At 50.5% G+C, this 70,510-nt stretch overlaps 2 protein-coding genes across 9 annotated transcripts in view; one reads left to right on the forward strand and one right to left on the reverse strand.

Moving 5' to 3' along the window:
* Positions 1-9,232: 9,232 nt before the first annotated feature.
* On the reverse strand, positions 9,233-35,006 carry KBTBD12 (kelch repeat and BTB domain containing 12). Of its 6 annotated transcripts, none has more exons than XM_081276092.1 (7): positions 34,849-34,978; positions 33,352-33,452; positions 25,053-26,234; positions 24,261-24,531; positions 23,476-23,626; positions 15,940-16,137; positions 14,370-14,819 (listed from the first exon to the last, which is right to left on the reverse strand). In XM_081276092.1, exons 3-7 carry the CDS (start codon positions 26,120-26,122, stop codon positions 14,623-14,625), a joined length of 1,887 nt encoding a protein of 628 aa, XP_081132218.1. In that variant the 5' UTR covers positions 26,123-26,234; positions 33,352-33,452; positions 34,849-34,978; the 3' UTR covers positions 14,370-14,622. The 6 variants fall into 6 exon arrangements, with proteins under 6 accessions (XP_081132219.1, XP_081132221.1, XP_081132220.1 ...); XM_081276091.1 differs by lacking the exons at positions 33,352-33,452; positions 34,849-34,978 and adding exons at positions 29,451-29,611; positions 30,450-30,581; XM_081276093.1 differs by lacking the exons at positions 14,370-14,819; positions 33,352-33,452 and adding an exon at positions 9,233-10,541 and having other exon boundaries at positions 34,849-35,005.
* Positions 35,007-62,609: 27,603 nt separating this feature from the next.
* MGLL (monoglyceride lipase) overlaps positions 62,610-70,510 on the forward strand; it is a 68,457-nt gene continuing 60,556 nt past the window's right edge. The window contains exons 1-2 of one of the 3 annotated variants that reach the window (XM_081276114.1): positions 62,610-62,744; positions 64,151-64,295. In XM_081276114.1, the coding sequence (XP_081132240.1) occupies positions 64,171-64,295 (125 nt within the window). In that variant the 5' untranslated portion in view covers positions 62,610-62,744; positions 64,151-64,170. Of the gene's footprint in view, positions 62,745-63,351; positions 63,585-64,150; positions 64,296-70,510 lie in introns of those variants that run through there. The other 2 variants (XM_081276115.1, XM_081276113.1) reach the window with 2 other exon arrangements.

Here is a 70,510-nt window from a genome sequence, read left to right on the forward strand (position 1 = left end):
AAAAAAAACAAGACACTCTGTTGTTAGCACATCATGATTATTTTGGGACATTGTAGGTCTGCAGTGTTTTTAAAAGCTTAAGATTATATTATAAAATATTAGAAACAAGCCAGGCATGTGGCCCATGCCTGTAAGCCGAACAGATCGGGAGGCTGAGGCAGGAGGATGGCAAGGTGGAGGCCAGTCTCAGCAAGGCCCTAAGCAACTCAGCGACCCTGTCTCTAAATAAAATATAAGAAGGGCTGGGGACGGGGCTCAGGGATTAAGTGCCCCTGGGTTCAATTCCTGGTACCAAAAAAAAAAAAAAAAAAAGAAAGAAAGAAAAAGAAATACTAACTATTGCAAACCTCATCCACCACCCAGAATTAACAATTGAAGAAATCAGACAATGCTGGATGCTCATGTGGATTTCAGTACTCCCTGTTTTGGACCTAGGGCTGTGGCTCAGTGGTAGCGCACTTGCCTGGCATGCGTGAGGTCCTGGGTTCGATCCTCAACACCCCGTATCAATCAATGAATCAATAAAATAAAAGATCCACTTACAACTAAAAGGGCAGGTGTGGCTTTAGGTCAAGCTGGATCCAGGACGCCGACGAGGACTGCTCTGCTTTTGGATATAGGTTTCCTGTTCCACAAGTCACAGTTTTTTCTTTGTGTTGTGCTTCATGGCTGGGTGTCAACAGGTTCTCATAGTAGCCAAGTGCTTTACCACTGAGCTACAACCTTAGCCCTTGCTCCTCCCTCTCCCCACCCCGTGGTCCTGGGCATTGAACCCAGGGTGCTTAACCACTGAGCCACATCCCCAGCCATTTTTTAATATTTTATTTAGAGACGAGGTCTCACTGAGTTGCTCAGGGCCTCACTAAAGTGGCTGAGGCTGGCCTCCAACTTGAGATCCTCCTGCCTCAGCCTCCTGAGCCACTTGGGATGACAGGAGTGAGCCACTGCTCCTGGTGTTGATTATCGTTTCAAATACTTATATGACATCCATGTGTCCTTTTCAGTGTCAGTGAAGTGTCTTGTCTCTCCAGCCCCACCCCCTGGAGTTTTTCATTTGCTATAAAATCAGTCATTGAGCCACAGCCCCACCCCAGTGATTTTATTTTTTAATTTAGCTAATACTATGCAGGTGATACATTTACAAGTTTTGAAAAGACTGTATCTTAAACCAAAAAACAGAGACTCCTGTTCAGACCCCATTGCTCAAAGGAAATCATAATCAACTCATTTTTTTCTTGTCTGTGCCTGTGTGTGACATGCTTCTATCATACTGTCAGATTTTTAAAAATTTTAATGATTATTTTTGGTGCCAGGGATTGAACTCAAGGACTTTTAATCACTGATTCCCATCCCCAGCCCGTTTTATTTTTTTATTTTTAGTCAGGGGTCTCACTAGGTTGCTTACAGCCTCACTAAGTTGCTGAGGCTGGCCTCCAGCTCACCATCCTCCTGCCTCAGCCTCCCAATCTGCTGGGATTATAGGCAAAAGTCTGCCAAGATGCAGTCGAGGAGTCGGGAGACCATTCTGATGGTCAGTTCTCCCTCCCAGTCTTCTCACCTGCCCTTCTGGAATCCCCAGTGGAGCTGGGTGGTGGGGTGCAGGGCTGCTTCCTAGCTGTTTGGGAGCTGAGTGGGGGAGGGGCTGGGCTTCCAGTTTTCCCTTCTGGACCCCCCCCCCCGACCAAGACCACCCTGTCTTCTGCTGGGCCTGAGTGTCCCACTCAGGGTTCCCTGGTTCAGTTCTACAGATGTAAGACACAGGCCTCTCAGTTAAAGTGGGATTTCAGAGAAGGGACTCAGGATAAGTATATCCCACAGAACCTTTGGGATATACTTATAACATTTGGGATATACTCATACTAACATTTGGGATATACTTACACTAACATTTGGGATATACTCGTACTAACATTTGGGATATACTTACACTAACATTTGGGATATACTCGTACTAACATTTGGGATATACTTACACTAACATTTGGGATATACTTACACTAACATTTGGGATATACTTGTACTAACATCTGGGATATACTCATACTAACATTTGGGATATACTCGTACTAACATTTGGGATATACTCGTACTAACATTTGGGATATACTTACACTAACATTTGGGATATACTCGTACTAACATTTGGGATTTACTCGTACTAACATTTGGGATATACTTACACTAACATTTGGGATATACTTACACTAACATTTGGGATATACTTGTACTAACATCTGGGATATACTCATACTAACATTTGGGATATACTCGTACTAACATTTGGGATATACTCGTACTAACATTTGGGATATACTTACACTAACATTTGGGATATACTCGTACTAACATTTGGGATTTACTCGTACTAACATTTGGGATATACTTACACTAACATTTGGGATATACTTACACTAACATTTGGGATATACTTGTACTAACATCTGGGATATACTCATACTAACATTTGGGATATACTCGTACTAACATTTGGGATATACTTACACTAACATTTGGGATATACTTGTACTAACATTTGGGATATACTAAAAAAACACTACTTGATGCTTATCTGAAATTCAAACTCCCTGGTATTTCCTCTTTCCCTCCCTCTGTCCGTCTGATCCCTTTCCTCTGCTGACCTCACTTCTATTTTTAAGAGATCCCTGCCCCCCCCCCACCCCTCTTTCCCTCTCTGGCTTCCACATTTGAGAGAAAACCTGTGGCCCTTGGCTGTCTGAGTGAGACCCCTGTCACCATAACTTTCTCAAGTTCACGGACACAATTTCCTCCTCCTCATGGCTGAATGAGACTCCCTGGTGTGTGCACCACAGTGTGTTTGTTCAGTCGTCCATGGTCACCTGCTGCCATTTTGATTTTAGATTCTATTTTGGTGGGGTCATTTGAAGGAACAGAAAGAATTTTTCAGGTAAATTTTTGCTAAAAGAGGCCCCCCAATGCAGGTCCTGAGTCAGAGCTGAGTGTTTTACAAGGTGAACACAACATGCAGCCACACAGAGATCAAGAGGAAGAGCATGACCAGTCCCCAGAGTCACTAGCTAGTCTCTAAGGACAGCTACTACCTCCTCCTAGATTTTTCTCTCTTTTTTTTGGGGGGGGGGTGGTACCAGGGATTGAACTCAGGGGGCACTTGTTCACTGAGCTCCATCCCCAGCCCTTTTAAGACACAGGGTCTTGCTGAGTTGCTTAGGGCCTCACTGTTGGTGAGGCTGGCCTCCAACTAGCAATCCTCCGGCCTCAGCCTCCGAAGCTGCTGGGATGATGGGTGTGCACCACGGAGCCTGACTATAAATCTTTTTACAAGGGTCAGATAGTAAGTATTTCAGGATCTGGGGGCCATGGGGTCTCGGCTGAGGCTACTTGGCTCTGCTCTTGTAGCACAAAAACAGCCATAGATAGTAATAAATGGGTGACGGTGTCTTGTGTTCCAATAAAACTTTATTTACAAAGGAAGGCAGGGGCCGGATTTGGTCTACAAGTGAACACTGGTCAGTCCTCTGCACCTGGCCCTCAACCGCCTCTGACTGTGTGTCGCAGACCCTGAGTTGGCTGAGTGTGGATTTCAGAGAAGGGACTCAGGATAAGTATGTCCCGCAGAATGTTTGGGATATACTTATACTGAAACACATCACTTGTCTGAAGTTCACATTAAGTTGGTGTTTGGAGCCCAGGGCTCCCTCCCTCTGCTTGGATTCCATTCGCAGCCCAGAAGCTCTGCCTGGACACAGTACCCTGACATTTGGCTTCTATACCCAAGGTCCCCTCTTGTGCCCAGGGCAGATTCCACTCTAGGAAAGGTGAGCCAGGAGGATGAGAGCCAGGACCCCAGCCCACACTCTGCCATAAGTCAGGGTGTCGCTGTTAGAGAAGTGGCTCACTGTCCCACCCCTCAGTTGTGCAGTTGTGGCCCAGAGGTTTTGGCCAGGGGAGGGGCTAGGAATGTGTTCTCAGGTGACTGCTATAAGGTAAGGCTTATCAAACTATAGGCTCTGGTGCACGAATGGCATTTTTAAAGAATGGTGGGAAAGACCCCAGCCCTTTTTTATATTTTATTTACAGACAGGGTCTCGTTGAGTTGCTCAGGGCCTCGCCGTTGCTGAGGCTGGCCTCCACCTTGCGATCCTCCTGCCTCAGCCTCCCGAACCGCTGGGATGACAGTTGAGTGCCACCCCGCTTGTCTATAGACATTGTCTACGTATCTTGTGTCTAGATAATGTCTGAGGGGGCTTTGTCGCTCATGGTGTCGTGTCTTTTGATCCTGGTGTGTTGCAATGCTCCGTCGCAGGTAGCGCCTGCCATGCTCCATTTGGCCACCAGGGGGCGGGGCTGCTCCACTCACCCCCGCAGAGAAATTGCCACCAGACCTTGCAAAGGGACCTGGAAGGATGTCCTCTATCAGATGTTACATGTGCCAAGTTTGATTCCTACAGAGTCTGTAGGAAAAACTGGCTCAATCCTGTCATCCCAGCGGCTCAAGAGGCTGAAGCAGGAGGATCGCAAGGTGGAGGCCAGCCTCAGCCACTTAGCAAGGCCCCAGGCAACTCACTGAGACCCTGTCTCTAAATAAAGTAGAAAAAGGGCTGGGGACGGGGCTCAGGGGTGAAGCAAATTTTTTTTTTTTTTTTTTTTTTTTTTTTTTGGCGAGGGACAAGCGGAAACAGGATTTGGCAGGGAAGTGGAACTTCAGTCACATCTGACAATCAGCTCGCCCGACAGGAGTTGCGCACCAAGAACTGAGCTGAAGTTGCTGGGATCCCTCCTGGCTCTGTCCCCTGATGCAGTTGACCTGGAGAGGGGCAGATCAGAACCAAGGCACCCTGGGCCAAGGTGCTGGCTGAGGGCTGGGTACCGGTTGCACCCCCACAGCTCCAGACCAGCAGTCCCACCTCCTGCTCACCACGGGGGGCACTGGGTTTAGCAGAGCCGTGTATTTATGATGTTCATAATTTTTTTTTTTTTTTAATTTTGGTACCAGGGACTGAACCCAGGTGCACTTAACCACGGATCCCTTTTTATGTATTTATTTTTTTAACTTTGACACAGGGCCTCACTAAGTTGCTGAGGCTGGCCTCCAACTTCCAATCCTCCTGCCTCAGCCTCCAGAGTCACTGAGATCCTAGATGTGCACCATGGCACCTGGCTATGGTTTAGATCTTAAATGTCCCCCTCCACCCCAAAGTTCATGGCTTGGACGCCAGCCCACAGGGTGGCGGAAATGTTAGCAGGCGGGTCCCAGAAGAAGTGAGGTCGTTGGAGGCCTGGCTTTGGGGGGACATTGCATTGGGTCTCTTTCTGCCTCTCTTGGCTTCCTGGGAGCCAGGAGGTCGGCAGGTTTGCTACCTGACCTGATGGGGGAACCCCAAAGCACACAGACTCCCAAAGCATGGATCCAACCAACCAAGGACTTCAATATCTGAAACTAGGAGCAAAAAACTGTTTTCTTCTTTATAAGTTGTTTATCTCGAGTATTTTGTCACAGTCACAACACGCTGCCTAGTACAGATAGAATATCACTATTGCTCATTTATGGAAGAGGACATGGCTCCCAGAGCAAGGGCAGGGCACGGGCTCCAGGGTCAGAGGTACAGGAAGACGTGGGCAGCCAGTGTAACAGCTGCGCCCCACTTCCTGGGTGCCCCAGGATGGCCTCCACTGCCTGGCTTGGGGCTATTGGTGTCTGAGAAGGGGCAGGACAGTTCCAGACCCTGGAAGCTTCCATTTGGGAACAGCCCTGGAGCTCTAGGCCCAGGTCTGGCTCCCTGAGGATCCACCCCTCATTCCTGCCTAGAGTCCAAAGAAAGTTCTGGAAGTGGGTGTGACCTACTGGGGCCAGCTTACGGGAACCAGAGACGGCTCTAGGCAGACTGTCATCCCAGAGGCTCGGGAGGCTGAGGCAGGAGGATCACAAGTTGGAGGCCAGCCTCAGTCACGGAGACCCTGAGCCACTCAGCGAGACCCTGTCTCTAAATAAAATATAAAAAGGGCTGGGGATGGGGCTCAGGGGTGAAGCGCCCCTGGGTTCAATACCTGGCACACACACACACACACAAAATCTAGGCAGAGAGCAGGGCTTTCTGGGAAAAGCCATTCCTCAGGCCCAGACCGATGGAGGTTTCCTGTCCCCACTCCCTGACCAGGGGTGACAGGGACCTGACCTGGTCATGTCAGGAGTAGGCCCAGGAGAGCAGCAGCCCGAGGCCCCCCCGCCACACGGAGTTCCATCCGACTCTGATGGTTTGTCACACAGCAAATGATCAGAAGTCACTTGGTGGCCAATTAATGACGGTCCTTCTTCTTGGACCTTTGGCCTCCCTGGCCACAGGGGGTCTGTGAACAAGCAGCAGGAGCCGCTGTGATCAGAGCCCGGGGGCCTCTCCCAGGCCTGTCGCAGCTGACCTCTGACCGCAGAGCGGCTCCTTGTTAGCTCAGGGAGCCCTGGTCGGCCTGGGCCCATCTGCCCGGAGAGTCCATTATGCTAAGAAACTTCCAGACCTCTGACCACCCCTTTCTTATGATCTATCTTAAGTCATCTTTTTTTTTTTTTGATTGATCTCACAGGCAGTCAACCCCAGAGCCCCCTCCCCAGCCCTATTCTGTATTTTATTGAGAGACAGGGTCTCCCTGAGTTGCTTAGGGCCTCACCATGGCTGAGGCTGGCCTCCAACTTGCGATCCTCCTGCCTCAGCCTCCCGAGTAACGGGGATGACAGGCGCGGGCCACAGTAACCAGCTGCTTTCATGTTTTTTTAGCTCCACTTTCTGGGCCATTTTCTTGCACAGTTGGCCCCCCTGTAGTGGCCTCCTCCTCCACAGAAAGTCTGAGCTGACCTTCTCCCGGAATCTTCAGGGCTGATCTGAGGACTGTCAGCCAGAGAGTTCAGGGTGGGTAAACTCTGTTGTCGTGTCACCCTGTCTTACTGGCCACTGGTTGGGAAGAAATGGCACCCCAGGTGGTAGACACCCCCCGACTAGCTTCTCACAAACACGTGTCCAGTGCAGTAGTTTGTAGAGATGTGCCAACAGGCCTCTGGCCCTGAGCTGGGCCTCACAGAGACGTCTCTGTTCCTAAGATGACAGAAGTGACCACCTGGGCTCCTGGGGACAGCTGCAGGGAAGGAAAGGGGGGAGAAGTGGCTCCCCCTCCTCAGGTGCTGGCCTTGAGGGTCAACCTGCCCACGACAGGGACAGGAAACCTCTCTGTGTGACCTCGGAGCCCCCCCACACGCTGGGTGTGATGTTCTGAAACTCCCTGAACTCGGGGTTCAGGGGACCCAGGGATGGCAGCAGAAGCTGTGCCTGCTGAGCCTGGCTGCAGCCAAGGAAAACTGTCCCCTGCTGCCTTGGGTGCCCTGCCCCGTCTGTCCCTGCAACACCCCCTGCTGAGGGTAACTGGACCGTGCTCTTACGCAGCAGGATCATGACTCTGGGTTTGACTTTATGGTGGTGTCATGGTTTGGAGCTTAAGTGTCCCCAGAGGCCTGTGTTGAAGATTCTGTCACTGCCCTGTGGTGCCACTGGGAGGTAGTGAACCCTCAGGGGGTGGGACCCAGGACGAGGAGGTTAGGTTATTGGGGCAGGACCCGGAATGAGGAGGTTAGGTTATTGGGGCGGGACCTGGGGTGAGGAGGTTAGGTTATTGGGGTGGGACCTGGGGTGAGGAGGTTAGGTTATTGGGGTGGGACCCAGGGCGAGGAGGTTAGGTTATTGGGGTGTGTCCTTTAAGGTGGAACTTAATTTTAATTTACAGGAGGAGAGCCACACCCTCCCACCTACCGATCATAGTGCCCACGGCGCCAAGTCTGGGTTCAGACTTCTGCGGAGTCTGCTGCCCCCACCCCCCTAGACCTCCTTCAAATGAAACTCGGACCCCAGGGAAGCCCAAAGGCCCGCGTCCGTCTGTCACCAGCAGATTTATTGTGCAAGTTTGCAGTTGAAGCATTTGCCTTCATTGAAGCCACCTGACCACGGTGGGTGGGCCCAGACCTGGTGGCAGCTGCAGGACTTGGGTTCGCCCCAGCATTCAGATGACGTCCCCACTGTGTGTCCCAGGAGTCTCAGAAGAGCCCTGCAGGGTTGGGACCACAGGAGGGCCCAGGCTGAGCCCTGATAATGCCGGGCGCAGGGGCGCGGCTTGCTTTTTAATGTCAGGATGCAAGTCAGACTAGAAGCAGGACAGGCTTCAGGGAAGCGCCAAGCAAGCAGGGATGAGGGGAGCCAGGAGGCCTGGGGTCTTGTCAAGACTTCGGTGGGACAAGGCTGGGAGATTCTGCCCCTGGCCAGTTCGGGCAGCGGCCCTCTGACCTCCAGGCTGGGGGAACTGATCCCGCTCTGTCTTCCCTCAGCACTTTCTGGAAAGTTCCATCGTGACGCTGCCCAGGTGAGGCCTTGCTGGAGACAGCACCACACCACCTCTCGCGGGTGGGGATGGTCTCACCTGTGCTGCCCCCAAAAGTGCCCACTGACCATCACCCTGCCTTCTCCTACAGGAGGAACCCTGCTCACCGGCCCCGGGGGCCAAGGACCATCTCTAATAAGAAATCCCCTGGCCCATTGGGTCCTGCTGTGTACACTTTGGGGAAATGCTCGTTAAAATAATAATAATAACGCGCTGGGCGCGGGGGCGCACACCTGTCACCCCAGCAGCTCAGGAGGCCGAGGCAGGAGGATCACAAGTTGGAGGCCAGCCTCAGCTACTTAGCAAGGCTCTGAGCCACTCAGAGAGACCCTGTCTCTAAAGAAAATATAAAAAGGGCTGGGACGGGGCTCAGGGGTTGCACACCCCTGGGTTCAATCCTGGGAACAAAAATAAATAAATAAATAAATAATGATAATCATAATGACGACGACGACACAGCGACAGGCTGTCTGCTGCTCTGGCGCTTCTCGGAGCCCTGGTGAGCCCTGGTGCGGCCTCTGCCTCCCCCTCCAGGCCAGCTCTTGGGCACAGCTTAGGTCTTTCCCCTCCATCCTCCAGGGCGGGAGGAGGACACCCTGGGGAGCCCTGTCCACTGCAGGTGCTGAGCAGAGTAGTTGCACCAAGGATCACCCAGCAAGGCCTCCCGGACCCAGGACCAGGCGGAGGCTTCCAGAATGTTCCAGGGGGATAAGAGCAGGGTTTCCCAGACAGGGAGCCTGCGGGTGTGGAGGCCCTCGGAAGCTGATCCTCAGCCCAGACTGACCAAAGGAGCAGGCGGCTTCACAGTAGAAAAGGATGTGGCAGTGTGAGACCCTCCAGTCGGGAGCAGAAGGGACGTTTCTTTTGGCGCCAGGGATTGAACCCAGGGACACTTAACCCCTGAGCCCGTCCAGCCCCTGTTTATATTTTATTTAGAGACAGGGCCTCGCTGAGTTGCTCAAGGCTTCACTAGTTGTTGAGGCTGGCCTCCACCTTGCGGTCCTCCTGCCTCAGCCTCCCCAGCTGCTGGGATGACAGGCGTGGGCCACCAACCTGGCTAGAATGAGCTCATTTTGAGTCACAGACCCACTCAGAGACCAAGCCCTGTGTCTTAGAAGTGCTGTCCCTTTCTGGCTACCCAGAGATCCACCCAGGTGCCAGGTACGACAACACGCTGGGGACAACCCTGACAAGGCAGACCTGGCCCCTGCCTTCCCAGGGTCTTCCTTGGGGACAGCCCACACTGAGCCTCCTGGGTCCCCCTTTTCCGGGGGCAGAAACAGACTTCCAACAGGCTGCTTTACGGGGCTGCCTCTCCTGCCAGGGCCAGCAGCTGCGGGGACCCAGGAGGACGGTCCCGACTGTCACAGCCTGCGCAGGAGACACCCCAGGGAAGTCACCCACTGACCCAGGAGCCCTGGGCAGCGCCGGAAGGAGCCGCAGAGGAACAGCTACCCGGACGCATCTGCCCGGCTTCTGGAAACACGGATGGCAGCAACACAGATGGCCCTCCCGTGTCATTTAAAATGTCACCCCTAAAATGCATTCGAGGGGTGACTCACTGGGCTCCACTGTGGGCGGAAGGGGCGATTCCATGTCCCCACACTGGAGCCCAGGGGGCGGCTGCCGGGCAGACTCGTTCTTGCCAGGGCTGTTCCTGGCTGGGGTTTGTGCACTTCCCTGCCTCAGGGCCTTTGCACGGCCTTTCCTGTGACGTCACCATGAGACCCTTCTTCCTCCTCCTCCTCCCCACCGCCTCTCTACCCTGTCAGCGGGAAGACCCTTGTCCTCCGGCTCCCGGCGCCCAGCACACGCTGCTCTGCACAGAGGTCACTATGCGCGCAACACACGACAACATGCCACCCTCAGCTGCCACCTGCCGGAGGGCGGAGTGATCCGCAGGAGGCCCAGTGGAGGCCCGGAGGAGGCCTGGCAGCCTCACGGGCCTTGGTGCCCACCGTCTTCCTCCACCAGGTCCGAGGGTGGTGGGATGAGGTCCCGGGGGTTCATCCTGGCCACCAGGCACACGTCATAGCTGTCGTGCATGAGGACGTCGACGGCCACCACATTCCACTGGTTCTCCCAAGGGTCCAGCTCCAGGATCTCTTTGGAGATGACCTCGTGGCGATCTGAAGGCCGGCAAAACAGGACAAGGTGTCACGGGGACAAGGAGTTTAGATGTCGTCATCCCACGTTAAACGCATCTCCCCACAAAGCAGGAAGCACCAAAAACCAACGGTCGAGGAAAGATCCCTGAGGGGACACAGTGTCCCTGGTGCCACAGAAGCTAAGGAAGGCCACATTATGGCGCCCACTCGAAAATCAACCGAACAGGGAACAGGAACACTATTTTTGTTTGTTTGTTTTTGGTCCCAGGGATGGAACCCAGGGGCGCTCAGCCACTGAGCCCTGTCCCCAGCCCTTTTTTCTATTGTATTTAGAGACAGGGGCAGGACCTCGCTAAATGGCTGAGGCTGGCCTCCAACTTGCCATCCTCCTGCCTCAGCCTCCGCAATACCAGGTGTACACCACCGTGCCCGGCTGGTATCACAATTTAAACAGCATCGACCTTGTCTTGAGGTGTCACAAGTCATTGAAGAATGCAGGAGGATGCGCTCAGGTTCTGTGCAAATACTTAGCTATGGTACAGAAGGGGACTGAACATGTGAAGTTTTAGGTCTCTACGGGGGTCCTGGACCTAAGCCCCTGAGGATTCCCAGGGACAACTTTACTATGGAAATCCTAGTTCAGTGGCATGGAGAGATGTGCCAACTGGTTGTCAGTCACTGTGACAAAATACCCGAGATAAATACCTTATGAAGAGGAAAGGTTTCGGCTCACAGTAGCAGAGATTTCTGGCCATGGCTGGTGGGCCCTGTAGCTTTGGGCCTGGGGTGGCAGGTTCATCATGGTGGGAGCCAGCGGCAGAGACAGCAGGAGGTGCAGAGAGAAGGGGAATAGGGGTCCCCATGTGGCTGTCAGGGACACGCCCCCAATGACCTAACTGCCTCTCGCTAGGCCCCACCTCCTGAAGACGCCTCCATTTCCCAAGAGCATCACAGAAGTCTTCAGCACAGGGGCCTCTGGGCGACAGTCCAGATCCAAAACGCAGCAAGGGGGTAACAGCAGGTGTGGGTCCACGTAGGTTGGGGACACACAGGTGACACTTGGGCTTTGCTGGCCAGTGGGTTCAGGAGTGCTCTGGGACTCGGGGCTGGTTTGTCTCTTCTCTCCCTGGCACCTCCGCGGTGTGCATGCAGGTCTCAGGACATCCACCGTTTTTATCTGATACCGCGAGACCTCCTACGTCACTCTTCCTGGTTTGCCAACTGATACGACCCTAGGTCCACATGACTGATTGGAAACAGGGACATTCTGGGTGCAGTGGCGGGCACCCGTAGTCTGAGGTCCTGGGGAGGCTGAGGCAGGAGGATCGCTTGAGCCCAGGAGTCTGAGGCCCTTGGACAACATAGAGACCTGGTCTCAAAAACCCAAACCAAAATAGTACAACAAGATGAGAGGAGTGAGTCCTGACTGTGGAGGTGACTCTATTCTTATGTCCACGATGAGTAACTGCACACTCTGAAGCGCTTCCAAAGTAGTATCTCAGTTAGTTCTCTGACAGTAGTATCTCAGTTAGTTCTCTGACAATAGTATCTCAGTTAGTTCTCTGACAGTAGTATCTCAGTTAGTTCTCTGACAGTAGTATCTCAGTTAGTTCTCTGACAGTAGTATCTCAGTTAGTTCTCTGACAGTAGTATCTCAGTTAGTTCTCTGACAGTAGTATCTCAGTTAGTTCTCTGAACAGTAGTATCTCAGTTAGTTCTCTAACAGTAGTATCTCAGTTAGTTCTCTGACAGTAGTATCTCAGTTAGTTCTCTGAACAGTAGTATCTCAGTTAGTTCTCTGACAGTAGTATCTCAGTTAGTTCTCTCAACAGTCATTGAGAGAGACTGATCATTTTCCCCCTTTTGTTGGTCCAAGGAAGCTGATTAACTGGCCTGAGGATTCATGGCTGCTGAGGGACAGTGTCAGGATCTGAATAAACCATGGAGAGGACGATGTTGAGGCCCTGGGGAGTGTGAATCTGGAGTGGGTGCCAGATGGTGATCAGAAATCACGTGAGCTCCGTTAGGCACTGGTGGGCAAATCGGAACACCCACCCGCCAGAGATGGAGGCTGCCGTATTTATGGGTGCTGTGGCCTGGTTTTGGGATCTATTTTACACACTCCAGGAAAAAATAGGTTTGAGGCCCAGAGAAGACAAGAATGGCCAGATCACAGAAGTAGTCTTGATTCTGTGACTTTGTGATGCTCAGTATATAAATATCTCGTGACACTTGCACCACCCCCAAGCAGAACTGGTCTGGCTCAGGCTGGATTCCCAGATTAAATTTAGAAATCAACTTGGGAAGGGCCAACAGGTTAGCAAAGATCCTAATTAGAAGCTTGATGTAGTTCTCAGTTTCGGGAGTGGGAGAGGGCTTCATATCTTTCAATGTAATTTATTTATGTATTAAAAATATTTTCAAAAAATCCATTTTTTTTCAGTTGTAGTTGGTTGGACACGATACTGTTATTTTATTGATTTTTATGTGGATCAAACCCAGGGCCTCACATGTGCTAGGCAAGCGCTCTACCATGGAGCCACAACCCCAGCCCCTTAATGTGATTTATTTTAAAAAATCCCAATATACACTAGCAGGGCTGAAACTGGAGAATTTTAAAGTACTACAGACAGAGTCACCTGGGCCAAGCTAAAATATTGGACACATTTGAGTGTCTTTTGTTGGATGCAGAATTCCTTTTGGGCTGTGTGGGGTGGTGCATGCCTAGGGGCTCAGGAGGCTGAGGCAGGAGGCTCACAGGTTGGAGGCCAGCCTCAGCAATTTAGTGAGACCTTCAGAAACTGAGTGAGACCCTGTCTCAAAATTAAAAATAAAAAAGGCTGGGGATGGGGCTCAGTGGTGAAGCGCCCCTGGGTTCAGTCCCTAGTCTGTGCCCTCCAGCCCCAAATAATCCCTTTCCTGGGAAATGGGTGCTGTGTGAATTTTCACTTTTAAGCGTCTTCATATGTATTTAAGGGTTCCATTCCCCCTCCCCATTTTTTATGGGTGCATTACAGCTGTACAAAATGACTCTTACACGCACACAAGGCACAACGTGACAATATAATGGCCAATATCACTCTCCAGTGCCTTCCCTTCTCTCTCTCCCTCCCTCCCTCCTAGTTCTTGGCCCCTTCCCTCTTTCGGTCTCCCTTTGATCTTTATGAGATTCCCCGACCCCACCTATCTCTCCTTTTTCCTCTCTGGCCTCCACACGTGAGACAGAACATATGACCCTGGACCTGCTGAGTCTGGCTTATTTCACTTCACGTATGGTGTACAGTTCCACCCGTTCTTTTTCACGACTGAGTAATATTCCGCGGTGTACATGTGCCACGGTTTCTGTATCCACCCGCCCATCTGTTGATGGACACCGAGGCTGGTTCCACGGCTTGGCGACTGTGGACTGAGCTGCTGCCATCAGAGGTCCGTCGTGTGGTTGAAATCTCTCCAGTTTGTCCCTTGAGGCTGGACGTGCATGTTGACCCAGGACCTGTTCACCGTGGGGTCCGAGTGTCCCCCATGTCCTTAGTGGGAAGGCGAGCGTGTGGGACCATCGTCTGGCTGCTGTCGTCGCTGACCCCCCGTGAGGCTGAGCCAGCGGAGATGTCCTACGAGGGACAGGGAAGGGAACTGCTGGGGTCATGGGTGAGGCCCTGGGTCTGACCCTTGGGTTCCTCTGCCCATTTCGCTGGTGTCACGTGGTCCGTTCAGGGGAGGGGACACGATGTTCTGGGACCCTCCTCTTGAGCCGTGATAAAAGGTCGTCTAGCAACTTCCTCTGGCCCAGCCTTCAGTCAGCTCAAGACTTCCTATTTTCCACCAGGTTGAAGGAAGGGACGTGGGAAAGCGCTGGGGATCCGGGGTCCCTGGCTGGTGAACGGAGTCCTACTGAGGTCTTCGGGGCTTGTTCATAAGCAACATGGCTGCAGCATGATGGGCTAGCACAGAGGAGAAGTGGGCTCCGGGGTCGGTTATCATGGGCGGTGGACTCCACCTCAGTGTGGGGGGAAGGCCAGTCGAGGCCCAACAGAACAGCCTCCCACCCCTCCACACTGGTGACCTCCGTCCTTCCACACAGCCTGGCCGCTCTCCTGCATCCTCAGCCTTCTTTTTGGTCAAGAGAAAGTGGGGCGGCTGGGGAGGGACAGGAATCGAGGCGACCAGAGCGGAGGGAGAGGCCAGCCGAGTGGGCCGGGCAGCAGGGCGCCCTCCCTGGACAGCTCAGATCCTTGTATCCCGGCAGGGCTTGCGGCTGTGAGGCCTCCCGGCTCTGCCAGGCTTCTTGCTGCCCTGATCCTTTGAAGAACAAATAAAGAAAAAGAGAGCCGGGTGCAGAGGTCCACCCGTCATCCCAGTGACTCGGGAGGCTGAGGCAGGAGGATTGTGAGTTGGAGGCCAGCCTCTTCAACTTAGTGAAGCCCTCATCAAGTTAGGGAGACCCTGTCTCTAAATAAATTGTAAAAAGGGCTGGGGACGGGGCTCAGGGGTTGAGCACTTGTCTAGCATGTGTGAGGCCCTGGGTTTCAGCCCCAGAACCACGTAAAAAATCTCAGTAAGGGCTGGGGCTGGGGCTCAGCGGTAGAGCGCTCACCTAGATGCTTGAGGCCTGGGTTCGATTCTCAGCACCACAGAAAGAATAAAAATAAAGATTTTTCTTTTAAAAAATCCTCAATAAACAAAACAAAGGTACTGTGTCTGTCTAGAACTGGAAATATCAAAAAAAGAGAAAGAACCAGAGGAGCCCAATCATGGCACTTGATTTGCGCATCTCTCCTGCCTCATGCTGAAGTCGTGATCATTATTCTCTGTTGTGTTATTTGCTCATTAAACAAAGCTCGGCCTGGCACAAGGTCCTGCTCCGCACTGTTAGCCTGAGCAGGACGTCCTTCCTTCAGAACATGAAGTGCCCGGAGCTGTTCCTACAGGTCTGTGCTGGCCACTGCGGCCGTCAGCGAGGTCACACTTAGTCTATTTGGCAGTGTTGGGGTCTGGACCTAGGAGGGCCCCCCACCTGAGCCCCGTCCCCAGCCCTTTTTATTTTTTATTGAGAGACAGGGTCTCGCTGAGTGGCTCAGGGCCTCACCAAATTGCTGAGGCTGGCCTCCACCTGGCAATCCTCCTGCCTCAGCCTCCCATGTCTGTGGGATGACAGACGGGAGCCTCTGGGCCTGGCTCTCCCTATTTTAAAATCTCTCCCCCCTTCAGATTCAATGCTGCCCTTCGGGGTCTGTGTGGTTGGTGTCTGCCGTGTGCTGGCCACAGGATAAGCCAGGTGGGTCAACGTGGAGCCTGAGCGCACAGGTCTAGGGACTCGCTCAAGGTCACCGAGCTCCAGAAGCCTGACTCTTGCCAGTGTGGCCCTGCTCTTGGGCAGTCACCTGGCCACTGAGGGTCAGACCCAGCCCCGGGGCGGTACCTGCTCCGTGGAATCCCCCGCAGACGTACAGCTTGCCGTCCACGGCGCCTGCGCTGCTGGCGTTGGTTCGGAGGGACAGCAGGGGACTGGGCATGGGCGGGCCCTCCCTCCAGAAGTCCCCGTCGGGGTTGTAGATCTCCACCACGTCCAGGCACTTCCGGACCTGGCCCTGGTCTCGACCCACACAGCCGATTCCCCCTGCAGAGAGCGACCCAGGAAACGGCCGGTCAGGAAGGGCAGGTCCACCTGGGCAGCCCCCTCGGCCGGTGGGGTCTGCCCCCCAGGCTCCAGGACGGTGGCGCGTCCCTTTCCCGCCTGGTGCTGCTTCTAAGATCATGTCGCAGCAACAGTGATGTCTGCCACGTGCCCATGGCCAGATTCAATGTCACTTGTTTTCTTTTTGGTCCCAGGGATGGAACCCAGGGGACCTAGACCCCTGGGCCCCGTCCCCAGCCCTTTCTATATTTTATTTAGAGACAGGGTCTCCCTGAGTGGCTCAGGGCCTGGCTAAGTGGCTGAGGCTGGCCTCCACCTTGCGATCCTCCTGCCTCAGCCTCCCCAGCTGCTGGGAAGACAGGCGTGCCCCTCAGTGGCTCTGCCGCCCAGTACTCAGCGAGTCCACGGAGCTGGAGGGGAAGACTGGTCTCCCCACCACCGGGGCTGAGCCTGGGCACCAGAGATGAGTGCTGGAGATGCGTCCTTTTCCCTTTGCTGACCGTCTGGCCTGTGTCCCGTCCCAGTGGGGATCCAGGGACGGAGGCTCTGAGCCCAGAAGGCTGCTGGCTGCAGGGCGTGACCTGACTGGATCAATAGTGCAGCCCAGCGACCACGCGGAGTCTGAGCGGCTGAGTCCAAGGAGGGCGACACTGGCCTCAGCTGACCACACAGCTGTCTCTGGGCCCACTTTTGGGGTGGTACCAAGAAGGTTCTCAACCTGATCAAAAGCAGAACCTCCTCCCCGTGGGGCGAGAGGCCTAGGGAAAGGCTTCAGCCACAGCCAGCCACCCCCAGGAAGGGACACCGAGACTTAGCTGTGCGATCCCGTAAGGGCCACGCTCTGCGCTGGTTTGCATCGTGACCTCAGGGACCAGCAAGGTCAAGGGTGAGCCACAGGGGGGTCAGGTGGAGGCCCACAGAGCACCCACACCCTCGATGTAACTCAGAACCTTCACAGCAGAGCCCCTGAGAACGGCTGTCCCCACCAGACACAGAGAACATGGGGTGTGACCTTGTCCTGTGGATTCTGGGGAATAACAAATGACGTCACTTTGGTTGCTCTGTTACCCAAAGTGTATTGATCTGGGTGCGGTGGTGCCCACCTGTGATCCCAGCTGATGGGGAGGCTGAGGCAGGAGGATGGCAAGGTGGAGGCCAGCCTCAGCCACTTAGTGAGGCCCTGAGCCACTCGGCGAGACCCCGTCTCTAGATAAAAACAGAAAAAGGGCTGGGGACAGGCTCAGGGCTCGAGGGCACCTGGGTTCAGTCCCTGGCACCAAAAAAAGTGTATCCGTGACGACGTTCGTCCCTGGTCCACAATCTGACCCTTGGATCTGTGCTTTCTCGCTGGTTGACGGACAGTTCACGGGCTCCGCTTGAGGGGTGGTGTTGGCGGGCTTCCTGGGTGTCCCCTCTTTGTTCCTGGCCACAAAGGCGGGACCCAGTCCCTGTGTCCCCCGGGTGTGATGTCACCATCAAGGACACGAGGGCAGCAGACGTACCGAGCGCACACTGAAGGTGACTCTTGATGAGATGAATGATCAGACGGAGGCTCCATCTTTATTAACGAGCCACAGCCCCTCCCAGGGAGGCCTCCTATGAGAGCCGTCCTGGGGGGACGGGCGCGTCTGTGGGACTTCAGTGGGACCCCGACACCTGCGAATGTCTAGTTCACGTGCCCAGAACCTGTGAGCCTGACTTTAATTCCAAATCAGGCGGAGGGACAGACAGAGTCCTTCCAAGTCACCTCCCAACACGTCCCAGATGCACAACAGAACCCTGGGTCCTTATCACTGTGCGTTTTTTGCAGGGGACGGAGAACAGGACGGGAGGGGACACTCCTCCTGCCCCACCTTCCTGGAGATGGAGGCTCCCTCCTGCGCTGGCCTGGGGGGACCCATGGACACAGAGGTGCTGGCCCTGTGTGCCACCCTGCAGGTGGCCTCAAGGGGGCAGGCGCATTCTGCTCTCCCGGGGCCTGATCCCAAGCAGGAGGAAGATTTTCTGATTGTCACCAGGTCCCCAGCGGCCTGCGGGGCCAGCCTGGGGGTGCCTGTGTGTCCCCGAGCCCTGGTGACACCACGTGGGCTGCTGGGAAGACAGAGCCCGCTCCATATTCTTGGCTTGTCCCTTGCTGGCTGGACCAGGGTGGTTGACTTGGTTCCTGTGTCATGTCCTGCTGTGGCTGTGTCCCCAGAGTTCCCCGTGGGAGGCTAAGGCAGGAGGATCGCAAGGTGGAGGCCAGCCTCAGCCACTCAGCGAGACCCTGTCTGTAAATAAAATACAAAAAGGGCTGGGGACGGGGCTCGGGTTAAGCACCCCTGGGTTCAATTTCCGGTATCCCCCAGATGGACGGCTTACTGATGGGCAACTTGCTGTCACAGGTTTCTTTTGAAGTTGCATCAGGCAAATGGCAGGCAGAGAGCTAACAAGTATCCCGGCCTGCTCTGGGCTCAGGTGGAGGGCGACGTCTCTGACGTGGCTGCAGGTCACTCCCTTGGGCACACACACTTGAGGAGCGCAGCAGAGGTCAGGCGGACGTGGAGAAAGACAGAAAAGGATTTTGCAACCTGTAGGCTTTGGGGGCGCGGCCAGAGCGAATGGGCTTCTTAGACTTGTATTGTCAAGTGGAGTCTGCGTCCTGCTAACAGAATGCGGGTGACAATGGGTTTCACTGTCACAAGAGTTGTCCTGTCTCTGACGTTTCCCACCCTCACCTGGAGCCTAAGGAAACATGACCCGGCTTCTCTTTGGGGTTCTGACCACTGAGCCGCACCCTGTCCTTATTTCTTTGAGACACGGCCTCTAAGTGGCTGAGGCTGCTGTGAACTTGGGATCCTCCTGCCTCAGCCTCCTGAGCCCCTGGAATCACACCCTTGCACCTGCCCAGCCGTGTCACCCTGCTCTCTCTTTCCTGCTCACTGAAGGCTGGTGACGGTCCCCACTTCCCGTCGGCTTCTCCCCAGGCACTGCTTAGGGGTGGATGTCAGTGGGGAAATGGGCCCCGCTGACCTTGACCTGATAAAATGCCACGAGAAACAGTCCTCGCCCTGAGAGAGGTCAGGGCTTTCTGGGGTGTGACGGGGGCCGTCCCCCTGGGCCCCAGGACAGCCACCCGCAGCAGCCGAGAGCTGCACAGACCACAGCTCCTCCTTTCCCCTCCGTGGGGACCTCCTCGGGTGGCGATGCTCTTGGTTTGCTCTCGCAGGACCATCTCGCAGGCTTGGCGTCCTTGTCACCGTGGCACACGGAGCGGGCGGCCCTGCTGTCCCGTGTCCCACACTGTGGCGGGCGAGGTCACCTGTCAGTCGGTCGCTCCTTCTCCTCCAGCTGCGTTACGGCCTGTTCCTCTGGTGTCCCTCCCTCAGGTCCCTGTGCCCTCGGCTCTCGGTGGCCGGCCGGGCTGGCACTGTGTTGGCGCGGGGCTCCGTCCGTCTCTCCCTGGTTCCAGGAAACCCTCAGACGTTGTCCCTGGCCCTGTCTGTCCACCGTGGCCGTGACACACCCCACGAGGCTCGGGCCTTCAGGAAGAGGCTGCCCTGGCTCACGGCTAGAGCCAGCTCCTGCCCCTCTGGGGACCTCGTGGTGGGTGACATCACAGGTGACAGGGCACAGGAGGGGTCACACGGAGAAGCGGGAGAGAGGGCAGGGTGGGCCAGCACTGGGCTCCTCCCTCTCCCCCTTCCTGTCCTGGCCGGGGCTGCTGTCCCAGAGCCACAGCCGGCCCTTCCTGTGGGAGGCACGACCTCTCTCCAGGGGCACGGGCTGCCTTCCAGCATGGGGCCTCCGCGTCCCTAGGAGGACAGCTGGGTCCCCCGCTGTGGCCGGGCTGCTCTTCTTACAACCACTCCGTCCTGCGGGACATCACCGGCCCCACAGAGAGCAGAGCCCCCGTGACCCGATGACCCTCCAGTGTCCCACCTCTGAAGGCCCGGCCACCGCCTGACACTGTCACCTCGGGATCAAGCCTTCAGCACCTGAGCCCCTGGGGGACAAAGTCCCCAAGCAGAGCAGCCTCTTCCCTCTAGGGGACTTGACTGAACGTCACCCATCTTCTCCTCTGTCCCCCACTTCTCTTCCATTCAGAGCGAGGGGTGGCGGGGAAGGGAGGTGGTGTGTGCGTGAGTGTGAGACAGTGTGAGTGCGTGAGTGTGCACAGTGTGTGATCTCTGTGCCTCTGTATCGTCCTCTGGACAATCTCCTCAAGACTCTCCTAATTTGCTAGTTTTCTCTTTACCTTTGTGAAAAGTGCACCCACTGGGTTTGATCACTTTTTTTAGTGCCAGGGACTGAACCCAGGACCCTTCACCCCTGAGCCCCGTCCCCAGTCCTTTTTATATCTCATTTAGAGACAGGGCCTCGCTGAGTGGCTGAGGCTGGCCTCCACCTTGCGATCCTCCTGCCTCAGCCTCCAGAGCTGCTAGGATGACAGGCTGCACCACTCCACCCAGTGTCCCCAATACTACTGACCACTCTGCGTGGTTTTCTGTTTCTTCGTGACACTTGGCTCATCATTTATTTCTTTAAAAGGAATACGGTGACTCGATGCCCCTTGTCAGATGGCTCCGATACGCGTGGCCTCCTGGTTCTCTGTTTCTATCAGACGTTATTCCAAGGCTTTTGCTCCTTTAGCTGTGGGTCGCTTTGCGTTCCTTGGGAAGTTACCTGTGGGGACTTTTTGAGGTCTGGGATAAAGACACCCGCTCCTCAGGTGTGGGAGGCGGAGAGAAGCCCCACTCGTGCCCGTGTGGATGCTCACCACTTTTCAGGGGCGTGCGAGTCTTGCACCCCAGTAACCCTGTGTCAAGTTCCCCTGCTGCTCCCAGACACGGGAGACGTCGGCCAAGGTGACTTCTCACACACCCTCACGCAGGGACGCGGCTCTTCAGCGTGGACCCCAGGGACGCCAGCCACATGTGCCACCTGCAGAAGTCTTGGTGCCCTGGGAGACACCGCAGTTTAGACGTGCAGGGTTGTTTTGCTGTTAACGTTTATTTTCAGTTCCAGTTGGACACGATACCTTTATTTTTTAAAATTTATTACCCAGGGCCTCCCACGTGCTAGACTCTGCCACTAGGCTCTGCCACTGAGCCCCAGCCCAGCCCTAGACTTGAGGTGTGACAAACGCTCTGGTGTCTTGCCATCCCTCAGTGAGACAGCATTTTTATTAATTAATTAATTTTGGGGGGTGCCAAGGATTGAGCCCAGGATGCTGAACCATGGAACCCCGACCTTTTTCTATTCTATTTAGAGACAGGGTCTCCCTGAGTTGCTTAGGGCCTTGCTAAGTGGCTGAGGCTGGCCTCCGACTTGTGATCCTCCTGCCTCAGCCTCCCGAGCTGCTGGGACTGCAGGCCTGTGCCACCGCACCCGGCTTCTGATTGATTTCTAGATGTGAAACGGTTCTTTTTGACAATGTGTCTCCTTCCAGATCCTCTTCTGGGGGAGAGAATGGTGGCATTTCTACTTTGTAGCTAGAAGCCTCTTGGTCTCACTTTTATTTTTTTTTTGCTAGCTAAATGCTTGCTGGCACCATCGATTTCAGAAGCTTACAAAGTGCTTCATGGAACTTTGTTAGATATTTTCCGACGGAGGCTCGGCCTGGATATCTACCAGCCACACAGAGGACAGTGAATACTTGGTCCATTTTTATGACCATTAAAGGAAACTGTTTATGCAAGGAATTCAACAAAGTGCCTACGGCGTAAAGTCGCCCACAGCAGCAGTTATGAGGCCGCGTGCTTGGGCTGCAGGGATTGTCCATCCGTTATTAACCTCAATAACTCCCAGGCAGACAGTTCAGTTTTGGGTGGGCCCTCAACCCCTGAGCCCTGTCCCCAGCCCCATTCTGTATTCTATTTAGAGACAGGGTGTCCCTGAGTTGCTCAGGGCCTGGCTGTTGCTGAGGCTGGCCTCCACCTTATGATCCTCCTGCCTCAGCCTCCAGAGCCGCTGGGATGACAGGTGTGAGTCCCTGCGCCTGGCTGAGTTTCTTAATTCCTTACTCTCAGCTTGTCACCTGGCTCCCCGTACCCACACTAGTGCTCTCGACTCTGGGTCCCTGAGGGCTCATCTGCTTCCTCTGCTCTTGCTTCTATGGGAACCAGCTCTGAGCCTCTGCAGCAGCCTCAGCTGCTCCCGGCCCTGAGCTGGGTCCCTGTCTCTCAGCTCGGGTGCCGTCTCCTCTGGGCCTGTGACGTGGCACATGGTCCTGACAAAGCTCAGGATGTCTGTCCAGAGGAAAAGCTTCACTCGCGTGAGCCTGTCACTGAGGCCGTCACAAGTCACACCGCCCCGTGTCTCGTCCTTAAATGAAACCCTTATGAACACTCGGGCACGAGTCCTGCTTCCCCTGGGGACCCGCAGACCAGGGACGACGTCCCCCCGAGCTGAGGACGTGTCACTTCTGCTCATAGCTGTGCTGTTCCCATCCCGCCACTCCTGTCTCCTCCTCGTCACCGCTGCCACCCGTCCCCTGCCCCAGGTGTGTGCCCGTTGTCCCTCACTGCAGATGGGACCAAAAAACCAAGGGCATAGTCCCCCTGCACCAGGGCAGCCAGCGTCCTTCCTGTCTCCCACACGCAGGGAGGAGGGAGGTGACGGGGTGACCTTCGGGAGCAGGAAGGCGCTCAGGGCGCAGAACCCAACAAACGAGGGGGGAGGAGGGAAGCACGGGCCTCAGGAGAACGTGCTGGCACCGGGCTCACCCCGTCTGTGGCCCTCGGGTCTGAGACGCGCTGATGTGTGCGAGACCTCGCGTGTTCAGGACATGAAGAAGAAGGCCGGCCTGGAGGGGCCCACCTGCAACCCCAGCAGCTCGGGAGGCTGAGGCAGGAGGATCACAAGGTGGAGGCCAGCCTCAGCCACTCAGTGAAACTCTCTCTCTTTTGTGTTTTTCTTTTACTTTTTTGAGTTGTCACTGGACCTTGATCTTATTTATTTATATGAGGTGCTGAGGGCTGAACCCAGTGCTTCACATGTACCAGGCAAGGACTCCACCACTGAGCTCCAGCCCCGGCCACGAGGCCCCGTGTCTTCATAAAAAAATATACCAAGGGGCTGGGGAGACGGCTCAGTGGTGTGGCGCCCCTGGGTTCAACCCCGTGACCCCCAGAATATATGATTCAGAGGAAATCATTGGGCGACATCTCTATGAACCTGGTGGATCAGGTGAAATGACGGGCACCAGGTCTTCCTGAGATGAAGTCTGGCGACTCACAGATACATTTGGAAGGGGACAGAGAAGGGAGAATATTTCATGTCGACTGAGCCAAAGTGCCAGGAGAATGAGGATGGCCGCGCTGTCGGCGAGCAGCTTACCCAGCACATAGATCTCCCCGTTGAGGACGGCCGCGCTGAAGCGGTACTTGGCGTACTGCATGGGCGCCCGCTCCCGCCATCGATCCTGGCCCGGGTCGTACTGCAGGAGCCTGTGGCTCAATCGATCAGGCTCCTCGTCGGGGCGATCCATCTGCGTGAAACACGAGGCCAGAGAGCAAGACCAGTCAGCGGTCTGCACCGGGAACAGCAGCCGGGGGACAGAGCGTCTGTGGTCCCTCACAGAGCCTGGGCCTTGGGGTGGCAGGACATCGTTAACGTCACGGGAACCCCACTTCTGTGGTCTCGGGGCTGAGGGGCTGGATCCAAACCAAGCAAACTGTGTTTTTTTTTTTTTAATATTTTATGTTTTGGGGACTGGGGATGAAGCCAGGGGCCCTCCACCCCTGAGCCCCATCCCCGGCCTATTTGTATTCTATTGAGAGACAGGGTCTCGCTGAGTTGTTAGGGCCTCACTAAAGTGGCTGAGGCTGGCCTCCACCTTGCAATCCTCCTGCCTCAGCCTCCTGAGCCCCTGGGATTCCAGTCCTGCACCCCTGCACCCGGCTTAGGTGTGTGACTCTTAGTGTCCAGGGACTACGGCCTCTTCAACAGAGGAGCCATGCCAATTAGTTACCCAAGAAGTTTCCTACATGACTCCCATGTGCACAGAGGAACCCATGACCAGGGACAGCCCGCAGCAGGTCCAGCCACAGGAGCGGGAAGCCACACCCCGTGTAGGTGACGTGAGGACTAATGAATAACCACCACCAAAGAAGGTTCTTCACCTGCGGGGTCCAGCCCCCGATCACATAGAGCTGCTCCCTCACGGTCACCACGGCGTGGCAGGCCAGCTGCAGCGGGAGGGGGGACACTCTCTTCCAGGTGTCGCGCTCGACGGAGTACCTGTCCACACAGTTGGTGATGAGGTACTGGTTTTTGACCTTCATCTGGCCTCCGACCACATAGAGGTCTTTGTGGACGCTGCCCAGAGCATAGAGCTCCCGGAACTCAGTGGAGGCCAGCTTCTCCCAACACGGGCTCCCTCCGTCACGGTACCTGGAAATCAGCAGAAAGGAGCCCAGGATCAGCGTCCACCCGAAAACAGAAGGCCCAGGGGAACACACTGAAGTCTGTTTTCCAAGTGAGCACAGTGAGGTCTGGCTCTCCTAACTGGAGGGGAGAGAAGATCAACGCGAGACAGCTGTATACGCACCAGCTCAGGAGGCTGAGGCAGGAGGATCCCAAGGTGGAGGCCAGCCTCAGCCACTCGACCCCTGAACCCCGTCCCCAGCCCTTTTTCTATTTTATTTAGAGACAGGGTCTCGCTGAGTTGCTCAGGGCCTTGCTAAGTGGCTGAGGCTGGCCTCCACCTTGCAATCCTCCTGCCTCAGCCTCCCAAGCTGCTAGGTTTACAGGCGTGGGCCACTGCATGGTGCCTTTTATACTAATTTTTGTGGGGGACTTTCAGGGTCACCTGACAGGCTCCATGGGACTTAAGAAGTGACCACTCTTGGCCGTACTCCCTTCTGTTGCTAAGCTCCAAGAAAAACCCCCCCAGCCCGTGGCTGGGTACAAACCTGTAGATTTCCACGTTCTTGCCCTTTTGTCGCGAGAGCCTGGAGGCCGTGGCCTCCCCAGCCACAATCAGGGTGTTGTCGGCCAGGACCACGCCAGCGCACACGGTCCCCAAACCCTCCCCGTATTTGGGAGACGAGATGAAGTAGGTCTTCCTGGCCACGGGGTCGTAACAGAAACTGGCGTCCCCGTAGTTCCTGTGTCGCGAGCGGATTCCCGAGGCGTTGTTGCCGATGCAGAGCAGGAGGCTGGTGGTCTCCATGCCGTAGCGCAGGTGCGGGGCGCGCTGGCCAGGCGCACGGAGGGCCTTGAAGGCGCCCTGGAGGAGGTCGATGCAGCCGGCGTCGCTGAGGAGCAGGGTGTTCCTGCGCAGGGCCTCCCTTAGGAAGGCCGGGGCGATGAGCTCCAGGCGCACCTGCTTCAGGAGCTGGGCCAGGTGCGGGGCGCGCGCATCCTGGTCCCGGCCGACCCAGCGCAGGACCAGGTCCAGGATGCCCTCCTCCCGGGTGACGTTCAGCTCGTCCGACTGCACCAGGGCCAAGAGGTGGTGCAGGTCGACTTCCAGGATCTCCTCGTGGAGGCTGACCTCGGCGAAGTGCTGGTGCAGGAACCTTCTGGAGCGATCGTGCAGGTCCTCGGCGCCCATCTGCTTGGCAAAGTGGTAGATGCCCACGCAGTTGGCGGCCTCCATGTGCTCCGCCATGAACCGCTGGCAGACGTCGAAGAGGTCCTCCACCTGCAGGAAGCGGGCCGCCGTGGCCACCGCCTGCACGTGGGCAGGGCTGAGGTCCAGGGTGGCGCTGTACATGTAGCCCAGCACCGCGGCCACGCCCTGGGCCGGGACGTCGTGCAGGGCCACCTCCCGCTGCGCGCACTCGAGCAGCCCGCAGGAGAACATGGCCTTGAAGTAGGGGCTGAAGGCGGCCAGGACCACGCGGTGGCAGGGGAAGCGCTCCTCTTCTGCCACCAGCACCACGTCCACCATCTCGGCCGAGTCGCGCATGCTCTTCAGCCTGTTCAGCAAGGTCAGGCTGTGCCGCTGTCTGTCCTTGTCCTCGGTCTTGTGCTCCATGACACTCTCCCAGGTTCTAAGGGTCCTTTGACTTCGGCTTCAATTCCTGAGGAGCTGTTTGCATTTCGGGGTACCCCCGGAGCCGACAGAGACGCCACACCACAAGGGATTCCTGGCGGGAAGGAAAGAGATGGTTTGTGTCTTATAAGGTTCTATATAGTCAATGGAATATTACTGAGCCATGAAGAAGGACAAAATGATGGCATTTGCAGGTAAATGAATGGAACCAGAGACGATCATGCTAAGTAAATAAGCCAGTCCCCAAAACTAAAGGATGAGTGTCCTCTGAGATATGCAGATGCTCACACACAATGGAGGTGAAGGGACAATAGCAGTTCATGGACGAGACAGCTCCTCTCTCCCCACCCCCACCCCCATATAACTCCATCACACCTTGGGCCTCAGGTTAAAATTTTAGACAGTGTTTCAGAGACAAGTACGATTTAGATAAGAACTGACACTCTGGTACATTCGGCATCATTTAAAGTCTCATATGGGAACACACGACCTGGGACACTCCACAGCAGGTCCGACCACAGGAGTGGGATCCCAATTAGAATAAGTCAGATTCCACATATGAACAATATGTTAAAACACACTCTACCGGCTGGGTGTGGTCATGCACATCTGTCGGCCCAGTGACTCAGGAGGCTGAGTCAGGAGGATCCTTAGTTCAAGGCCAGCCTCAGCAACTGAGCAAGGCCCTGAGCAACTCAGGGAGACCCTGTCTCTAAATAAAATGCAAAAATAGGGCTGGGGATGGGGCTCAGGGGTTAAAGGCCCCTGGGTTCAATCTTAGGTACTAAAAACAAAAACCAAACAAAAAAGCCCCAAATCACTCTATTGTCCTGTATATCTAAAAAGGACAGATTAAAAAGTTAACATTACAAAGTTCTCCGGGGGCTGGGGATGTGGCTCAGTGGTAGCACAGCAGCCTGGCATGCATGAGGCACTGTGGTCAATCCTCAGCACCACGCAGAAACAAAATACAGACATGTGTCCACCGAAAATCAAAAAATGAATATTTTTCAAAAAGTTCTCTGTAGTTGAAATACGCAGCATTTAGTGCTGCTGAGTATTTTTTTAAAATTTTTTTTAAAGACAAAGAGAGAGAGAGAGAGAGAGAGAGAGAGAGAATTTTTAATATTTATTTTTTAGTTCTCGGCGGACACAACATCTTTGTTGGTCTGTGGTGCTGAGGATCGAACCCGGGCCGCACGCATGCCAGGTGAGCGCGCTACCGCTTGAGCCACATCCCCAGCCCCGCTGCTGAGTATTTATGAGCAAATATTCTCTGCAAACAGCGCAGTTCAGGGCAAGCACGTGTGCATCTGAGAACCTGCTGGGTGTGTGAGGCCATCAGGAATGGCCACCCCATCCTTGGAAGCAACGAGATGGTTCTAGGACTGGGAGTCCTCCCTCAGTGTGGACGAGGCAGGATGAGCAGTCTGCAATTCCACTTTTAGTTCCCAAATCCGGCTGACCTGCAGGTGGAGGGTGCAGGGCCCTCCGTTAATACGCCTGCTGAGTCCTTCCTCCCAAAATCCACCACTCATGAAAGCGTCATGGGGTCAGGCCAAGGGCCTGGGGGGTACACTCTGGGGGTGGAATGATTGGGGGGGGAGAAAGGCCACTAAAATTCTGCTCGAACTTGGATACGGGACAAATAATTCCACACTGTGGGTAAGACCAAGATCGCTTGCTTCTACTGGGTTTTAGAAAGTGCAGGTAAATGTCTGCTCATGTGCAAATCCATGATCTTTGAGACTCCCGACTAAGTCCCCCTGAACTCAGAGGCTGCAGAGGAGCTCTGCGATCTGTCTCCCCCCCTTGCTCAACTCCTCTTTGTTCCCTCTCCACAGTGGGGAGACCGAATCCCTTCCCACTTGAAAAAGCACCAGTCTAATTAGCAGTCTCTGAATTGGTGCTGTCACCCTCACCTTCCCTGGGGCAACGGAATGGGCTTCCAGGAAGGTAATTAGCTGCTTGGATCTAAGGAAGGATGCCCCAGAGTTAGGAACTTGGAGTCCAGGAGGATCTCCAATCCCTGTCCTTTACCAGCTCTTCCTTGGCTGTCGAAGGTGCACGCAGCAGGAGTCAGTGTGGCTGGGAGAGGTCAGTCCTGGGATTTAAGGAAGGACAGGGACACACACGTGCAATGCCAGCAAGCTCAGGAGGCCGAGGCAGGAGGATCGCAAGGTGGAGGCCAGCCTCAGCCACTGTGAGGCCCTAACAACTCAGGGAGACCCTGTCTCGAAACAAAATCCAAAATAGGGCTGAGGAGGGGGCTCATTGATACAGTGACCCTGAATTCGATTCCCCAGAACCTCCCCCCACTAAAAAATAAAGAGCAGTGATCATTTCTAAGTTTCTGTAACTCCGTAAAGGATTAGGACTCTCATGAGAAATGACAGTTTTGTTTTGGTTTTTTTTGGTACCAGGGATTGAACCCAGGAATTCTTAACCCCTGAGCCCTATCCGTAGCCCTATTTTGCCTTTTATTTAGAGACAGGGTCTCCCTGAGTTGCTTAGGGCCTCGCTGTTGCTGAGGCTGCCTTTGAACTCACGATCCTCCTGCCTCAGCCTCCCAAGCCGCTGGGATGACAGGAATGCACCCCTAGGCCTGGATAGCAAGACTCCTCATTATAAAGAACAGCAAGCCCAACTCCAACCAGTCAACACTACAGCTCCAAACTAAAAATGCAGCTTCAAGGCCTCTATTTCCAACTCTATTGTGGCTCAGTGGTCAAGTGCCCCTGAGTTCAATCCCCTGTTATGCCCCCATCCCATAAAGAGAGTCCCTTCTGGTATACCATTTGCAGAAATACTAGCGAACGTTGCCTGAGGTCACTGTAGTGACATACAGTATCCCTGCTGTGACAGTCTTATGTTTTATGAGAACCACAGAAACCTCTTATCTTTGTTTCTCTGTGATAAGAAAGCAACTGCCCCCAAGTGCCCTTCCCCGGGAACCGGCTGCCACCCTTTGACCCAGTTCTCTGCACAGTTGACCACTTCCTCTAGCACAAAGGTCAGAAAACGGGGGCCAGAGGGTAAGGATCTTAGTCTTGGTGGGCCACAGGGCCTCGGCCACCACCATCCACTCCGACTTAATAAAATGCAAATGAAGGCTCTTGGCCAGGATCAATCAGACCTGGGGGGAAGCCGAACCCCACTTCCATCCGTCTTCGCGTTATGTTTTCAGGGGCCTGGGGTGTTATTCTTTGGGTTTTTAAAAGTTATTTAAAATGATGACATCTTCCCCCCCTCCCCGGACTACACAATGACAAGTGGCAGGCTGCCACCGCTGCTTGGATGTTATAAATACAGCCATTCTCCAGACTGTGACTAAGACAGGCCCCTGTCCGGGTGACTCATCTCCAGTTCTCCTCTGAAACCCAGCTGAGGAGCTCGGTGGTGCTGTTAAAAGATCATCTGGTTGTCCCCAGATTCCCCAAATGTAAGTCAATTTCTCGAAGAAATCCTGCCCTGGGAGGGAGCAAGTTGGTTCCAAACACAGGCTTCAACAGACATCAACCACAAAGCCGAAATAACTGTTGCAACACACCGAAGAAATTGTTATGGATGAACTTTTTCACTGGGCATCTGCTTATTAAGTATCTGAATCTCCCAACTGTTTCTCTCTTTTTTTTTTTAACCAGGGATTGAACCCAGGGGCCATAACCCACTGAACCCCGTCCCCAGCCCTTTTTCTATTTTATTTAGAGACAGGGTTTCCCTGAGTTGCTCAGGGCCTTGCTAAGTGGTTGAGGCTGGCCTCCAACTTGACATCCTCCTGCCTCAGCCTCCTGAGCCACTGGGAGGACAGACGTGTGCCATTGTGCCCCATCCAACTGCCTTTTATAAAAGGCTTCCTGAAAGCTACTCTAATTGCTATGGATTTACAGATCAAATGAATTTACAGATAGAAATCCTGAGGAATGTCTGTGGAGTTAAATCAGTCACCATTATGACCTCAAACACATCTCAGCCTTGTTTCCTCATGGACTATATCGCCATGGCACATGGGAGACTCGACATGAAAAAGTTCTGGGTATGAACTCCAAATGAGCTGCTTGTTTACTGTAACTAAAAAAGAACTTTTTAAAAGCCTTTCTAGACCTTCTTCCTTCATCTGTGCAACGGGGTGTTAAGACTAGTCTTGGCATCCAAGCACCCGACAAAGGGGCATTCCTAGCCATTAGAATGAGGAAGATTAGTGTGGCTCATGGTCAGGCACGTGAATGTGGGCTGGGGCTACTGAGGTCTGGGTTTGAGACCCTGCTCATGCCACTTAGAGTTTTATGCTTCTTATAGTTGTTCTCACCTGGAATTTCCTTTGAGGATTCTATAAGAAAGCTTGGAGAGCCAGGTGCCGTGGCCCACGCCTCTCATCCCAGAGGCTTGGGAGGCTGAGGCAGGAGGATCATGAGTTGGAGGCCAGCCTCAGCCACTTAGCAAGGCCCTCAGCAACTCAGGGAGACCCTGACTCTAAATAAAATACAAAATAGGGCTGAGGATGGGGCTCAGTGGTCGAAGGCCCCTGGGTTCAATCCACGGTACCCCAAAAAAGAAAAAAAAAAAAAACAGGAATAGTTTGGAGAATTGAATAAGGTCAGGCACGTACCGTACGTCATTTGCCCGGTACGGCTGGGGCCGTAGCTCAGAGGTAGAGCACTCTCCTAGCATGCATGAGGGAGGTACTGGGTTCCATCCTCAGCACCACATAAATATAAGATATTGTGTCCACCTATAACTAAAAAATACATATTAAAAAAAGTTGCTTGGTAAAACCTGCACAAACACTTTTCAAATCATAAAAATATTTGGGCACACGTACCAAGCACTGCGGATAAAGGCACAGCTCCTACACAGAGAGCTGACAGCGACTTTTTTCCCATAATGAGGGCAGACGAGCGCATTCTCCTTTATCAGCAAAAGAAAATTGTAGAAATGTTCGCAGGGATATCAATGGGAAGTCATTCTTTGTTCTAATTTCTAGAGGACTGAGCTGGTGCCTTCACAATAATAGTATCCATAATAATGGAGGAAAAATGAGTAGCAGAGATAAATACAAACCACAGAATAAAGCGTGATTGCTTCGCCAGTCCAAAATGCAGTTACACCCAGGGCCATTCTATTGCGTTCTGAGAAACGGGCCGCTGTAAATTTTAATGTGGGGCAAAAAAAAAAAAAAAAAAAAAAAAGGCAATTTCCTTATACCACAAATGTTTTGCTTTCATAGTTTCATAGTGTCTGATTTTATCATCTTTGCATTATCTTTTCAGTTGCTGCTTTTTTTTTCCCTAAACACACGGCCAAGCCCTCTTTTCCATGAAAATTCCCCCATGTTTGGCTGAAGATAAAACTAGTTTAAATTCATAGCAGCAAGAATGTGCGGATAACCTAAATATCCATTAACAGGACGGACTACAGTATTTCCATCAAAAGAATTCTGCACAATAGGAAAAAAACAGACGAGATCAACGGGTGGCACGGGGGGATCTCATCCACATGGGGGTCTGACGCAGACTGGACAAGACATTTTGTGTCCATGAACAAGTCTGACACAGAACGTGATTACCTAGGATAACAGTCAATTTTGACAAAATAAACAATTGGTGAATGTGGTAAAGGGTAGGTGGAGGTTTTTGTATTATTCTTGGGACTTTTCTGCAAGTTTGGAATTATATCAAAATTAAAAAGTCAAAAAAGTTGCGTTTTAAGAATTCATATAGCAACAGTAAGAATGTGAATGAAGAATAATAATTGTTATTTTTCCCCCTTTGGGACCAGGCATTGAACCCAGAGATGCTTAACCACTAAGCCACCTCCTCAGCACTCTCTTTTTTTATAAAATATTTTTTAGTTGTCAATGGAGCTTTATTTATTTATATGTGGTGCTGAGAATCAAACCAAGGGCTTCACATGTTAGGCAAGTGTTCTACTACTGAGCCACAACCCCAGCACCCCCAGCCCTTTTTAAAATTTTTATTTAGAGACAGCATCTCATTGAGTGGTTTCGGGTCTCACTAAGTTGCTGAGGCTGGCCTCCATCTTGTGATCCTCCTGCCTCAGCCTCCTGATCTTCTGGGATTATAGTAGGTGTGCACCATCGTGCCTGGCTTGATGAGGCCCTAAGCAACTCAGAGAGACCCTGTCTCTAAATAAAATACAAAAAAGGGTTTGGGATGTGGCTCAGTGGTTGAGTGTCTCTGGGTTCAATCCCCAGTACCAAAAGAGAAAGAAAGAAAAATCATGTTATGTGCATGTGATAAATATGATACAGGAAACTTCACCTTTATGCATAGAGAACCAATCAAATATAAATTAAGATAAAAGCAAAAGGAATTAACAGATAAGCAAAAAAAAAAAAAAAAAGAGTATAGGGAGAAGAATGGGAGAGGGGAGGAAGGACAGGAGGGAAAGGGGGATTCTAAACTGAAATCAGATTCCATGTATGTACGAGTTTGTTGGAATGAACCCAACTACTATGTATAACATGAAGCTCTAATAAAAAAAAAATCCTATGGAAAGGAAAATTGAGAAACTTGGAGTTTTCTATTTTAAATATATACCACAGTGTTAGTGCTTTTAATAAACAGATGAAGCACTGCTATCTTTTAGAATTATGCACAGGAGGGGAGGGGAGGGGGGATAGTAGAGGATAGGAAAGGTAGCAGAATACAACAGTCACTAATAGGGCATTATGTAAAATTGTGGATGTGTAACCGACGTGATTCTGCAATCTGCATTTGGGGTAAAATTGGGGGTTCATAACCCACTTCAATCTAATGTATGAAATATGATATGTCAAGAGCTTTGTAATGTTGTGAACAACCAATAAAAAAAAAAGAATTATGCAAAGGAAAGATAAAAACCTATCCACCCTCACCGGCCTCCAAATGATAGTATTTTTATTTTAAAAATGTTGCAAAAAATAATTTGTTGATGCACGGCCTCCCTCACCTTTTAATGAGAAGCTCGTGGAGGGTAAAGGACTATGTCTTGATCACTTTCTTATCCTTAATGGCTCTGAGATGATACCTAGCCATTAAGAGTTACTCAATATGTTTCGTTCAATCAAATTAATGCTATGTTGAGCATCAATCAGGTTGCAGGTTTATGATGACCTGTTGCAAAGGCCTAAGTGCGTGTCAGCAAACCACTATCATGAAGATTTCTCTCTACATATAAAAGTCCTGCTTGCTGGGTGCGGTGGCACATACCTATAATCCCAGTAGCCCAGGAGGCTGAGGCTGGAGGATTGCAAGTTGGAGGCCAGCCTCAGCAACTTAGTGAAGCCTGGAGCAACTTAGCAAGAACCTGTCTAAAAATAAAAAAAATTTAAAAAGTGGGCTGGAGATGTGAGTCAGTGGCTAAGAGCCCCTGGGTTCAATCCCTGGTACCAAAAAATAAAAATAAAAATAAAAAATAAGTCATGCTTAGCAATCCAAGGTGCTATCCTTTTGTCCAAGTTAAATAAATCATCCAGAATTATTAACTTGATTCCTTTGCCTATAGCTTGATGCCTTATGACAGGTACATTATACTCCTACTCTCAAAATTAATTCTCCAAAATAAATTCATCGTCTGCTCTTTTGAGATTTGGACCTCACTTTTAGGAAACAGCTTTTACTTATTCTAGGGACCACAAACTGGCTGCTAACCAGCAGGTGCGCATGCGTACACACGTGTGTCTAAGTGAGTTGTCAACACACAAAGTTGAAGCATTCCAGCACCTACTGAAAAAACAAAAGATCATCCAACAATGAGCCCTTCATTCCCAAGTGACAACAGTATGCAAGCCTCGCAGATGGACCGTCCATTCTCCAACTGCCCAGTTCCTAGCATCCCACCCTGAGTGTGTCCTATGATTTCTGGCCCCTGGACCATTATGATTATTTTATAGCCACTTGTTTGGGACCCCTCATTGACACCCTAAGTGCCCCATATCCTGTTTAGTTTCTGCCTTATCCCCTTGCACCCAATCCCACACTTGCAGGCCGTGGTAGAAAATGACTCTTGCACCACCCAAAATGTACTTTGGAGCCTCCCACTAAGGTAGAGGGTTAAAAAACAAAAAAACAAAAAAAATAAATAAAATAAAATAAAAAAGACTTGATTCACTTAATAGCCATGATCCATCCCCCACACGATGCACAGGGACGAGAAAGACAAATAGGACAAGTTTCCCTTTTTTCTTTGATGAGTTCCCAGTGTTTTGCAATCTCGCAGCGCTTGCTACTTTGCAAAAGGGCTTTAATATGCATCATAGCTCATTAGTTCCCCTTAAGAATCATGCGGGGGAAATGCGGGGCAATTATTTTCCTGGCTTTAGAGTGAAGAGAGTTGCCCTGGGAGACATTCCACGCTGATTGAATTTAAACGAACCATTCATTTTTTTTTTTTTTCCCCCAGCGCCAGGCACTCTTCTCGCTTCTAGAATGACTGCCAGGGCAGGAGGACAGCAGGACAGGAGGACACAAGTCAGACCTCAGGACACGTCCCACCCCCTAAGACTAAGAGCCGGCTCCCCGGCTGGGCGGCCATGACCTCCAGGAGGAAGCCCAGGCCCAGCCGAGGCCTGATGCCAGGAGCTGGCCCCATGGCGACCCAAGGACGGTGGCCTTCCAGCAGCGGGGACCCTGCCAAGTGCAAGGGCGCCCGGCTCCCGGCCCTGCTGGAGCGCACCCTGGGCTGGTCCAAGCTCTGCCCCTACTTACGGAGCTGCTGCCCTGGCAGGGGCCGCCCGTGGTGGCACCGCCGCGACCTGGCCTGGACGTCGCCGGACGCTCCGAGCCGGGCGTGCACCGGGCGGGACGGCGTGAGGGGCCGCACTGCCCAATCAGGGCCTGTGTGGGCCCAGGGATATAAATAGACGGTACTGGAAGGCGGCGTGAGGGCCAGCGCCCCGCCGGGCAGGAGGGAGGGTGCTGGCCGCCACTCGAGGAAGACAGGTGTGGATGGGGCCCCAGGCCACGTGCTTCCGCTGCGCGGCACGTTCTGCGCTTGCGCAGTGCCTTCCCGCGCGGATGCCTCGCACCCATCCGGGCCGGTGGGCTGCTCTGCGCGTGCGCGGTGCCCTTCCCGCGCGGATGCCTCGCACCCATCCGGGCCGGCGGGCTGCTCTGCGCGTGCGCGGTACCCTTCCCGCGCTGATTCCTCACACCCGCAGTCCCACGTGCTGCTCTGAGCTGGCGCCGGGCCTTCGCACTCTGATTCTGCGCACCCAGACCCACGTGCTACTCTGCGCTTGCGCACTGCCTTCCCGCTCTGATTCCGCGCCACCCTCCAGTCCCGCAGGCTGCTCTGCGCTTGCTCAGAGCCTTCTCGCGTGAATTCCTCACATCCCGGCTCACGGGCTGCTCTGCGCTTGCGTCATGCCTCCCCCCAGGATTTTCTCTCACCCACCTCGTCTGGTGGGCCCTTCTGTGCTTCCGCAGTGGCTTCCCGCGCTGCTTCTTCGCACCCAGGCCCACGTGCTGCTCTGCGCTTGCGCAGATGCCTTCCCGCTCTGATTCCGCGCCACCCTCCAGTCCCACGGGCTGCTGTGCGCTTGCTCAGTGCCTTCCCGCGCTGATTTCCTCGCGCCAACCCAGTCCTGTGGGCCAGTCTGCGCCTGCGCACGCCTCCACCCACACCCCTCTCGGAGCACTCTGCGCCTGCGCACGGTCTTCCCGCGCTTTGGGGCGTGCCGTGGTGGACTCCCGTGGAGGCCCGAGCTGGGTGAGGACACGGGTTTCAAAGAGCGTCTGGAACTGTGGCCTGTTAAGGTAACAGATCTTTTACTTGATCTTCTAAGATTGCAAAAAGCGCGGATGACCTGAGTGGGTGGGCATGGCCCAGGGTCGCGTGGCCAGATAAAACGTAGAAGCTCCAAGTGCGCGATGTGCCATCGATGTCTTCTTGAGCGTCCTGTGTCCCAAATATGGCGCGATCCGTCCCCCTTCTGCTCGGTGTCAGTTTGGTGTTGCTCTGGTCTGTGCATTTCTTGGTGGTGGCTGTCCCCCCCGAGTCTGGGCCATCCGCGAGTGGGTGGATGGTGACCTCCATTTCCAACGGAGGACCTCGGGGAGGGAACCTTTCCCTGGAGAGATGGCCCACGATGTCCCCCTGGGTGAATGAGGAAGCCACATGAGATGGGCTCGTGTCTCCTGCGGGTGACACCAGTTTCTTCACTCGGATTTAGTTGGGGACAAGATCCCAGGTGGGACTGTTCACAGGTGGTGGAACCTCTAGGAGGTGAGGCCACTGGGAAAATCTTTAGAAGTGTGCCCCAGAAGGGGGAAAGTCGGGGGACGGCAGCGTTGTCCCCCTGCGGTGACCACCCAGCATGTCCACCAGAGGCCCAAAGCATCTGGTTTACCCCATCATGGCCTGGAAGCTCCCAAACTCTAGGCCAGAATAAACCTGTTGTCTTTCTAAGTTGCTTATCTCAGGCGTTTCATCATAGGCGTGTGAAACTGACCAACCAAACAGCCATCGATCGCCAGAATCCATTTCCAGAACTTCCTCACCACCCCCGATCAGAAGCTGAGTACTCCTTAACAAAATGACTCTCCATCTCTCCCTCCTCACCCCACACCCAGGAACCTCGGTTCTACTTTCTGTGTATGAATGTACCTATTCTAGGGGAACCTGGATAAACAGAAGCTTATCATAGTTACCCTTTGGTGATTCATTCTTGAATTCAGCATGCCCTCAAGATTCGTCTGTGGTAGCCTATGTCAAGAATTTCTTTCCTTTTAAAGGCTGAATCATAGTCCACAGCACATGTGTACCGCATTGGGGGAAAAAAAATGTATCTTGGTAAGTAGAGTTTCCTTAAAACATTTTAGAAGTTGTTCACATCGATGAAAAACATTTTAGAGGGAATCCCAGCAGCTCCAGAGGCTGAGGCAGGAGGATTGCAAGGTGGAGGCCAGCCTCAGCCACTTAGTGAGGCCCTCAGCAGTTTATCAAAAGCCTTTCTCTAAGTAAAAAAAAAAAAAAAAAAAAAAAAAAAATTTAAAAAAAGGGCTGGGGCTGGAACTCTGTGGTGAAGCACCCCCTGTTTGGATTCCAGGATGGTTTTATTCTCCGCAGTAAGGAAATCCTCAAATCCTGGGTGGGTAAATATTCAGCTCCTATTTCAGGCAGGATCCAGGTAGTTTCTGATCCTATATGCAGTGATCTTATGTAATCTAATGGCGTAGGTTCAGGTAGCTTGGCCTCATCTCTCTTAATTGACATAAGAAGCCGGCAGGAAATGAATTTTCTTTTTCGTAACTGGCTGGACAGGAGCATTGCAAGACTCTTGAGGTGTGACTCCTGGGTGTCACTAACCCAGGTCCCTTCTCTGTTCGTGGCTCCACCTTTCCCTTCAAGGATTGCCCCTGTCTTTTCAGTATGGGCTCACATTGCCTCCAGCCAGGGGAAAGAGCTCTTCCCCTATGTGTGACTTCTGCTCACGTATCCTTGGGCCGAACTGAAGTCACATTGCCACATCCAGCTGCAGGGCTGTGGCTTGGGAAATGCAGTTTAATCCTCTGTGGCCAATATATATATATATATATATTTTATTATTCAGAAGAAGGGAGAATGATTTGATATATCCCATCTAGCATTCTGTGTGGTGTGCACTCTCTAGAAATCCAGGAACTCATGAACGTTCGTGAACTTTCATGAAGTCTAACACCTCTTCTTTGTAACCTTCTGGTTTAGTTTTTTTTTTGGCGGGGTGGGGGGTGGGTACCAGGGATTGAACCCAGGGGCCCTCAACCCCTGAGCCCTGTCCCCAATCCCTTTTTATATTTTATTTAGAGACAGGGTCTCGCTGAGTTGCTTAGGGCCTTACCAAGTGGCTGAGGCTGGCCTCCACCTTGCGATCCTCCTGCCTCAGCCTCCCGAGCCACCGGGATGACAAGTGTGTGCCACTGCGCCCAGCCAATCCTCCCTCTCTTCTGCATTCAAATATGAAAACCTTTTATTAGTCTTAAAAAAACTATTCCAAAAGTCTTTCTTCTTTTGCTTCTCTTCCCTGACAATTTATTCTCATCTTTCCTGTTCAATGTCAAGTTTAAAATATGTGACCTGGGCTGGTGGGTGGTCATTTCCTTACTACTCCTGACCTTTCTGCTTCTGTGCTTACCGCTGTGCTAAAATCACTCTTGGAGGGGGGGTCACAAAAAACAGGTGAAGGGGATAGAAAGAGACAGGATAGGGTGATATCACGCTAAAAAAAGCCATTTTTAGAAAAGTCCAATCTGGGAGCCGAGCGAGGTGGCCCATAGCATGTCATCCCAGCGGCTCGGGAGGCTGAGGCAGGAGGATTGCAAGGTGGAGGCCGGCCTCTGCAAAAGTGAGGCCCTAAGCAACTCAGGGAGACCCTGTCTCTCAATAAAATATAAAATAGGGGTGGGAATGAGGCTCAGGGGTCAAGCGTCCCTGGGTTTGATCCCCAGTACCCAAAAAAAGAAAGAAAAAACAATTTCTTGCTGGGGGGATGTGACCTGAAGAATATGAAGGCGTTTCAAGGGTGTGCCCACGGACTGTCTCTAAGGCCACTTGCAGCCTGTGGCCTGGGACTCTTTTGGTGAAGAAATCCCCAGGTAACTCCAGGATAAGGATCTGGGGCACAGGTGTGAGGTCCAGGAGATTTGTAGATACAGAGAATGGATGAGGTGCCATCGGCCTGAGGCCCTGAGTGACTGTCTGGAGGAGATGGTAGAGGCCCTGAAATCAGAGAGGAAAGCATGTTCAAGAGAGACGCTCAGAGGAACCGAAAAACAGCCAACAGGGGGATTTTTGAAAGCTGCAGGAAGAAGAGGTCCAGGAGAGAAGGAGGGAGATAAAAATACACCTTCTATAGCCTGAAAAGAGCAGAAAGAGAGACTTCATGGTTGCAGAGCAGCAAGTGGTCTTGAAGGTCACACTACCAAATGACCCAGAGAGGTCCCGGACTGCAGCAGTGAGCCAGGATGCGACTACATAGTCACTTTGAAGGTCCCCCCGCGCCATCTCAGCGGCAAAGTAGGAAGCAGAGAGAGCTCTTTACTGGGAGCTAAAATGTAAACAGCATAGAGTTATATCATTAAGAAGCCTTAACCTCTTTTTAAAATCTTTATTTTTTAATTTTGGGTACCAGGGATTGAATTCAGGGGCGCTCGACCCCTGAGCCCCATCCCCAGCCGTATTTTGGATTTTATTTAGAGACAGGGTCTCCCTGAGTTGCTTAGCGCCGTGCTTTTGATGAGGCCGGCCTCCCACTCGCCATCCTCCTGCCTCAGCCTCCCGATGACAGGCGTGTGCGGCCTCAGCCTCTTTTACCTACTTAGGTTTGTTTCATCAGCACAAGATAAACCCCTGCCATAAAACATATTACACATGAAGGGACCCAAGGCCAGGAGCATTCTGGAGGCAGAAACACCAGCTGTCATTACAAGGGGCTGCAGAGAAGTGGACTTTGTAAGAAAGTGTGAAGTTGAAAATAAGAAATAAGTGTGAAGACCCCTTTGGCTGATCCCAAGGGACACTGTGAAGCATTTCTCCAAGTCTGGAGCCTCTGTCTGGCCTCCGGAAGAACAGGAAGGGTGGAAGTCCCTCCAGTGTGTTGTGCAAATTAGCCACAGTTAGATTTGCAGCTCTGCAAATCCCCGGCTCCCAGACCCAATCAAGAACCCACAGGCGACCGGCTCAGGAAGGAACCTCAGCTGCCCTCTGCTGTCCCCCAGGACCTGCTGAGCCACCCGCAGGTGCCAGGCAGTGTGAGGGGTCACGTGGGTGTGCACTGGCCCACGGCCTCTGCAGGGGCTCAGGTTTCCTCCCCAGGCAGCCAGGAGGTGGCTGGGGCTGGTGACACTGGGACAGCAAGTGACAGGATGGCACTGTAGCCCCTGCTGGAGCTGGCCGAGGACAGCCGCCGCCATCTGCCAGGCCAACTGCCCATCAGCCTTATTTATCTTATAGATCACATACAATGTAAATATGTGCATATATTTACATATCATTATATGCCATGCATATGCAACAGAGATGCTTTTATGTTATATTGATATATTTTACAATATGTACAACATGAACATAGCTATGGTTTTATATATTAGTTAATATTATGTTATTTTATAATATATAAATATATATGTTATGTTAATATATATTATCCTATATATAAGTATGTGCATATATTTACATATCATTATATGCCATGCATATGCAACAGAAATGCTTTTATGTTAATATATTTTACAATATATACAACATGAACATATCTATAGTTTTATATATAGTTAATATTATGCTACTTTATAATATGTAAATATATGTGTATATGTTATGTTAATATATATTATCCTATAATGTAAATATGCGCATACGTTTACATATCGTTATATGCCGTGCATATTCAACAGAAATGCGTTTGTTATATTAATATATTTTACAATATATACAACATGAACATATCTATAGTTTTATGTATAGTTAATATTATATGTTACTTTATAACAAATATATGTATGTTATGTTAATATGTATTATCCTATATAATATAAATATGTGCATACATTTACATATCATTATATGCCATGCATATGTAACAGAAATGCTTTTATGTTATATTAATATATTTCACAGTATGTACAACATGAACATATCTATAGTTTTATATATTAGTTAATATTGTATGTTACTTTATAATATGTAAATGTTATGTTAATATATATTATCCTATAATATAAATATGCACATACGTTTACATATCATTATATGACGTGCATATTCAACAGAAATGCGTTTGTTACATTGATATATTTTACAATATATACAACATGAACATATCTATAGTTCTATATATTGGTTAACATTATAATATATACTTCATAGTATATAAATACTATATGTAAACACTACATATACTATATAATATATAAATACCATATATAAAATATGTAAATAAGTATACTTTATAATATATAAATATGTGTGTATATGTTATATATGTTAATATATATATTATTCTATATATAATATAAATAGTGGATATGTTTGTATATTATATGAACCTATTATATAGCAAACATGTAAATATTTATATATTAACATCATATACTATTTTGTGATATATGAATACATGTGTTCACTTATATATATTTATATATTATATATAAGTTTATATAATATATTATGTTACATTACATATTATATTACACTACATATTATATTACATATAATGTATAATATAAATCATATAATATATAAGTGTACATTTATGAATTATTTTAATACTATGTATTAGTATGTGTATATTTTATATGTTATATTAATATTGTATATATATTGTATATATCTTACAATAGAGTGTAAATATAAGTGTACATTTAACAATCATATTAATGCTATATATTAGTATGGGTATATTTATGTTATAGTAATATTGTATATGTTATCTTACAATATAGTGCAAATATATGTGTACATTTAACATATAAATATTATATTATGCATATATAATGTAAATATATGTGTACATCTATGCATTATATTAATATATATTATATATAGTATATAAAAGGGTTTTTTGGGGGGCGGGGGGTGAGGGGCACAGTGGCCCACACCTGTCCTCCCAGCAGCTTGGGAGCCTGAGGCAGGAGGATCACGAGTTCGAGGCCAACCTCAGATACTTAGTGAGGCCCTAAGCAAATGAGACCCTGTCTCAAAAGTAAATAAAATAAGAAAGAAAATAAACAGGGCTGGTGACGGGGCTCAGTGGTTAAACGCCCCTGGGTTCAGTCCCTGGCACAAAAAAGAAATGTTTTGTTCTTTTTTCTTTCTTTCATTTATTTATTTTTTGGTTAATTCAGTGGAACATCTTCCCTCAAGGTTTTTGCCATCTGTATTCTTTTGTAACATTTCTTGTTCAGCGCCTTTGATTTTCCTCTCATAGATTGGCTTTATAGTGGGCCTTCCTTGGATGGGCTCCAGGACCCCAGTTGGGTACCAAAGTCCCTGGATGCCCCCAGCCCTTATGTAAACTGGTGAAGTATTGGGGCTGGGCTGGGGCTCCATGGCAGAGAGCTCGAAGGGCCTGCGAGAGGCCCTGGGTTCCATCCTCAGCCTCTTTTTCTATTTTATTTAGAGACAGGGTCTCCCTGAGCTGCTCAGGGCCTCGCTAAGTGGCTGAGGCTGGCTTCCACCTTGCGATCCTCCTGCCTCAGCCTCCCGAACTGCTGGGAGGACAGGTGTGGGCCTCTGTGCCCGACTGGAGTGTTTTGATATGACATCTTAACTTTTAACTTTTCTTAGAATTTAAATGGGTTTTTAAAACCCATACGTAAGAACATAATAATTGCACACATATAGGAGGCACCATATGATATTTTGACACGCATCTACATTGTATAATATTTAAATCAGGGTAAATGTTTCATCTCGGCAAACACTTATCATCTCTCTCTCATAACAAATTTGCCTATTCTGTCCATCTGTGCTCTCTTTTTTTCCCCTATTATGCAGTTTTTTTCCCCGTCTTCGTTAACAGTGTAGTTTAATGACTGTCACTTTATTTAATATTTTTCAACACATGCTAGGAAGTTTCTTGTCTTTCTCAAAAATTTCTTGGCTATCCTCATATGTCTGGTTTTTTTTTTTTCTATTTCAGTTTTAGAAACATTTCCTCTCACTTTCTAAGAAAAAATCATTTGGTAAATTCGTCTTGAATTACAAAATAATAACACCATCAACTTGAATTCTATCAATACCCTAAAACAGTTGGTGAGCAAACGATAATTTTGCAATAATGTACATTCCATCCATAATCCAGTCTCTCTCTCTCTCTCTCTCTCTCTCTCTCTCTCTCTCTCTCTCTCTCGTGCTGATGATTGAACCCAGGGGTGCTTAATCAGGAGCCCCTGTCCCCAGCCCTTTTTGTATTTTATTTAGAGACAGGGTCTTGCTGAGTGGCTGAGGCTGGCCTCCAACTTGCAATCCTCCTGCCTCAGCCTCCAGACTTACTGGGATTAGAGGTGTGTGTTGCCTAAGCTCAGTTCTTTCTGTTTTGTTTTGTTTTCTCACTGGTGAATGAATAACTTGTAAAAGGGTTAGTCGTGTACCCTCCCTCCATCCTCCCCTCTCTTGGGCAAGGCCTCCCTCTACCTGGGCGGACAAGGGTGTGGCCTGTGTGTTTTATTATTGTGACTTGTCTGTAGGTTCTGCTTCACACGTTGGGGTGTGGTGTGAGAAATATCCTTGTTCTTTAAATGAGCTCTTTCCCACAACCTGATTGCTTCACCTGCCCCACGGTGGGGCAGGTGCATTTCACTGAGGAGCCCTGTAGCAGACACAGCCATGTGAGAAAACAGCTAGACATGGACTTTTGAAGGTCACTAAGCTTTCCATGTTTCGGTCAGCTTTACATTACTGTTACAAAATGCCTGAGAACGTCAACTTAAAAAATCAAAAAGGTTTAGTTGGGTGCACACTTGTGGAGGTTTCCGCCTGTGGTTGGGTCTCCCCACGGCCAGGTACGAAAGAAAAAGGAGAGAAGGAGGGGTACCAATGTCCTCTTCAAAGTCACCGTCCTTGACCACAAGACTGAGAACTAGGCCTCACCCCTTCAATTTTCTACACACCCCCCCGGTGTTGGCTGGGTGCTGTGGCCCATGTCTGTCATCCCAGCGGCTCAGGAGGCCGAGGCAGGAGGATCTCAAGTTGGAGGCCAGCCTCAGCAACATTTCAAGGCCCTAAGCAACTCAGCGAGACCCTGTCTCTCAATAAAATACGAAATTGAGCTGGGGATGGGGCTCAGGGGTTGAGTGCCTCAGAGTTCAATCCCCGCTCCATGTGGCCACAGTATCCAAGAGACCACCAGATGCAAGAGAGAGAGAGAGCGCGAGCTCATGCCAAGAAGAGTTCAAAGGAATGTTCTAGAAACCAGAGCCAAAGACATGGTTCTCTGCAAAGCTCCAACCCCTGGCCTGGTGAGCTCGGGGCCACTCCCCGAGTTCTGTCAAAGACCCAGTGTTGCAAGACACGGTGACATAACTATGGATTTAAAAAAAAAAATAGCCTCATGGGACTTGGTTGGGGCTCAGGAAGTGTTTTCTTCTGGGGTCATTTCTGACTTATTTAGTGGCTGTCACCTCCCCTCTCCCTCCTGCCTGGGAGTCTTTCAATCCCTTCAATGTGCTTTGACCATAAAAAGGTAACCAGCCACCGGTGGGGGGGTGGGAGATCATTGAGGGCCCCGGATGGTGGCTTGGAACCCGACGGGGTAGGTGACAGGATGATTCATGACCTGGCTGGCCACTGGACACCCCATCAGAGTTTCCCCAACTCGCGTTCCCTGGGCTGATAGGAACCCCCACCCAGATCCTCAGGCCCAGAAAGTTCTCAGAGTAACGGGGCCAAGTTGGCTTAGGCACTGTGGCCCCGCTCAGTCCCCCCTGAGAGAGGGACAATGTGCATTTGCATATTAAAAGTCCCCAGGGCCTGGGGTCAGCACAGAGTCCAGCTTTGATTCTGCTGAGTAATTAAGCAAGTTGAGGAGCGCCAAGCCACACATTTCTTTGGAGACAGGCAAGTTCCCCTGAACACCCAGTTTTGGAAGGGCCCCCCCACCCCGGAGGGATTGAATAGAAGAATTTTTACCTCCTCCTTAGCCCCCAGCCCCCCCCAGGACAGTGTAGGACCCCACTGAACCCCCAGAGCTCGGGTTTATTTTATTTTTTAAATGAGATGCAATCCAAATCGAATGCGGGTGGATTTGCTTCTTAGTGCCAAATGGCATTGGTGCATTTAGAAATGCATTAGGTGGGAGAGAGGGCGGGCCTTTTATCTCCCAGGGGCCCTTTGTCCCTCACCAGAAAAGCAATGTTCAAAAATGCAATTCAGTGATTCATTTTCGTCAGACAGTGGGGAGGGGACCCCTGAGCGGCAGCTCTGTGCTAACTGCAAAAATAAAATAAATAAGATAAAATAAAAATAAATAAAATATAAAATGAAATAACAAAGTAAATAAAATAAAATATAAAATGAAATAACAAAGTAAATAAAATAGAAATAAATAAAATATAAAATTAAATTAAAATACATAAAATTAAAAATATAAAATAATAAAAAAAATATAAAATAAAGTAAAAATAAATAAAATAAAAATAAAATTAAAATAAATAAAATAAAAATATATAAAATAAAAATAAATAAAATATAAAAATAAATAAAATATAAAATAAAATAAATGAAATAAAAATTCATAAAGTAAAATATAAAATAAAGTAAAATAAAATAAAATAAAAATAAATAAAATATTAAATAAAATATAAAATAAAATAAATAAGATATAAAATAAAATAAATAAGATTTAAAATAAATAAAATATAAAATAAAATAATAAAATGAATAAAATAAAATAAAAATACATAAAAATAAAATATAAAATAAAATAATAAAATAAATAAAAATGCATAAAATAAAATATAAAATAAAATAAAAATAAAATTTAAAAAAATAAAATAAATAAAAAATTGGCCGTCTGGGTGTGGTAAGGAAAAAAAAGAAAACTTGGAACACCCAAGTAAAAAAACTTGGAACAACCCAAGGAAACTGTGCATATAATTCAGATTGGCTCCTGGCCACTCCATGGGCACTTTTCTATGATTGGCAGTGGGTGGTTGTCAGAGGGCAAAGAGCCAGTTGGAGCCAGGGAAGGCAGTATCTCAACCAACAAGTAGGTCACCCTTTCACTGAAGCTACGGACAGCAGTAGGCACGCGCTCAACCCCAACAAATATCCCTTCACAGAATACTGCCTCAGCCACTTAGCCAGGCCCTGAGCAACTTAGAGAGACCCTGTCTCTAAATAAAATCCAAAATAGGGCTGGAGACAGGGCTCAGTGTTAAAACCGGTTAAATCCCCAGTACCCACTCACCTGCCCCCCCAAAAAAGATTAGAATTTAAGACTGGTCAGAAATTATCTATGAAATGCATGCCTGTAATCCCAGCTACTCAGGAGGCTGAGGGAATGAGGATGGCAAGTTTGAGGCTGGCCTCTGCAATTTAGTGAGATCATGTCTCAAAATTTAAAAGTTAAAAGAAATTATATATATATATATATATATATATATATATATATATATATATTTAAGGGTTGGGGATGTAGCTCAGTAGTAGAGTGGCCCAGTACCTCCCCCTTCCAAAAAAAAATTTATGAAATGGAATGAAACTTGCAATTTGTGTTATTATGGGTGCTAGAAGAGCCCCGGGGACCCACGAAGATGACGTGTCGAAGTGAAAAGGTTTGTGAATCTACAGGTTTGAGCAAATTGTTCTGATGATGTAAGAAAGGTGCCAACTCCTTCTTCACATGGGCACATTTGTTCCAGGAAACAACGGCAAACGTGGCCATCATGTGACTAACTCAGAGCTTCCGTGACTGTGATAAAACACCCGAGGTCGTCAACTTAAAAAGAAGAAAGGTTCATTTCAGTTCTTGGTTTCAGGGGATTCCGTCTGTGATCTCTTGGCCTTGTGGCTTTGGGCCCCGTGGTGGTGGCCCAGTGTGCCATCGTGGGGAGCATGTAGCCCGAGCTTTGTTCATTTGAGGGCAATAGGAAAGCAAAGAGAGAGGAAGAGCCGGGGGTCCCAACATCTCCTTCAAGCACCGGCCTCCCATGACCTAACTTCCTCCCCTGAGGCCCCGCCCACAACCTCTCCACCCACCTCCCTGGAGTGCCACAGGCTTGACCTTTAACCCAAGGTTTTGGTGGAATGTCCCAGACCTGTCATCCCAGCGGCTCAGGAGGCTGAGGCAGGAGGATCGCAAGGTGGAGGCCAGCCTCAGCCACTTAGCAAGGCCCTGAGCAACTCACCAAGACCCTGTTTCTGAATCAATTACAAAATGGGGCTGGAGATGGGGCTCAGGGGTTGAGGGCCCCTGAATTCCATCCCCAGGACTCCCCCTCTAAAAAAGATATTTTTTAAAAATCTCAGAAATTTTGCCAGGAAGACTAAGATTTTGACTGATAAAGATTCTGGCCTGAGGTCCCTCTCAGAAGACGTTGGTGCCAGGACACAGGAGGAGACATAAATAGAAGAATGGAAATGTTCAGCTCGGTTTTTGACACAAAGACAATTCTCCTTTAGCAATTATGGGGCTATAAAAAGAATGAGCCCCGGATCCATCTTCTCCACACATTCCCTGAGCGACTCTGGGCTCAAGGACAAATGGCAGTACAGACCAAGTACCCAGCCCCTGACTTGACCCTCTTTCAACCCTACCAGGAAAAGGGTGGGCTCATTCCCGTGGCCCACGCCTGTCATCCCAGCGGCTCGGGAGGCCGAGGCAGGAGGATCGCAAGTTGGAGGCCAGCCTCAGCCACTTAGCAAGGCCCTGAGCAACTCAGCGAGACCCTGTCTCTAAATAAGAGCTGAATGCATGTTCCTGGCAGCCGGAAAATTGGCCAGGCCAGAGCATAAAAATGGGAATCATCCAGGGTGACCTTAAAGCCAAGAATTTACCCCCTTGGAAGGAGAGAGACCTCATCAGGTTGGGCCTTTGCAGATGCTGTTGACTTGCATGAAAGAAAATTCTGGCCCCCAGAGAGTGGAGTCCCTGCTCCCTGGTCCCCATGGGAGCTGCTCCCTCCCTACACTCTTCCTCCATGATGTCCTGCCTCCCCTCGGCCCAGGAGTGGGGCCACCCAGTCTGTGGACTGAGACCTGGGACACCCTGGGTCCCAGCCCTCTGCCACGGAGCCACCACCCCAGCCCTCATATTTGAGTCTAATTTTTTTTTTTTTTTTGGTACCAGGGATTGAACCTAGAGGTGCTTAACCCACGGAGCCACACTCTCTTTTCATTTTTTTTTTTTTAATTTAGAGACAGTTGCTCAGGGCCTCACTAAGTTTCTGAGGCTGGCCTCTAAATTGGGATCCTCCTGCCTCAGCCTCCAGAGCAGCTGGGATGACAGGTGTGCGCCACTGCCCCGGGCTAGAGGTCTATTACTTTCTAGAAAAGTAAAAAGGTGAATGATTAAAAGGAACTGAATGTCTACACATGTATACGTATATGCATATAGGTATTTCTATCTGTATACACCTAAGACATGAAATAGAGTTTATGTATCCTTTATGTCTATTAAACTATATATCAATGCCTCACTCCTCCTCTGGACCTTCCTGTGTCACCTCCCACAAGGGCTCTGGGGACACCCCACAGCCACAGCACAACAGATAGGGCCTCACTAATTTGCTTAGAGCCAAGTGGCTGAGGATGGCCTCCAACTTTCAATCCTCCTGCCTCAGCCTCCCGAGCCTCTGGGATGACAGACGTGCGCCACCGCACCCGGCCTATTTTTTTCTTTTTTTTTTTTTTTAAATGAGATTCAAATAAAATCTTTCACAGATCCCTACTGTTCTCTTTGCAGATGAAAGGCTCTGGCTGGGATCTGCTTTAAAATAATCTGAGTGGGGGTGGGAGTGACTGGCATTACAGATAGAGCGAGATGACATGTTTGGGTAATTGCTGAAGTTGGGGAGCGGAGGACATGGAATTCATTACATTCTCTCTCGACTGATGTAAATGCTTGGAAATTTCCAAAATAAAGAGCTCAGGAAGCCACGTTGGAAGAGAGAGGATACACTTAGGAAAATACCAGCATCCCATCGCCCAGCCAAAAAGGGCTCATCCGGTTCATATAAAGAGTCCCCATAGAAATCGAGGACAAAATGAGGTCACTCCCCAATAAGCCATTTTGCCAGTACTCAGAAAAAGAAATGCGAGTGACCCTAAAATAGGCCTCACCCTGGTCCTAAGAGAAATGAGAATTAAACTATAGGAAGACAGGCACGGTGGCGCACACCTGTCATCCCAGTGGCTCAGGAGGCTGAGGCAGGAGGATCCAAGTTGGAGGCCAGCCTCAGCCACTTAGGCCGTGAACAACTTGAGAAGTTGCTGAGGCTGGCCTCCAACTTGGGATCCTCCTGCCTCAGCCTCCAGGAAAGGGACTGCCCAGGGAGACTGAGCAAGCGCTGAGTTGGTTCCTTGCTAATTCTCCCAAGGGATGAGAAGAGCCCGTCATGGAATATGTCACCAGCCTCCAAAGCCAGGCAGACCATCACCAGGGGTCACAAATCGAATCTATATGGAAAACAGCAGCTCATTAGCTGCTGTCAAGGACATCTGGGGAGGGGGGTCCCCTGCCTTGTTCCTGTGTGTCCGGTCCCTTGGCAGGACTTGTCTCACCATGGCGGGCTGGCTTGATTGACACTCCAGGGTCCAGCTGGTGGTGTTAACCACTGAGCTTCCCTACCCTTCCTTTGCCTGGATCAAAAAAAAAAAAAAATGACACTGTGTTTGAGTGCCACCCAGGCATCTTTGGATTGGTACCATTTTCTCAGCCGGCTTCCCCCGCTGGGAAGAAAATTTGGCATCGCCTTGGCAGAGACTTGGCAATTACATTTAGAAAAAATTAAAAAAAATTATATATATATATATATATATATATATATATATATATATATATATAGTGCCTTTTTTCAATTATAAAAAGAATGCATGCTTATAATAGAAAATGGGGAAGTATTAAAAACTAGAAAGGAAGAAATAATTATTCACGATCTCTCTGCTGGGAACACCTACTGTGAACATTTATTGGATTTCTTTCCATCGTTTTCTATGAATATTTATGGGGCTCGGATTCATTTTCTGGGTACAATCTTGCACTTTTCACTTAAAATTTCCAACAGGAGCATTGCATCTGGCCGTTACGGATAAACAGAGGAGATAGGTACTACCTGGCTCCTTGATATAAACTCTTCCTGAACATCAGGAAAATTAAAAGCAGATGGCCCAGCATGGTGGTGCATGCCTGTCATCCCCGAAGCTAGGGAGGCTGAGGCAGGAGGATCACAAGGTGGAGGCCAGCCTCAGCCACTGAGTGAGGCCCTGAGCCACTCAGCGAGACCCTGTCTCTAAATAAAATACAAAATAGGGCTGGGGATGCGACTCAGGGGTTGAGTGCCCCTGGGTTCCATCCCCAGTACCCACCCACCCCCCAAAAATCATATGTCCTCGGCACCACAAACAAACTAATAAATAAAATAAAAATAAAGCACAGGTATTTACAACAGCCACAGACGCTCACTGTAACAAAATAGCAAAGATAACAGGAATAAAGTTGTTTGGAAAAAAAAAAGTTCCTTCTCTCTCTCCTCAAATAGAAGCATTGTTAAGGTTAGTTTATCATGCATATATCTAAATGCATGTACAATTTTCTTTCTTTTTTTGGTATCAGGGATGGAACTTGGGGCGCTTAACCCCTGAGCCCCATTCCCCAGCCCTTTTTAATACTTTATTGAGAGACAGGGTCTCACTGAGTTGCTGAGGGCCTTGTTAAGTGGCTGAGGCTGGCCTCCACCTTGGGATCCTCCTGCCTCAGCCTCCTGAGCCTTTGGGATGATAGGGGTGCAGAGGCAATTTAAAAAAAAAAATATATATATATATATATATATATATTTTTTTTTTTTTTTTTTTTTGGATCCTCGGTTGAATCTGCGGATGCAGCACCCACGGATACAGAGAGCTGAGCTATCATTTCATATGCATAGCGATTGCATTTTCAAAGAGGGAGTATGACGTGCTATGGTTTCTTCTCTAGGGTTAGACAGTTGGAGGGTTTTCGTCTTCCCCAAGGGAACCTGACTCACCCAGCTTGACTTTGCACTTCTGATCAGCTCAGGGCTTCACACTCTTTTGAACACTCAGTGACATTTACAGTATCCCTGGCAGAGGGACCACTAGAAGCCACCCCCCCCCCCAGGCTGTTCACCGAGGGAGCCTTCTGTGGGTGCCCGTGGGCTGCCACAGGCCAGCCTACGGTGCTGCTTTTCTGAAACAGCACCTTCTAGTTCTTTCTGTAGACGTTCTTCCCTTCCTCCTCCGTTCCCAAGCCTCTCCTCTTCCAATGTCCCCCCTCATTCAGCTGCACGGCACTGATCTGCTGGGGTGAGGAGGGCAGGGCCACATCCCACTGCCCCAGGAAGTTCTGATTGGTCCTCAAGGGAGCTGGCCAAGCCACACTCATCCCTTTCATAAAAAGGTGGTTACCATGTTGCCCCTCAGCCCTGGGCAGGGACACTCCCTTGGATCCCAGGAACTCTGGAGGCTGAGGCAGGAGGATCGCAAGTTGGAGGCCGCTGACCTCTACAAAACTTAGGGAGACCCTGTTTCAAAAAAAAAAAACCAAATAAATAAATAAACAGGACTAGGAGAGACCTCTGTGGGAAAGCACCCTTGGTTTCCATCCCTTGTCCAGCCCACTCCCCCTAAAAGGACAGTCTGCCTATTGCAGAGGAGACCCAGGGTTCCTATCCCAACAGGTGACACAGATCCGCTGTGGGTGCCAAGATTCTCTGTCTCCCAGCATTTGGTTCTGCCAAGTCACATGCCCAGGTCCTCCCACCCCTCTCCTGTCCTCCAAGGCAAGTAGCCTGGAGGGTGTGTGTGTGGGGGTGTCTCTGGCTCTCCAGCTACACATTTATTTGCATGTCCTTGGATGGACATGTCACCAACAGACTGGGGTGGGGGGGCAAGGCAGAACCACCCAGAGATGCTAAAGGGCTGCAAGGGTTTTTCAAAGACCCTCTTGGTCCCAGCCAGTCAGGCAGCCACCTGCAAAAGGACTTCATTAAAGGTCAGGTCTCGTTTGCCACCAATCCTTATTCTTGGGGACACCTGGGGCATTCTAAGGGATGTCCTCCAGAGACATCCCGCCCTCCACTCCATCTCCTAGGAATGCTTCCCTCTTCCCCGGGCTGGGAGATGGGCAGACCCCAGGGAGGTCAGGTCGGGCTCTGGCGCGCCTTGCTCCCCATTGGCCAGAGCGCTCAGCCCGGGAGCCCCGAGGGCGTCTGGGAAATGTAGTCCAGCAGTGCCGCCCCCCCCCCCCCAGGAAGGGCGCTGTCAATCAACGCTGCAGACTCAGCTCGAACACGTCATGGAAATTCACCGTTTCCTTGCACACGCTGCCCAGGCAGGTGAGGCAGGGCTGGTTTGAGAACCGTAAAGAATATTTCCTGATCCATTTGGGTACATCTAGGGTGTTTAGAACCATCGTCTCTGCCCGACTTGATTTGCATTTTTTTTTTTTTTTTTTGGTCCCAGGGATTCAACCCAGGGGTGCTTCACCCCTGAGCCCCCTTCCCCAGCCCCTGTTTCTATTTTATTTAGAGACAGGGTCTCGCTGAGTTGCTGAGGGCCTCTTGAAGTGGCTGAGGCTGGCCTCCACCTTGCGATCCTCTTGCCTCAGCCTCCCCCAAGTCCCTGGGATGACAGGCGCGTCACGTTTATCAAATTTAAAAAACAGTTCTACTGCTCCGTTGGTATGTTTTTTGTCTTATGACCACGCTGTTTAAAATTAATTTCTGCCAGGCTTGGTGGTGCACACCTGGGATCCCAGCAGCTCAGGAGGAGGCTGAGGCAGGAGGATCACAAGGTGGAGGCCAGCCTCAGCCACTGAGCAAGTCAGCAAGACCCTGTCTCTAAATAAAAAAAATAAAAAGGGCTGGAGATGGGGCTCAGTGGTTAAGCACCCCTGGGTTCAATCCCTGGTACCAATAATAATAATAATAATAATTTTATATATTTTATATTATATAGCCCCAGGCCTATATATATTATTTTTATATATTATTTACAAATGTATATACATATTTTTGGCACCAGGGATTGAACCCAGGGGTGCTTAACCACTGAGCCCCATCCCCGGCCCTCTCTATTTTTTATTTAGAGTCAGGGTCTCACTGAGTTGTTTAGGGCCTTGATAAATTGCTGAGGCTGGCCTCCAACTTGCGGTCCTCCTGCCTCAGCCTCCCGAGCCCCTAGGATGACAGGGATCTACTTACATTTTTAACATCTTTTTGTTGTTATTGTTCAACCTGTGAAATTCCCAGGAGTCAACAGAGAATGATCAAATCTGCAGGCGGGTGGAGATTTTTCTCCCTGTTCCAAGGTGACAGGAGACTGTCAGAGAAGGAAGAGGGTTTTGTTGTTGGTTTTTTGAGGCGGGAGACCTGGGGCTGGAACCCAGGACCTGAACACCCTAAGTGAGTCCCCCTTGCAGTGAGCCACACCCCTAGCCCCAGGATGAGTCCTGAGGCTTCTCAGGTCGGAACCCATCCACCCAGGCCCAGAATTTGAGCAGCTGAGGCCCCACGTTGGAGAGGGAGGTTGGGTGCAGGGATCCTGCGCCTTAGGGCGTTAGTGATTGGGTGGCCCCAGGAGGCGGAGGGAAGCACCACCCTCCGTGGGAGCAGCTCATGAATATGCAAATTGAAGACAGACCCGCCGGGAGCAAAATGGCACCTGGGGCTACAGGAACCCAGCAGGAGGTGGGGGGGTGGCCTAAGGCTGAGTGAGAAAACTAGGAGCCAAGGTAAATCCCAGACAGGGTTAAGGCCAGGCCTTTAGACCCCTGTGGCTGCTTATTTATAGATTCACATTTATTTGAGGGCACCAGGCATTGGTGGTAGCACAGGCCTGCAATCCAGTGGCTTGGGAGGCTGAGGCAGGAGGATCGCAAGGTGGAGGCCAGCCTCAGCCACTGAGCGAGGCCCTGAGCAACTCAGAGAGACCCTGTCTCTAAATAAAATAGAAAAAGGGCTGGGGACAGGGCTCAGGGGTCAAGCATCCCTGGGTTCCATCCCTCCTACCAAAAAAAATAAATAAATAAAAATATGGTAGAGCTATGTCCCAGCCCAGGATTCGTGATTTAGTACATTATTATTATTATTATTATTTTAATAGTGTTATTTACTGCTGTTATTATTTTTATTTGTCATTCATGAGTCTCTGCGTCCCTTTTCCATTCTTCTTCTTAGCAAACACAACCCACTTGTCCTGCTTCTAATTTATTCGTTATAAACGGTTTGGTTTAGGGGCTCTGTGGCTTAGTACATACAAATTAAATTGTGTTATAGATTTTATTTTTCTTTTTTTGTCAATACCAGGGATTGAACCCAGGGGCTCTTCACCCCTGAGCCCCTGTCCACAGCCCCTTTTTCTATTTTATTTAGAGACAGGGTCTCGCTGAGTGGCTTAGGGCCTTGCTCAATGGCTGAGGCTGGCCTCCACTTGCGATCCTCCTGCCTCGGCCTCCCAAGGTCCTGGGATCACAGGCGGGCGCCACCGCGGGTCCGCTCTCTGGTTTCTTTTTTCTACCTGAAATGCCCAGAATCTGTTGGCCACGATTCTCGGTCACCAGTACCCGTGATGCCAAGGGACAGGCCTGACCATCCTCCTCCTCTGGACTTGGCCTCCAGACGGGGAACGGGCCTCACCACCCCTGGGAAAGTCCCCCCGCCGCCTCTCTGGCCTCAGTCGCTGCACCCACAGAATGCTGGTTTCCACCAGATGATGTCGCCCCCCACTTTCCGGCCCTGACCCCGTCTCCCGGTGGCCTGCTGGGGACATTCGGAGGACAGCGGACCTCGCTCGAAGGCTGACGACGAGATGAGACGCTGTCGCTCACCGGGAGGGCGCCGTTTGGGGGGGGGCGTGGGCCCAGTTGTGCGGATGGCAGTCACCGAGCTGGGACAGAAGGCGTTGATCACAGGCCACCGCGTCATATTGTCCCCAAGCACTTTGACAGGCTCCTGTCACCAGGATCCGTAGAGGAGGAGGTATTCCCTTCCCGGGACCCTTGAGGACACAGAGAGGTACAGTAACTCGCTCGAGGTCACCAAGTTCCTAAGTCCCAGAGTTAACTCCGACACAGCACAGGACCTCGGTGACCCCCAAGTTGCCAATTAAAAAAGCAATCCACCCTCCGGGGCTGGGCCGCACAGGGCCTATAATCCCAGCAGCTGGGGAGGCCGAGGCTGGAGGATCGCAAGGTGGAGGCCAGCCTCTACAACTTAGCGAGGCCCTGAGCCACTCAGCAAGACCCTGTCTCTAAATAAAAATATAATAAAGGGCTGGGGACGGGGCTCAGGGGTTAAGTGCTTCTGGGTTCAATCCCTGGTACCAAAAAATAATAATAATAAAATAAAATAAAATAAAAAATAAAATAATAATAATTTAAATTGAATTTAAAAAGCAGCCCAGCTTCATATATATATATTGACCTAATATATATTTATACTTAAATATAAATAATTAAATATATATTATATATTTAAATATATATTTAAAATATATATTAATATTATATTAACATAATATATTTAAATATATAATATAAATATTTAAATATTTATATTTAAATATACATATTATATATAAAATATATATTATATATATATATATTTAAATATATATATATTTTAAAATATGGCGTCATAATGATAAAATACACACTTGTCACTTTTTTTTAAAAAATAAAAATAAAAATAAGCACATTAAAAAAAAAACCAGCCCCGGAAAATAATGCAATGATTCAGAAAAGGTACCTGGTTTGCTCCTCTCCCACCCCCCGGCCCTTCCTCTTCACCTTGCCCAGATTTTCTGGAAATTACTCTCCCTATGAAGTGGTTTCTACAGTTACTCATCCTGTCTCTGGGTTTTCCCTGTTTAAACATAACCCCCACCACATTTCCCTTTAAAAAACACAAAAACTCACACTGCAGAATGAGGTCAGCTGCTTCCATTTCAAAAGAAATCTTTAAAAAAAAAAAATCTTTAAAATCTTGTTCAAAAACCCCAGGAGGAGGATGCACCCCCCCAGGAGCCGCCCTGTTGTTGGAAGTCTGTTTTATGTGCGCCTCTTGATGACCCTGGGGGAATATTTTTTTTTTCCAGTGTGCACAAGTTTTAATTGCTTCAGGAACTCCATTAGTCAGTGCAAGAATCTCTCCTCCATTGCTGAGTCCAGATCTCGTGATGCTGCTGGGGACGAATGGTGGACATCCAGGATTCACCCAGCGCCTGGGGGAAAGGGCTGGGTGGGCAGAACTCGCCCTTCTGTCCTCATAGATTTTTTTTTTTTGGAGGAGGAGGGTACCAAGGATGGACCTCAGGGGCCCTCCACCCCGGAGCCCCATCCCCAGCCCTATTTGGCATTTTATTTAGGGACAGGGTCTCACTTTTGCTGAGGCTGGCCTCCAACGTGTGATCCTCCTGCCTCGGCCTCCCCAGCGGCTGGGATGATGGATTTGGTGGCACGGAGTGACCTTGGCCCAAGAGGCCTGACCCTGGTGCTTCCATGAAGAGTAAAAACAGCCACTTTCAGAATGACTGTTGGCAAGAGCCGGGCCAACCTTTATCTTGACTGGCAGAAGTGAAAATTATCAGGCCGCCGTTGGAAACCAACCCCAGAGAAGCAACTTTAACAGGTCAGAGGAAGGACAGGAGCGATCATCAGCTCTCCCCACGACGTTCTTCCCTCTGGGTCCCCAGTCTTGGTCCTGGAGACATCTCGGATATGGTGACTTTGTCTATTATTTACTGAGTATCTTTCTTTGACTCATATTTTAATTTCACTCCAGTTATTTGAAAAGAGTTTTTCTTCCCATAGAAAGCACTTGCCATAAAACAAACATAACCCTACAAAGAAAATTAATGAAAGCAAAGTCAAGTTATTTAAATGTCTTGCTTTTTTTTTTTTTTTTTTAAAGAAAGGTAATCTGGGGATGGTGGCCCGCGCCTGTCATCCCAGCAACTTGGGAGGCTGAGGCAGGAGGATTGCAAGTTGGAGGCCAGCCTCCACAACAGGGAGGCCTTCAACAACTCAGCAAGATGCTGTCTCTAGATAAAATATTAAAAGTTCTGGGGACAGGACTCAGGGGTAGAGCACCCCAGGGTTCGATCCCCTCTACTGGAAAATAAATAAATAAATAAAAACAAAAATATTTTTTAATGATGTAAAGATTTTTTTTTTAATTTAGTACTTTTTTTTTTTTAAATACCAGGAATTGAATCCAGGGATACTTAGCCACTGAGCCCCGTCTGAAGCCCTTTTTATGTTTTTTATTTAGAGACAGGGTCTCCCCGAGTTGCTTAGGGCCTAAGTTGTGGAGGCTGGCCTCCACCTTGCCATCCTCCTGCCTCAGCCTCCAGAGCCAGTGGGATTATAGGCTTGCACCCCAACACCGGGCCATCTCTTTTGTTGTTTATGGCAAAATTGTTCCAAATCCTTTCTTCAACTTGTTTTTCGACCCGTCTCCACCCGACTTTACCTTGGCTGACTTTTCCCCCTTCATCTGTTACCTCATTTAATGATGATGAGGTTGGATCCAACACCCAGGGGTATGGCTTCCTCTCCTCCTCCACACCTTCTCCTCTTGCTTGCTAGATCCCTCTCCCCCTGGTGTCTACCCTGATTCTGGGTAGAAAACTGGGTTTCTCTCCAAAGTCAGTGACCATGACCCCTCCTTGGCATGGAACGGAGGGCACATCTCTCAGTCTGTCCCCTAGGGCCATTATTCAAAATGGCGGCCAACTTCCACACCTCCCCTCTGCCTGAGTCTCCTGCTACCACCTTCTCTCGGGGCCTCTTCCCTTGGCTGTGCCCCAACAGAACTCAGAAGAGTCTGCCGTGAGTCTGACCTCGCTCCCTCACCTGCCTCCACCCCAATTCCTCCTCTTCTCCCATGTTTCCCAGCTCAGGAAAATACCACCCAAGGGGACACCCAAGTCCCCCCCCCCCCCGCCTGCCAAAAGGAACTGACCAACTGCTCCATGCCCTGGCCCCGCTAAACCCTATGAAACTCAGACCCTGCGGGACAAAGTGGCGCACGCCTGTCATCCCAGCAGCTGGGGAGGCTGAGGCAGGAGGATCGCAAGGTGGAGGCCAGCCTCAGCCACTTAGTGAGGCCCTGAGCCACTCAGGGAGACCCTGTCTCTCAATAAAATATTAAATAGGGAACTGTGCCCCACACCTATGACCAAACTAAAAAAAAAAAAAAAAAACAAGTGACAAACCTTGGACTTGTGTCATTACCGGGGGATCGTGAGGACACACCACTTCATTCCTTTGGCCTGAGTAGTTCTAGAGAAAGTCAGGGAAAAAAAAAAAAAAAAAACCAGACGTTTCTCCAACAAGATCCAGAGTTGGATGCTGTGATACGTAGAGGATGACATCACAATAGAAAAATCACTGATTTAACCTAGAAACCGAAAGATCCAACAGTGGATTAAAACACACACACACAATCAACAGGTGCAGAGAAGGAACATAGAGTTTTAAAAAAAATTTATTTGTTCTTCTTAGCCCTCTGTGACAGTAGCATGTATTATGACATGTCCCACCTACACGGGGTGTGACGTCCCACTCCTGTGGCTGGACCTGCTGTCAGGTGTCCCTGGTCGTGGGTTCCTCTGTGAACATGGGAAAGGGACGTCCATTCATTCCCCTGTCTCTCCCAGTCCCCTCCACTCCCTTCCCTCCACTCCCCTGCGTCTCATCCAATGAACTGCCATCCCCCCCCCCATTGTGGGTCAGTGTCCCCATATCAGAGAGGACACTCAGCCTTTGGTTTTGGGGACTGGCTCCATCCATTGACCAGCAAATGCCATCATTTCTTCCTTCTTGATGGCTGAGTAATATTCCACTGTGTATATGGACCACAGTTTCTTTACCCATCCACCTGTTGGCTCCACAATTTAGCTATCGTGAACTGAGCTGCTATAAACATCGATGTGGCTGTGTCCCTGTCGCGTGCTGCTGATTTTAAGTCCTTTGGGTATAGACAGAGGAGTGGGACAGCTGGGTTGCATCCCAGATTTTCGGAAGAATCTCCATCGCGCTTTCCAGAGGGGTTGTACCCATTTGCAGTCCCATCAGCCATGTACTAAAAATGTACCCCCCCCACATCCTCACCAACATTTATTGTTTTACTTGTATCCTTGATATTTGCCCTTCTGACGGGAGTGAGGTGGAATCTCAGTGGAGTTTTGATTTGCATTTCTCTAATTGCTAGAGATGATGATCACCTTTTCACATATTTGTTGATGGATCATCTCTCTTCTGTGCAGCGTCTGCTCAGTTCTTTGCCCACTTATTGATTGGGTTATTTTTTTTTGATTGATTGATTGGGTTATTTGGGTGTTTTTTTTGTGTGTGTGTGTGTGTGTGTGTGTGTGTTAAGTTTTTTGAGAAGAACTCAGATTTTGAAGCAGGCATGATTAAAAAAAATGTTTCAAGGAGCAATTAGGAGCAGGCTGAAAACCCCATCAAAAACAGAAAGTCGGGCTGGGGATGTGGCTCAAGCGGTAGCGTGCTCGCCTGGCATGCGTGCGGCCCGGGTTCGATCCTCAGCACCACATACAAAGATGTTGTGTCCGCCGAAAACTAAAAAATAAATATTAAAAATTCTCTCTCTCTCTCTCTCTCTCTCTCTCTCTCTCTCCCCCCTCTCTCACTCTCTCTAAAAAAAAAAAAAAAAAAAAAAAAAAAAAAACAGAAAGTCTCAACAGAGGAATCCAAGACCCAAGAACCAAATGGCCATCCTAGAGCTGGAAAATACAATCATTGAAATGGAACAAACAATGGATGGACTCAGAGGTAGAATGTGGGGGAGTGGGTAACAGAGGAGAGAATCAGTGAACTGGAGCATGGAACCAAAAACAAAAAATTAAAAAAAAAATAATGTGCAATCTGAATGACAGAAAAAAATAGATGAAAAAAAATGGGAAGAAATCTAAGCCTCGGGGTCTCGTAAGACAAGCTCTAACCTTCATGTCCTCATTGTCCCAAAAGCAGAAGAGTTAAAAGGGTGGGGCTGAGATGTACTTAAATAAAACTAGAAATGTCCCCAAATTTGGCAGGAGATGGAAGTCTTGAATTGTTCAGATTCAAGAACCAGAAAAAAAAATCCTAAAAAAAAAATAGAAGCAAAGAAATCCATACCAAGACCCATCATAGGAAAAGTTCTGAACATGAAAGGTAAAGAAAACATCTTATAAGCCAGAAGAGAGAAAGAACACGTCACCCATAAAAGAAAATATGTTCAAATGGCCATGGGTCAGATACCGTCAAGGCCAGAATAAGGAACACAATATTTTTCAAAGTTTTTTTTTTAAATTTTTTTAGTAGCAGGGATTGAATCCAGGGGCACTTAACCATGGAGCCCCATCCCCAGCCCCTTTTTATATTTCATTTTAGAGACAGGGTCTTGCTAAGTTGCCTAGGGGTAGTCACTAAGTGGCTGAGGCTGGCCTCCAACTGGCAATCCTCCTGCCTCAGCCTCCATAACCATAATCACATTAAACGTAAATGGTCTAAAAAAATCAGACATCAGCAGAATAGATTTAAATCTTCATTTAAACTTATTTTAACTGACACATAATAAGGTGACAGTTTTACATATTAATGAGGTTTGATAAATAATAAGGTGTCAGTTTTGCACATGAATGAGGTCCCATGGGGTGTTTCAGTACACGTTTGAATTGGGTTAAGCATATCTAGTTCTTGGAACCTCTACTACATTCTTTTTTTTTTAATGGCAAAAACTTTTAAAACCCATTTTTTTTTTTTTTTGGTTTTGTTTGTTTTTGCGGGAAGGTCTCCCTCCGTTGTTTAGAGTCTCTCTAAGTTGCTGAGGCTGGCCTCGAACTTGGGATCCTCCTGCCTCAGCCTCCCAGGCTGCTGGGATGACAAAACATGCCATTTCTACCCCATCCATCAATTGCAGTCCTGGTCTATTAACGGATTATATATATCCTATATGATTCCACACACAAAACATTCTGGACAAGATTTTTGGAAATTGGAGAACAAATTCGTGTTTTCCAGGGTTTATGGGGGACGTTGGGATGGCCGGGAAATAGATGTGAGCCTGAAAGGGTACCCTGCGTGATTTTTGCAATGATGGAAGTATTCTGTTTCTTGACTGTATCAATGTCAATAACCTGGTCGTGAGATTGTACTGTAGTTTTTTTTTTTTAATATTTATTTTTTAGTTTTAGGTGAACACAGTATCTTTATTTTATTTTTATTTTCTGCACACACCAGGCAAGTGCTCTACGGCTTGAGCCACATCCCCAGCCCCGTACTGTAGTGTTGTAAGAAGTGACCATTGTGGGAAACTGGCTAAAGGGTATATGACGTCTTTCGGTATTATTTCTTAGAACTGCGTGTGCATCTACGATCATCTCAAAATAAAAGTTCAGCCAGGGGCGGTGGCACACACGTCCTGTCATCCCAGCAGCTCAGGAGGCTGAGGCAGGAGGATCTTAAGTCGGAGGCCAGCCTCAGCAATTGAGCAAGGCTGTAAGCAACCTAGTGAGACCCAGTCTCTAAAAAAAAAAAAAAAAAAAAAAAAAAAAAAAAAAAAAAAAAATTCTCCCTCCTCTCTCTCTCTCTGAGATGAGGGTCTTGGGCTGAAGTAATTCCCCTGCCTCAGTCTCCCTTTATTTTTGTTTTTTTGGTACCAAGGATTGAATTCAGGGACCCCCAACCACTGAGCCCTGTCCCCAGCCCTATTTTATTGAGAGACGGGGACCAGATGTCTGTAGACATGCTTCAACCTGCCTGTGCCTTGTGCCCTGGGGACATGTGGGGACCCCACAGGTTTACAGCACGTGTGTCTCTGTGTGTGTGTGACAGGAACGTGTGTATGCGTGTGTGATGTGCTTTTGGTAACAGGGATTGAACCCAGGGGCCCTCCCCAGCCCTATTCTGTATTTTATTTAGAGACAGGGTCTCCCTGAGTTGCTTAGGGCCTTGCTAAATTAGTGAGGCCATCTTTGAACTCATGATCCTCCTATCTCAGCCTCCCTCTGCTGGGATGACAGGCATCCTCCACCATGCCTGGCCTTAGTGAAAGTTTTTTAACCACCAAATTTTCACCCATTTCCTCCTGTTGCTCCTTCTTAACTCATTCTTTATTAACACTCACTTCCTCTTCAACAAATAAAAAAAAAAAAAATTGGTACCAGGGATCAAATCCAGGGGTGCTCAAGGTCGGATCCCCTTCCCCAGCCCCTTTTTCTATTTTTATTGAGAGACAGGGTCTCGCTGAGTTGCTGAGGGCCTGGCTAAGTGGCTGAGGCTGGCCTCCACCTGGCGATCCTCCTGCCTCAGCCTCCCCAGCCGCTGGGATGACAGGCGTGCGCCACGGCCGGGTGCTGTGACTTTCTGTGAGTGTCCAGGCGCATTGGTGTGCCTCTGCCTAGGTCATCTCAGCGTGTGTGTGTGTGTGTGTGTGTGTGCGTGCGCGAGTGTGCTGGGTTGCACGTTTGGGTGCGCGCGCGTGTGCACACGTTGCCCCGGTGCGGAGTGGGTCCCCGTGGGCACCGTGTGCGCGCACCTGGGGCCTGTGTGCACCCTGCGCGTGCCGCGCCCGGTGTCGCCTGCGGTCTGCAGGGGACAGATCGGCGCCCTCCCGCGCAGGGGCGGGGTGGGTGTGGGTGGGGGTGGCCCTGACTTGTCCCCGGGCGCGGCCGCCTGCGAGTCCGGGCGGGCGGCGCCCCCGCTCCTCCCCGCGGGGCCGGGCACACACACGTGGGCCCGGCGCCGCCTCCCGCGTCCCCACCCACCGCGGCCGCCCCCGTCGCCGAGCGGCCCCGGGGATAAAGTGGCGGCGCAGACGCCGCGCCCTGTCGCCCTGTCGCCGCGGAGGTGGCCGCGCGCGCAGCTCGCCCGGCCCTGGTCCCGCCGCCCGCCGAGACCCGCGGCGCTCGGGAGGTGACAGCGCCGCTCGCGGCCCCGGTAACCTGCCTCCCTGTCCCCGCCCCACCCGCGAGCGCCGCCACCAGGGGGTCGGGGCGACGCCAGTCCCGGGGCGGGGGTCCCGGGCGCGCTCGGCGTGGCCTCCCGCGCGCTCCTGGGCGCGTGTGCACGATCGTGCGCGTGTGCACGCGCGCGCGCCCCCCGGACTCCCTGGCACCAGTCCCCCCCCCCCGCGTCACCAACTTGTCCCCATCCGCCGCGGTCTCTTTGCAGCCCCTGGTGGCACCCACGCGACTCGGGGTGAAGTCCCCGGGTTTTCTTCCCTGCCCCCCCCCCACCCGGGTGGCATTTCCAAATGACAGCTGCGACCCCGGGCTCTGGGTGACACGGCAGGAGGCAAAGTTTGTCCGAAGCCTCCGGGGGCGACGACTGGGTCCTGGGAACCCGCCGCCTCGGGGGTGAGGGGGACTTTGCGGGGCGCACCCCCCCCCGGGGGACACGCAGGGCGACTCCCCCCACCCCCCGGGCCACCCCGGGCCGCGCTCGTCCGCGCGCCCAGCCCCATCGGAGCGGATCGTGTAGGAAAAAGTGATGACAGGGAACAAGTAGTTGGGGGAGATCGCAGGCGCCTGGTCCCCGCCCCGGGGAGGGAGGGGACCCGGGAGCCTGTTGGGGGACAACTGCGAGCTGGCTTCCCGGCTCTGCACCCCGCCAGCCCCCAAGATCGGGATCTGGGGTGGCGGGGGGTGAGCGCCAGGCGCGGGATGGAGGGACCCGGGCTCGCCACCGCGATCGGGGAGCAGCCCCGGGTGGCCTGGCTCTGATCCTGCAGGCGATGTCCCCTGGTGGAGCGCAGGAGCCAGGGCGGAATGGAACCAGGTTGGTGACGGTGTCTGTGTGGCATCTCTGATGGCAGCAATCAGCCAGGAGCATGCACTCCAGAGGGGACTCGAACTGGTCCTTGGAGATTTTCTCTCTCTCTCTCTCTCTTTTTTTTTTTTTTTTTTTTTTTTGGAGAGAGAGAGAGAGAGAGAGAGAGGGAGAGAGCTGGGTCTCTGTGCAGCTGGGTCCCCACATCCACAGAGCTGCCGCTTGATTGCAGCTAAAATAGTCTTTAAGATGAAGTTTCCTGGAATGATTGGAAATAAACACAGATGGATAAAGGAGAGAGAGAGAGAAAAAAATCCTAAAAATGAGGCACTTTAAAAAAAATAAATAAAGTGAGCATTTTTCTTAAGAACAAATGAGATTTTTTTCCTTCTTTTTCTTTCTCCCAGTTGGAGAGAGATTTGCAAGAGATGGATGTCATTTAGAAAAAAAAAGATTAAAAAAAAAATCTTGGAACAGGGTTGACCTCCCCTCTACCTAAGAGTCTTGTACCACCACCACCCCTCCTCCGACTCCCCAGATTTCTGACTTGGGAATGTGTCCCCTTTTCTTTCAAGGACCTGAAGATCCTTCCAGAATGCCCGAGGAGACCTCTCCCAGGCGGACCCCACAGAGCATCCCCTACCAGGACCTTCCCCACCTGGTGAACGCCGACGGACAGTACCTGTTCTGCAGGTACTGGAAACCCTCAGGGACACCCAGGTGAGTCTTGGTCTCCTGCTCCTCCTCCCTGTCACCCCCTCTCCTGTGGGTCTCTCTGACCCCCATTTCCCAACACCCCCTTTGAACACTGGGTACAGTCATGTTACCAAAGCTGAATTTCCTGCTTTATCATTTATTTTTATTTATTTATTTTAATTAAGAAGCCAGAATTCTGTTTCTGCGATGACAACTAGGCATCCACCGTATGTCAGTTTGCAAAAAAAGAAAAAAAAATTCCACATGACTTTATTTATCTATTTTGCTGCTGGAGTTGATTTCCTGTGGTCTGGGCAATTCGTTCAACATCAAACCCAAGAGTTAAAAGGCTCCTAAATGCATAAGAAAAAAACACCATCCTGTATATATATGTCACTGATGCGTGTGTCTTTTTTTTTTTATTAGTTGTTGATTTGTTGATGGATCTTTATTTGTGTCTTTTTTTTTAATTAGTTGTTGATTTGTTGATGGATCTTTATTTATGTCTTTTTTTAAAAATTGTTGATTTGTTGATGGATCTTTATTTGTGTCTTTTTTTAAAAATTAGTTGTTGATTTGTTGATGGATTTTATTTGTGTCTTTTTTTTTTTATTAGTTGTTGATTTGTTGAAGGACCTTTATTTATGGATACATGGTGCCCTGAGATTCGAACCCAGGGCCTCACACAGGCCAGGCGAGCCGCTCTACCACTGAGCCACGACCCTAGGCCCAATGTGTGTGTGTGTCTTTTTTGGGGGGGAGGGGGCAGGGCTTGTCTTTTCCTGTTCAATGTGGGCTTCAGAAGGTGACATCCAGGTAGAATTGAGAAGAAAGGGGTCTGGGTGTCTCCTTTGATGCTTTGTTAGGTTACTTGGTGCATATTGGCTGTCAAGGACCCGCCTGGGCGTTGGAAACGGGCCTGGGGACTCGGGTACCAGGAGGCCACCACCGGTGTCTGGCTTCTCTTGGGTGAGGCAGGAAAACCCTGCCTGTGTGTGTTATCTGGAGGAAAAGAGAAGGTGTGTGCAAGCCAGCTGGCCGAGTGACAAGTCTGAAGTTTCCTGTTCCCTGTCCCGGTTGACCTGCACTAACCAGAGGACTCCTGTCCCCTGGGGGCGGTCATAGGATGACCGCCAGGGATCCTCATCTTTTGTGTCTCAGTAATGACGCGGCTGGACATTTCCCACCCACCCCCCACCCCCATAGGTCTTCCATAAAGGTGTATCTAGGTAGCTGTCAATTCAACACCCCGAGATGGGGACGTCTAAAGTCCCTAGGTGACTCCGGATGGAACCCAGGGGCAGCTTCCCCCAGAGTCGCCTCTCCAGTCCTCTTTATTTATTTATTGAAAAATTTGAGACAGCGTCTTGCTCAGTGGTAGAGGCTGGCCTTCAACTTGCCATCCTCCTGCCTCAGCCTCCCAAGATTTTTGTTGTTGTTGTTGTTGCTGACTTTTTTTTTGCTTTTGGTAACCAGGCATGGAACCCGGGGTCGCTTAAACCAACTGAGCCATATCCCCAGCCACCCCCCCAAACACACACACACCGCCAGTTCTCATGTTTTATTTGAAGACAGTGTCTTTGGCTGGAATGATAGGCCTGGGCCACCGGGCCCGACTTTCCTATCAGTTACTTCTTCAAGGATTCCCTTGACAGGAGGGTGTATCTCTATGTGCATGGCATTTTGGAGGGAGAGAGGGAGAGGGGAAAGGGGGTCAGGCATTAGGATTCAAATTAGGGTTTGAATCTCAGGGCACCACCATAAATAAAGGTCCATCAACAAATCAACAACTAATAAAAAAAAAGACACAAGTAAAGATCCATCCACAAATCAACAACTAATTTAAAAAAAAAAAAGACATAAATAAAGATCCATCCACAAATCATCCTCCCTCTAATACTACTCTGGTTTTAGCATTGAAACATTCCTGTATTAATTTCTGGCAAATTATTACCCTGTGAGTTATTCAGTTAATAGACAGAAAAGAGGAGAAGGAATGGAAAGTCAGAGTTTTTTCCACGCCCAGTCTCAGACTTTGGGGGCTCTGCCGGTGGGGGACCTCAAGGGTGTCCTTGTTTGAAATCAGTCAACTCAAAAAGGCCTGCCCTCCTCCCCCTCCACCCCAAGGGAGGGCGGTTGGTGACAGAGCCGGCCAGGAATGCCACCGTTGGCTGCCCTAGGTTTGGCTGTGGGTGGTTTTAATTCTCCCTGCGGAGGCTGTGTCGGCCGGCCAATTTCTTCTCGGTTCTCTGGCTCCTGCTCTAGTCAGAGATAGCAACCTCGTGGAAGTCCGAGGAGGATGAGGAAGAGCCGGCGGGCAAAGTGGCCCAGGCCTGTCCTCCTTGATGCTAGGGAGGCTGAGGCAGGAGGATCGCAACGTGGAGGCCACCCTCAGCCAAAGCGAGGCCCTGAGCCACTCAGCGAGACCCTGTCTCTAAATAAAATCCAAAATAGGGCTGGGGACGGGGCTCAGGGGTCGAGGAGGGCCCTGAACTCAATCCCCAGTATCTGCCCCCCCAAAAAAAAACATGGGGGTAAGGATAGGTTGGACCTCAGCCTCTCCCTGTCCCAAGCCCTTTCCCGGATTCTTAGTGCAGTGGAGGCTTTTTCTTGCATAATAAACCTCCTCTCAGTGAGGAAGAGAGAAGGTGACATTAACGGTCCACACCTGCACTAGGGACCCTGTTTTCTCCTTGTTCCCTTTGTCACCAGGTCCTTGGGACATCAGAAGTCCCCACCCAGGGTTAAGGCCTGCCTGCCTTTGTGGGTCTGCGATCACCCACTCGGGCTCAAGTGGCCGCCTGGTCCTGGGGCTTTTCCCCTCAACACCTTCTGGAAGGTTCGGCTCTCAAACAAGTTGCTAGGTGTCTCAGGCCCAGTGAACTGGCTCAACCTGCTTTCTGAAATCTGGCGCTATCTTTAGAAAACACCAGACTCCCTGGACGGGTCTGGACCTGGAGAAACAGGGGTTGGTCATTGTCACCCGACAGGGAACAAAACACAGGCTTGAGGCCTGAGGCTTGTGTTTACAGTCATAGCAAAGATTTTATTTTATTTTATTTGGTTCCCAGGAGTGGAACCCAGGGGCTGCTCAACCCCTGAGCCCCGTCCCCAGCCCTTTTTCTATTTTATTTAGAGACAGGGTCTCGCTGAGTGGCTCAGGGCCTCACTTTGGTTGAGGCTGGCCTCCAACTTTTCGATCCTCCGGCCTCAGCCTCCGGGACTGCCTCCCACCCTCCCTGAGAGCCACACCTCAGGGCTTCAGCCTTTTAAGTTCACCTTTTAATTCTCTATTTTAGTATTTTTGTTCCAATTCCCCTCCACTGGCAAAGAAGGATCCTTCTCTGGGTCTTTTCCGGCTCTGGTTGCTTTTATTCGCTCTGACATCGGTCTCCTGGCCTCCCTCCCCTGCACAGCTGGGCCAAGTCAGGGAGTGACCCGGGTGGTTTTCAGAATTTTCCTGTTGGTGACGTAGGCCTGGGACACCCTGGGGGTGGGGGACGTCTTCTGGGGTCACTATAGAGCACAATGGATGGGTCACTTGCAGCAGCCATTCTGCATGCAGCGCCCTGTGGTGGTCTCCATGGGTACAAGGTCCTCCCGGTGCCCCCCAGCTCCACCCCTGGCACCTTGACTGTGTCCAGCGGGGTCCTTGGGATCCCCCGAGCCCCATGGCAAGCAGCTGTGCAGGCTACTTCGTGGTTCTTCTCGGTCCCTTTCCACACGTTCATTGAGTGCATCTTTGACAGACATCTACAGGTCCAGACATCTTGGACTCCAGGGGGGCAAGAGGACTGCAAAGTGCACTGGGGGTTAGGGATTCAGGGACTCATGGACAATTCCAATGTGATGTGTTCAGAACCCTGGGAGAGCAGGCTGCGGCGGCCCACGCCTTGTTATCCTTGGCTGAGGAGGCTGAGGCAGGAGGATCGCCAGTTGGAGGCCAGCCTCCTCAATTGAATGAGACCCAGCCTCTAAATAAAAGCCAAACTAGGGCTGGGGCTGGGGAAGTGAGGTCCATCCATCCTCCTGTCTCTCCCAGTCCCCTCCCCTCCCTTCCCTTCACTCCCCCAAATCTCATCCAGTGACTGCTATTCTCTGCCCCCTTATTGTCAGTCAGCGTCCCCATATCAGAGAGGACACTCTGCCTTTGGTTGTTTTTGGGGACTGGCTTATTCCACTCAGCGTGATCGTCTCCAGCTCCATCCATTGACCAGCAAATGCCATCATTTCATCCTTCTTGATGGCTGAGTAATATTCCACTGTGTATATGGACCACAGTTTCTTTACCCATCCACCTGTTGAAGGCCACCTAGGTGGGTTCCACAGCTCAGCTATTGTGAATGGAGCTGCTATAAACATGGATGTGGCTGTGTCCCTGTCATATGCTGATTTTAATGAATGACTTGTTTTTGGTCCCAGGGATGGAACTCAGGGGCCCTCGAACCTCTGAGCCCCATCCCCAGCCCTATTTTGCACATTTTATTTAGAGACAGGGCCTCCCTGAGCTGCTCAGGGCCTTGTCAAGTTGTTGAGGCTGATGCTGAGGCTGGCCTCCACCTTGCGATCCTCCTGCCTCAGCCTCCCAAGCTGCTGGGGGGGGGGGTGTCATGCTTCATCACGTGGAATCAGAAATCCAGTGGCTTTGACTTACATCCACAGCGTCATGAAATCTGCCCTCGAACCTTAACAAAACCGAGCCACCCGGGCCTCTCCTAGCAATGCCATCATTGTCAATCCAGCTGCCACCTCTGGGTCGCACCTCTACCTTCTCTTTGGGGGGAGTTTCCAAACCTTCCTCTCCTCCTCGGGGGCTGCCCTTTCTCCTGCCATTGGTCTTATTCAGGCAGAGCAAACCGTCTTATTTTTAAATAGGGCACTTCTTCTGAGTCTCTCTCTCTCTCTCTCTCTCTCTCTCTCTCTCTCTCTCAAAGACTCTTCCAAGAGCAAAAGATCTTTTGATGGCCAGAGGCGAAGCCAGCTGCTGGCTGATCTTTCCACCCGCTTCCTTAAGGCACGATTTCTCCCAGTTGCCCTCAGAGGGCTCTGCTGACACAGATCGGCCTTTGTTTCTCGGTGGAGTCCCAGAGGCCAACTGAGCTGCCTCCTGAATAGGCATCTTTTAGGACGGGGGACACCCCCCTGATCCCAGATGCCCCTCTGTCCCCAAAATGCAAACCAAACCAAACGCTCTTTCCCGTGGTGCGAGTTTTGACAGCTGAGATTACAAGATGACCCTTGTCCCCTGTTGTAGGGTCATGCAAGTCTCTTGGTGGTGGGAGGCTCTTTTTTTTTTTTTTTTAATTTCATCCATCTTTGTTCCTTAGGGAGATGGGGGATGCCATGGGGGTGGGATGGGTCACCCCGAGAGACTGCGGTGACTTTGTTCTCTGGGTGTGTCTTTGAGGGGCGACCTGGACAGCCACAGGCACCGGGGGGGGGGGGTCCCCTCCATCCGCAGCTGCTCAGAGTCGGTGGCAACCTCCAAATGTGCTGATCATACCCTTGGGGTACGGGGGGTGGAACTCAGGGGCTCTCAACCGCTGAGCCCTATTTTGTGTTTTATTTAGAGACAGGGTCTCCCCGAGTTGCTTAGACCTTGCTTTTTTTTTTTTTTGGTTGAGGCTGGCCTCCAACCCGAGATCCTCCTGCTTCAGCCTCCCAAGCTGCTGGGATAACCTGAGACCTAGAGGCGACAATTGAACTCAGGGGCCCTCGACCACGGAGCCCCATCCCCAGCCCGATTTGGTATTTTATTGAGAGACAGGGTCTCCCTGAGTTGCTTAGGGCCTCACCAAGTGGCTGAGGCTGGCCTCCACCTTGCGATCCTCCTGCCTCAGCCTCCCGAGCTGCTGGGATGACAGGTGTGCGCAACCCTGCTCGGCTGCTTCCTTTTCTTTGACACGAGGGCAATGGCCGGACAGGTCTCGATGGAGCTTCTAAGGTAAACTCAGCCCTCTGCAAGCCAGCGGCGAAAGGGTCCGCAGACAGCTTGGATTCTCAGGCCTGTTTTGAGAATCTAGAACTCACGATTTTCACGAACTTTCTCCAAACACCGCGTGAATGCAAGGTCTCCCTCCAGTTTGGAGGTATGGAAATGAAGCCACTCTGCCCCATGCTACGCTCCAAAAATGATGAGGATCTTTTAGAAGCCGGAGGCTAAGTTTTGTATCTTTGGGAGGGACCACTTATGGTGCTTCTGAGGCCGGCCTTGAACACCTGAGCGTAGCAGTCCTCCT

This window comes from Spermophilus citellus (assembly GCF_964194105.1).
Source record: "Spermophilus citellus genome assembly, chromosome: 19".
NCBI classification, from domain to species: domain Eukaryota; kingdom Metazoa; phylum Chordata; class Mammalia; order Rodentia; family Sciuridae; genus Spermophilus; species Spermophilus citellus.

What these genes read in the sequence shown, in the direction of transcription:
- KBTBD12 (XM_081276090.1), bottom strand. Translation starts at nt 26,122, where the DNA reads ATGGAGCACAAGACCGAGGACAAGGACAGACAGCGGCACAGCCTGACC. An exon ending in AAGAACGTGGAAATCTACAG is followed by an intron (nt 24,532 to 25,052) that starts GTTTGTACCCAG and finishes GCTGATTTCCAG; the next exon opens with GTACCGTGACGGAGGGAGCC. An exon ending in CGGGGAGATCTATGTGCTGG is followed by an intron (nt 16,138 to 23,475) that starts GTAAGCTGCTCG and finishes CGCTCTCTGCAG; the next exon opens with GGGGAATCGGCTGTGTGGGT.